Raw genomic sequence first — 72,089 nt, forward strand, 5'->3', positions numbered from 1 at the left:
ACAAGTCAGATGATCAGATTTGGGTGATGATCTGGATCTGGGATTTCTGCCATTAGTTAGACAAGTATATTTTCTCTCTCTCTCCCCTCTCTGTCTCTCTCTATAACTATGAAACTAACAGAGATAGAAAGAAATCAGTTTCACTTCAAATGTAAGTGTGTGGGTGTAACAGCAGATGTTGGTGGAGGTTTGCACTCTCTCAGTGCCTCTGTTTTTAATCAGGATATCATGTAAGATGGCAAATTGGTATCAGCAAAATATATCAGTATGGAGGAGACAGACATGTCAACCCAAGCCAAAAGGCAACTGTGGACGGCGTGGGTTGCTTTTTGGTTTTCCATGGAGCGTTTTCGTTGAGGCTCACAGTAACCAGTTGTGCTACGTCTTTCAGTTACATCAGCTGCCAGTTAGTTAGACGTCAGTTTCTCATCATCACAATTTTCTGTAACACAATTCTTTATCAGACGTGCCTTTTATTAGTAACTATTATTATTATTATGCTGCTAGCTACTTTGCACTTTGCACTACATAACTCAGGTCAGATCATACATATATATCATATCACATTTATATTTATTATGGGCGGCTGTGGCTCAGGAGGAGGTAGAGCGGGTCGTCCACTAATCAGAAGGTCGGTGGTTCGATCCCCGGCTCCTCCAGTCCGCATGTCGAGGTGTCCTTGGGCAAGACACTGAACCCCAAATTGGGGTGTAGCCACATTGTAAAGCGCTATATAAATGCAGTCCATTTACTATTTATTTATTTTTTGTGCAATATACTATACTGTGCAATTCTTCAATCTATGCTGTGCGACTTGCGGTCAGCATTTTTTTGTTTTGTTTTTAGTGTGTGTTGTAGAAAATTGAAGTTCCATTGTTTCAGCAAAAGGGAGAAATCCTCAATGCCACTGGGGTGAATGTATGTGTGAGATGTCACTAATAAGTCATACCATTAATTATGCCTATGCAATTATAGCTTATGCCAATGGAACTTCAATTTTCTACAACAGTGTGTATATTGGATATATCTGTGTTTACTTTTAGAGTTCTTTTAACGTGTCAATTTTCTGTGTGTGAGCTGCTGTAACAAGTGAATTTCCCACTTGTGGGATCAATAAAGGTACAGTATTGCATCGCATCCTATACACCCATCTACCCCCACTGCTTTCTCACTGAGGCAAGTTGGTTAGAGTAAATGTGTGATTTTCTTTCAACCCATTCCTTCAAGTTAGTTGAGGTTACAGCTTCTCTGAATGTCTAGTGAAGGTTACACATCAATCTGTAACAGTAATGTGTTTGTTGATACCTGATCCTCACTCTCTTCACCAGATACATATTCACTTAGGTGACCCAGCTGGTTTCTTCCTTACTCTAGAAGGCTATCTGGCAGGCTCATCGTGGTTAGTCTGATCTGTCTAGGACCTAGACAGATGAGGTGAACAGCCAAGCACCTAGACTCTAGGTGCTTGGCTGTTCACCTCATGCATTGTTAGTGGACCTGGGTCCTGAGAATGTTCTGTACTTACATCAGTATTCTTCTGCCTGGCCTTGCTAGCCCTATTTTGCACCTCTAAAGTCATCATCAGTCTGTGTCTGCCGCTGTACAGTTGTAATCTACTGTAGCAGAGAGAGAAAAGGAAAAACAATATGACAGATGAAACATTACCAATCTAGATAGCTGTTTTAGTGAAACAAGTGGTGCATGCGACTTGATTATTTTTTCATTGCTTTGTGTAAATGTCAAGTTGAGTCATGACGATTATGTTTCATGCAATTTGCAACCTGCAACTAGCTAGCTTGTTGCCTGAACGTTTTACCGTGTCAAGCCAGCCTGTGGAATCTGTTACCGGCGGCTGCTTTATTTAAAATGTCATATTTTAAACCTTACAGCCGAAGATGGCCCAAAAATGTCGTCTTCCACAGCTCAGTTCTTTTCATCTCCGTCAAACACTAGCCGAGACCAGCGGCTACTATCGTTAGCTAACTAGCATAGCATTAGCATGCTAACTTCTTCTCACTTGACCTGACAGCCAACATTGTGGCGTTTCTCTCGCCGGTGGTAAATCGCTGGATAATCTCTGCCTCCACAGCCCGCACTAGATTTATCAACACGAAGAAACAATTAAAACTCATCCGTTCAACTTTTCTTCTTCTGTGGTGGGTTCAACTTTCTCTGAGTGAGCTTGTTTATTGATCATACGTCAAAGACACACACACACACACACACACACACACACACACACACACACACACACACACACACACACACACAAAATGCAGATAGCCAAAACTTCGGTTCATTTAAATGTGTTAACGTTAATAATTCAATTCAGACAGATTAACATTGTCAAGAAGAACATGTCAGGGCATGTCCTGTTGAAAGATTGACTTCGCCTGTGATTGGCCGAATTGTCTAACGGCTCGTAAGTTGATTGGCTCTGACAGGTGTACAAAACAAAAACTGAACACTGCTTGACGTCAGTCCTCGTAAGTTCTTCTTGTCCTGTTGAAATATTGACTTCGCCTGTGATTGGCCGAATTGTCTAACGGCTCGTAAGTTCAAGTTGATTGGCTCTGACAGAGGGGCGGTGCTTATGAAAGGTGCACAACACAAAACGGAACACTGCTTGACGTCATTCCTCACTAGTTCTTCAAAGAGCGAACATGGAAACTAGCGCATTCTTGGATGACGTTACCGTCGATACCTGGAGCCGAGCCGAGCCTGAGGGCGAGCCTTGGGACTCCGCCTGGGGCCCGAGCCGACCCCACCTCAGCCCAGCAGAGGAGGACTCATGCTATGAGTCATGGAGCCAGGCTTCGAGCGCCTCCAACTGGAGTCTCCAGCCACCGCCTCCGCCCATCATCAAGGCAGAAAGTCCGCCACCTGACCCTCAGCAGGCGGCGGAGTGGACCCCCGGCAGTGCGTGGAGCATTCCGGAGGTGCTGACAGGCTCCGGGTGCGACTACGTGGTGCAGGACCTGCTGGGGGAGGGCTGCTTCGGCAAGGTGGCCCGGTGCCTCAAGACCGACACCGGCACAGCAGTGGCGGTGAAGGTCTTGAGGCAGGGCGATGAGGCTTTGGAGGACTACAACGCAGAGGTAGTTAATTTTAAGAGATAATTTTATCATCTTCAACGATCATTCTCATGATGAATGTTAAAATGTTTAACATCAGCTCGTGTGTGTGTGTGTGTGTGTGTGTGTGTGTGTGTGTGTGTGTGTTTTTTAACATCAGTTCGTGTTAGCTCAACGTAAGTTAGCTAGCTAGCTGGTTAGCTAGGTTAGCTGTTACTTTGGCGTCAGACACTGCTAACATCTTAAACATGGCGTTATCCTGTGAAGAATCAACTTTGTCTAACACTTCTAAACTGTCCTGTCATCAACACTATCGGGTAATGTCTCCCACTCTGCCAAATACATAACGGCCGTTAATGTAAACACAGCTAACTGCTACACTTATTTATCTTGTGTTATGTAACGTTACAGTCTGAGCCATCTTACATACTGGTATGTGCTGTATCAACATTGCAGTCTAATAAACTATGATGACCAATTTGACAAAGACTAAAACTAAAGACGTTCTGTATATTTTAATAGGTTTGTAAGTACACAATCATTTCAGTTAGTTTTCGCTTTTTTTCTTCTAAAGTCTAGTTTTCATTTTTATTTCAGTTAACTTTACCCTGCTGAAAAAACCAGCATGCACCAGCATAGCTTTTTATGCTGGTGTACCAGCATCCCAGCATCACATGCTGGGATGCTGGTAAATTTGTTGTGTTTTGAAAACACAACAAGTTATGCTGGTGGTGTGACCAGCATGGGATGCTGGTGGTGTGACCAGCATGGGATGCTGGTGGTGTGACCAGCATGCAATGATGCTGGTATGCTGGTGGTGTGAGCAGCATCCCATGCTGGTCACACCACCAGCATGGGATGCTGGTGGTGTGACCAGCATGCAATGATGCTGGTATGCTGGTGGTGTGACCAGCATCCCATGCTGGTCACACCACCAGCATGGGATGCTGGTGGTGTGACCAGCATGGGATGCTGGTGGTGTGACCAGCATGCAATGATGCTGGTATGCTGGTGGTGTGACCAGCATGGGATGCTGGTCACATATGCTGGTCTTGTGACCAGCATGGGAAGCATACACCAGTACACCTATGCTGGTGTGCTGGTGTGACCAGCATACACCAGCTATTCTGGTGTCAAAACACAACATGCTGGTCTATGGTTGAATGCTTGTTAACCAGCACCCCATGCTGAGAGTAGTCAGACCAGATAAACATCACAAAAGTAATCTTTCTTGAACTAGTTAAATGAAGACTATTTCAGGTTTACATAACAATATAATTATTTATTAAATAAAAGCAACACAGAGAGGGAGTGGGAGAGAGAACCGCACATACAGCAGTGCACCTGAACAGTCAGCCTGTACCTGTCTTTATGTCAAAAGTATTAAAAGTAAAAGTGTGACTCAACTCAATTAATGTGCTGAAGGCAATTAAAGACTCATTACAATTAAACTCAATTAAATAATAAAACTACTGACTAATTAACAATAACACAACAAACAGGCAACATCACCCGACAAGAAAAGAGGTCACCCCAGGAACAGCTGGAGAAGAGGTGTGCAGGCAGAAATGTCTGGGAGCAGGCTCAATTGGGGAGAACAGGGAAGAACCGCCAACCACCGACATTTTGTCAATAGCCTATGCTCCCTTGAGGAGCAAAGGCCTTAAGTCAAATCACAAGTAGAGAATTCCACTGAAAAACAATGCAGATTTATTTTGCACAAAATCTCACAATCCTAAAAACTTTATGGAAAAAAACAATGTTTTGCAGGCATTCATTTACCGTAATTAATTAATTTCAGTTATTGAGAGTTGATTTGAGTTCAGTCGTGGACCAGTGATGTCATTCACAAATCACAACTTAAATCAACTCTTAATAACTGTCAAACTAAATGAATGCCTGCAAAACGGTTTACAGTTTTTGGATATGTGTGAGATTATGTGCAAAATAAATCAGCATTGTTTTTCGGTGGAGTGTCCCTTCAAGTGCTATTCTTTGCTTGTTTGTTTATGTCCATTATTTTCTCTGTGATGTACCATCCAGGCTTCCCCACTCGAGCTTCCACATCTGCTTCACCCAGGTTTTGGTTCTGGAGCCATTCTTTGTATCAAACTGAAAAGCAAACAGAGATAAATTAGTGGCAGAGTAACACTGTTCTTTGGTCAATATTTCAACTGCCATTTGAAAAAGTGCTACACAAAAGTGACGCATGAGCTACTTTAAAAATTATTTCACTGTACTGTCTGCCCAGGGTCTAGCTGTACAAAGACCTTTCTGGCTCACAGCCCGATTGGTCCCAAGTTCCCAACACATTTTAAAATTCATCTTGAAGTTGATAAGTCAGATACTGTAAGTGGGGGCGTTAAATCGCACCTTTCTGATCCACCTTGGAACCTGGTAAAACAGCTCATCCATTCCAGACACATTACAATTTGGTAAATAAGAGTCCAAATGCAGTGACACATGCATTAGGTTCCATGGGATCATGGCATCAGCTATGTGCACAAATCATTTATTTAACAAGCCAGTCACCTTTAATTAAAACTACAGCCACCCACAGGATATGTCCATCTAGATCGTTTTGGTGTGAGTTGCTGAGTTTTGGAGACACCGGCCATGTTGTGGTGCTCAAAGCACACACAAAAAATAAAAATAAAATAAAATCCTTTCCAGAAAGGATAAAAAGCAAGTAGGCCTAGAGGACCACAGGAATAGGTTTTTGGAGAAAAGAAAAGTTCTCAACTTACTTAACAGATTAATGTGTGTCCTCCACTGGCTGTTTCTCCCTCAATGTATGATATCTCATCGAAAACCTGCACACACACAGTATATAGACAAAGAGACAGTGTCCATTAAAAAAGCATGTGTGAAAAGCAGCACTTGCCCCTCCCTCATTACCACCACTGAGGTGCCCTTGAGCAAGGCCCTTAACCCCTTAATGTGTGTGTGAGTGCGAGCAGGGCCCACTTGAAAAAGAGATGGAAATCTCAATATGGTTACATCCAAGATCTACAGAGCATTACAGGGAAACAGTTTAGTGACTGTAATATTTGCACAATTGAAAAGTGAAACCCAACGAAAAAGGTCTGGGTCAGTTTCTCTAGCTTTACTTTACACATCACAAATACCAGGTAAGGTAGAGCTTTCCCCCTGTTTTCATATTTATACAGTAATTAAATCAGCTCCACCATTAAAGTCGAAGTGAACCGGAACGGAATGCACCAGCGCGAGCGTCAGACACTGAAAACGAATTGAGAGGCGGACCATATACGTGTCGATGATTTGATTTGACAATTCTGAGGACTGGCTTTGGGATTGGCCAATCCTGGCGTGTTCCACCCGCAAATCCAGTGGGATTCAGCCTGTTGTCATGCTACACGAGTGGGATCCGCAGAGTACCAGGGAGCCAGCTGCTTCGTGCGGGGAGAGCGGACAATCCGATTCATAGGTGCTGCCCGCCCGCCTGGAATCTCCGAGAGACGACCCCTGACAGCCAGGGAGGCTGTCAGGCTCGGAGGCGCGCGCCATTATCGTTATAAATGTAAATAATATTCCTGGAATGCGTGTTTTAACGAGCCAGTTACATTTCTTTGCATTCTTAGACATTACCGTTTGATTTAGTTTGCATAATTGCTCAAGTTAGTAGTTCGTTTATGGGCTAGAAACTCTGCCAGATGACAGGCACTAGGCGCCATTTTCGCCTTCATTTGGAAGAGAAAATGATCCTGTAATGAAGATTTGATTGACAGCTGAACCAAAACACTAAACTAAATACTAAACCAAAATACTAGCCTGTTACAATATAGAATTATCACCCAGCCTGAGCCATAACGCCACCACAAGCGCGCGCACGCACACGCACACACACACACACACACACACACACACACACACACACACACACACACACACACACACACACAGAGCTGAAGGTGAGAGCAGCGATCTATCACGGTAAAAACGTGTTCCCCCCTCAGCTTCCATAATCAGCGGCCCCTCTCCTTCTTACAAGTAATTGACTAACGTGAATAACCTCTTTCTGTCGTAGTAAATAACACACAAGTTAAGCCTACTTCACTCACCTCCACAAATAATCTGCTTCAAGCCGCCGGTTCGTTGTTTCTGGAGTTTATTTGAAGACCGGAGCAGTGAGTGCTGTACTGACAATTGACAAATGGTGCAGACAGGTCCAGCCGCGCGAAAGTTTGGAGATGGTCTCGCGCAGCATATCAGAGGCGTAGTGATACTCAGTTCCATAAAATAGTTCCAATTGAATGGAGGGTATGCAGCACGGACGTCACTTTCCCACTGGAACATGCCCCCTCAATCGGGACTGGCAAAACCTAAAACCTATGGGCAAAACATTCAGCAGGTTCTCTGTTGTTTGGAGCAGCAGGTGTCATTAATCTAGGCTGATTACTGCATTCAAAATCAGTCTTGCTGTCACTCAGTGGGCGTGACCATGCAGTGACTTCTGCCTGTGACATCACCCTCTATATGGGAAAACTGGCCTCAGAAATGAGTCTGACCCACGGCCACCTAGAGTTTATATTAATTAAAGCCTCTGTTACAGTAGAAAACATAACATAGCTTGAAAGTAATAATAGTAATAATAATGACAACAACAACAACAACAACAACAATAATAATAATAATAATAATAATAATAACAATAACAATAACAATAAAGGTAATAATAATAATAATAATAATACATTCATGTGTAATGTTATTTTAAAGGACTATGCTTGATATAGAATTGCATTAGCCTCTTGTATTGTGTTATATTAGCCTGTTACCCTGTAAGGTGTTTTGTTGGGCATGGTTAAAACTTTTTTCTTGTGTGTTGCGTTATTTGTTGCTTATGTTATAACTTGGCCCTGTACCATTTATTTTATCTGGCAAGCTGTCAATGGAGGCCAGAAGACGATACAAAATATAAAAAAGAAGGCATATAACCCTAGCCTGGGTAAACCCAGCCTCCACGTGACCTGCTCTCAGACCTGCTCTGCTCTCGTAGTGACTGAGAGCAGGTCTGAGAGCAGGTCATGTGGAGGCTGGGTTTACCCAGGCTAATATAACCCACCCTATAACCCATAGGGGATGGGTGATGGGCCAGATTGTTTCCCAAACTTTTTCACATCAAGGTCCCCTAAACTAGACCACAGACCCCCAATTTTGTGCCAGGGTCCCCCATCCAATAAAACTTTTGCTTTTAGATGTTTTCCTCATGGTTGCCATGGCAGCCATTTTACTTTCCACTATAACCTAATTATTTTTGCATCAAATCTCCTGAACCAAACATGATGACAGAAAAGGTGATGTCTACCCCTTACTGTATGTTTTCATGGTATGATCCAGTGTAGGAAATTAGCCAGGGGCAAGGCCAAATATGCTCTAATAAATCTCAGAATGCACCAAAAAAACATGATCAAGGGGCAAAAATTGTCCCCAAGATTTTGATAGGCCTAATTATATTCTCATTACATTAATTACATTTTCATTTGCTTATCTAACACACACTAACACAATTAACTTTTGTAAAACACCCCAAAAAGGGACCTAGGCTTGGCCTGGACACGAAAGTTAAAATTAAATCCATGCCATGGACCAGCAGGGTACAGGGGAGGTCATTTCCATTGTGGAGCACTTCACAATCTCCTCCACCAGCATGACCATGCTGGTCAAGCAATCCCCAGCACAACCATGTTGGTCCACCAGCTTCACCATGCTGGTCCAGCAACTTCACCAGCTTTACCATGCTGGTCCACCAGCTTCATCAGCATGACCATGCTGGTCCACCAGCTTCACCAGCTTCACCATGCTGGTCCACCCGCTTCACCATGCTGGTCCACCAGCTTCATCAGCATGACCATGCTGGTCCACCAGCTTCACCATGCAGGTCCACCAGCTTCACCAGCTTCACCATGCTGGTCCACCCGCTTCACCATGCAGGTCCACCAGCTTCACCAGCTTCACCATGCTGGTCCACCTGCTTCACCATGCTGGTCCACCAGCTTCATCAGCATGACCATGCTGGTCCACCAGCTTCACCAGCTTCACCATGCTGGTCCACCAGCTTCACCATGCTGGTCCACCAGCTTCACCATGCTGGTCCACCAGCTTCACCATGCTGGTCCAGCAACTTCACCAGCAAGGCCATGGTAGTTTACCAGCTTCACCAGCAAGCGTTAGCTGGTGGACCAGCAAGGTAATGCTGGTCCACCAGCATCAGACCAGCACTAACCAGCATAGACCAGCATCAGACCAGCACTAACCAGCATAAACCAGCATAGACCAGCAAGAAATTCATGCTGGTCTATGCTGGTTTCTCTCACAGGTCTATGTTTTCTGTGTTTCTTTATTCAAACGTGTGTGAAGAAGTCTCTCACAGGTCTATGTTTTCTGTGTTTCTTTAGACACCAGCAGAGTACACCTCCCTGACTGGCATCGAGTCCACAGAGAGGCGTACACTCATCGTCCATGGCCTGCGTGATGTAAGTGCTCCCTGTTCTCTTACACCATTTTCTTAACAAAAGTCTGTGTCTGTGTCCAGTCATCCAGTATTTCTGTAGGCTATGTGAGCCGCATATCAAGACCAGCATCGATTTGGTTTTCATAGTTTAAATTAATGTGTAAGTGCAAAATGGAAGGAAGGACAGACTGACAGACATACTCACAGACTGAGAAACTCACAGACAGACTGATGGACTAAACCTTCGATCCATTTGACACTTGACAAGTCTTGTATTGTAATTGTTATGACTACCAGTTAGACAGACAGACAGACAGACAGACATGAATACTGTATATCTAGTGTTCATTTGCTGCTTTTCAAATGAGCTGTGAGGTGAATGTGACTGAACTGTCATTGCCTGTGTTTGTAAATGCAGCTCTACCCAAAGGCAGCGGAAGCCGGGGAGGAGGAAGCGATGGCGTTCCTCACCTTAATGGAGCAGATGATGGCTGTGGACGCGAAGCTGAGAGCCACGCCCAGGGACGCTCTGCAGTCCATCTTCATCACCATGAGGCACCCGGAGGACGCCACCAGCTCTTTGTGTGTGTGTGTGTGTGTGTGTGTGTGTGTGTGTGTGTGTGTGTGTGTGTGTGTGTGTGTGTGTGTGTGTGTGTGTGTGTGTGTGTGTGTGTGTGTGTGAACACTGTTAACAGACAGTGGTTAGACAGGTGTTTGAGGGATGGAGTGAAGGATGATCAATTGATGTATTGATTGTTTGATTGATTGTCATACTTCTTGCAGGGAACATTACAGTGCTGATGTCACTGTCCTGGGTGACACCAGCACTGTCCCAGCTGACGGGCCTTCCTCTTCCACTGAGACAGCTGTGGAGGCATTGACCGCTGACCCCATCACTGAGGTCAAGAAAAAAAGTAAGATTCAAGGCCAAATGTTCAGAGGTGTTGTTTCTGCTTCAAATGATATTTCCTAATGTTGAGAAGGGTGCTCGTTTGACTAAACTTCATATTGCTTTTCTTGCAGGGTTCAGACCTTTTAACACATTGAGTGCCACAGCGCTTCAGTAAAATTGTCTGGAGCCTGTGCCAGATTCACTTCCATTCAGTTGAAAACAGCTATAGAATTTCTTCTATTAGAGCTATATTGAGAGGGCTGGACTCTACTGAAACATTGAACACTCCTGCTTCTTCCAAAGAAGAAATTTTGTTTCTAGACAGTTCCATTATGAAATGACAGCCTCTGTAAGAAGTGCACTTTCAAGGGTTTTCTGCCGTTTTTTTTTACTTTTCAAGATATAGTGACTTTTATGAATACTTTTTGCACTCTAATTTCGAGCACATTCACTGACTCTGGCTGGTGTTTTCTGATGTGGTGGCGTAGTGTGGTTTCTGTGCAGCCTGCTCCCCCCACCCCCCCCTCCACCCCCGAGCTGCGGGCTCCTCCCCACACGCACAGAGTACAGACTCGTTTTTGCCCCGGACAGATCCCAGCGCGCAACAAGGAAGTGCCAAACGCGACTGAACGAAAAGGGCTTGGCCGTTCGGCTTCGGGTGCTGGCTTTCTGGCAGGGAATCATTTGGAGAAACAGATAGATAGAAGATAGATATAAGCAGAAGAGCTCAGTTGTGGGCACGGATGCAGCCGAGCAAACTGTCCGCTCCGCTGCAGACAGAGCAATCTATACGGCTCTGGCTGAAGTATGCATCGGTTTCCACTTTGATCACGGCTTTCTCCGCTGTCTCCTGTACAAAGTAAAGGATCTGAGGTGGGTGGAGCAGCTCCTGTGACGATGTTTAAGGTGGCGCCGTGTGATCCCTTGAAGGGATTCATGCTCACTGGCTAGGTACGACCTTAAACAGCAGAATTATGGAATAATATGAATTATGATTTTAGGACGTCCACAGACGTCCTTGGCACTCCTCGTTACTTTTTTTTAGGACGTCCACAGACGTCCTTGGCACTCAATGTGTTAAGAAGTGGCGGCGAGTTGTCTCCAGGGTGAGGGCCCTGCTGTGTTGCCTTCCCCAGGATGATGACTGAGCTGAGGCTGCACCTCCTCAGCTCCAGGTACTGCCCGCACCTCCTCAGCTCCAGGTGCTGCCCGCACCTCCTCAGCTCCAGGTGCTGCCCGCACCTCCTCAGCTCCAGGTGCACCCTGCACCTCCTCAGCTCCAGGTGCTGCCCGCACCTCCTCAGCTCCAGGTGCACCCTGCACCTCCTCAGCTCCAGGTGCTGCCCGCACCTCCTCAGCTCCAGGTGCACCCTGCACCTCCTCAGCTCCAGGTGCTGCCCGCACCTCCTCAGCTCCAGGTGCACCCTGCACCTCCTCAGCTCCAGGTGCTCCCTGCACCGCCTCCTCCGCTGCAGGTGCCCCTCGCACCTCCAGTCCCGGTGCCCCCTGCACCTCCATCTACCTCCCATGGCGCCCATTCCTCGGCCCCTCCCCCCTACAGGTGACTCTGGATTTCCCGAACCCTGACCTAGGTTTAAGTTTCTTTGTCAAATATGATACCATATTTGAGGGGCGGCTGTACAAAATCCCCCCACCAGCTCAGTCCTCCTCTGACAACCTCACCTAACCAGCTCAGTCCTCCTCTGACTGACAACCTCACCTAACCAGCTCAGTCCTCCTCTGACAACCTCACCTAACCAGCAACACCTGGGGCTCTGATTGGGCCTCTGCCAGCCGCACCTGGGCTCAATAAAGGACCGGTGATTAGGTGAAGCTCATGTACCCTGGACTACAGTGGAGGAGGCTGCTTTTGTGCATTATTTGAAGTAAGTGTCAGTTTTGTTATAGTTATTTCCTTGTATTTCATGAGTATTTATTTGATTACATTACTTTGATAGTGAAAGTTGTTTCTCTTGCCGTTTGTCTGAATCCTTTGTTAATACCTTCTTTGTGTTTAGGCAAAATCATCTGTCTACATGTGCCAAGCTACCATCACCAATCGAGGGACGAGTGAGAAGACCTGCAGTCCTCTTCCCAGCTGAGGCCAATATACCAGGCCAGGTCCAGGCCTCAGCTCTGAGCACCAACCATCTACCAGGCCTCAGCTCTGAGCACCAACCATCTGCCAGGCCAGGCCCAGGCCTCAGCTCTGAGCACCAGCCCATCTACCAGGCCAGGCTCCTAGGCCTCAGCACTGAGCACCAGCCATCTGCCACACCTCAGCACTGGGCATCAGCCGGCTACCAGGTCAGACCCAGGCCTCAGCAGTGGGCATCTGGTTTCAGGTCTCCGTGGATCAGCCCAATTGACTTTAGCTCTGCCAGAGCCTGGAGGAGCTGTACCACGATGGGCCTGATCTGGAAGAGAGTGAGGGGCTGCCACTCTTGTCTCTTCCAGTACATCATACAGGCTCATGCTGACGAGACAGGGGTGACCTCTGTCAATGAAACACTCATGGCACATGACCAGGTGGTACAGCTCTCCATCCAAGGTGCCAATGGTCTGCAGCATGGGGAGAGAAGATGAGAAATCTCTGAACTACCTCTGCGTTGTAGTCCTCCTCTGCGTTGTAGTCCTCCATGGCTTCAGCGCCTTGCCTCAAGACCTTAACCGCCACTGCTGTGCCGGTGTCGGTCTTGAGGCACCGGGCCACCTCTGTCAGAGCCAATCAAATTACAAGCCGTTATACAAGTCGGCCAATCACAGGCGAGGTCAATATTTCAACAGCTGACATGTCCAACAAACCTTTGTCACGCCTCTTTTGAAGTGTGGCGACTACAGAACTAAATAGGCAGATTTCTAATCTCTCTGCTGTAGTGAAGATTCTGGAGTCCTGCGTGTCAGACCAACGTAAACAAAGACTCCCACAATATACTCAATCTTATGCATTCTGGATTCAGATCTATTGTTTTTGTTATATATAAATGGAATTTGTGATGTTATGACATATTCTGTGTATCATATGTACGTGGACGACATGGTCCTGTATTCGTCTGCTCCTTCCTTTTGAGGCTGCGGTTACCAACCTCCAATCTGATTGGACCTGTTTGCAGCATGCTCTCTTTAGCTCAAAGCTAAACTAAGGCTACAGTATGTTGTTTGCTCAAAGTAACACTGTGGCCCCCTCGCTTCTAATCAATACACTTGAAGGTGTCTCCATTGAGTTTGTTGATACATATAAATACATAGGCTTCTGGCTGGACAGAAATCTTAATACTATTTACAGATTTGCATGTCCCCACCTCCTTGGCCTAGCTTGACCCACTCTATCATGCTGCTTTGAGATGTATGTCTAACTCAGGCTTCAGGACTCATCATTGCACACTGTACATTACAGTCTGGTCAGATGCTCCTCCCTTGCTATGTGCACGATGCAGCATTGGTATATTTTAATGTATAAGGCCATTTTGGGCAGGCTGGCTTTGTATTTATGCTCTTAAGTTTGTATCCGTTAATAACTCGTACAACCTCAGATCCAACAGTTGGTTACATTTTAAAATGCCACCTGTGTGGACTGATGCTGGGAAAAGGAGTTATTTTATTTTGCTCCTTGGTCTTGGATGACCTGCAGACTTGTCTCAAATTGGTCTCCCTCATTTCATTGTCCAGTTTTAAACCAAAATGGTCACAGGTCCTTATGTCATGCTGCTCCTGCCACAATGTACAACATGACTGTTACATTACATACAGGCTAGTATTCTGTATAGTATACACAGTATAGTATACTGTAGTATATTATACAGAAAAAGATGTTCAGGTTCTATTGGCTAGTATTCTGTATAGTATACACAGTATACAGAACAAGATGTCCAGGTTCTATTTTGTTAGCTTGTTCTATCTTTTCCCTCCTAACTTAAGACTTCAAGCCTTTGTGGAGGCCACACATTCCAATGCATAAACAGTTTGTAGATTGCAGACTGTACTTACAGTATTTCATTGTGAGTGTGTGTGTACTGTATATGTCCAAGTTCATTTTCATCTGATCTTATTGTTGCAATACATTTTATTTATGGTCATGTGTTTTTGTTTGTTCATTTTGGTCACGTTCATGAAACAAAAGTAATGTTTTTGCACTGTGACATGTTAATTTATTGTTCGTGGATGCAAACTTGTTTGTTTTGCAAAATAGGACACTTAAGATTTGAGTTGTTTTGTGTCTTCGTGTTTTACCTTTTTTACTCTATTACTTTGCATGCCTGATTTTTGCAAAACATTTGATTTATGGTATGTTTTTATTTATTCATTTGGTCATGTTCATGAAAAAAGTATATATATGTTTTGCTCTGCAACATGTTTTGCTGGTGCTGTTGAAATAAACGAGTTACTTAGCTCTTCAACTTGTAAATAAGTGTCTGTCTCTATTTCTCAACTTACACAATACAGTAGTGGGCAGTGCTCCAGTGGAGCTGATCAGTGGCCAGTAGATCAGACTGTGGTTGTACTGGCCAGCTTCCAGTTATGAACATGTGTGAATGTGAACAAGGCACTCCTGAAAAACTCACTCTGTGAGACTCCCCTGAATAAATAAAAGGTTAAAAACTATTTTATACTATATATATATATATATATATTCTAGCATGTTCATAATGAATCTATTCTATTCTTCCTTACTCACCTTGTGGGTCAACAGTGGACACATGCAGGTCTGTGTCGTTGAGCTCCATGGCCAGGCTCACATTATGAAGCTAGAGAGATGGAAATGTGAAACATGGCAGTATCAGAGCACTATCCAGTTATTCAGTGTCATACTTCAGGCTTCAATTCGTATCTTTGTTCTTAACCCAAGTGACAAATTGTGCCGGTGGGGTGAGATAATTCCATTATTTCCAATGCAGATTCAGTGTCCCACTATTTCAAATTCTTTTAAAAGAAATGATTGGAAACAAAGTCCAACCCCAATAGATTTCTTCACTCGTTTCAAGGAAAAATCTAAATGAGATCGTTGTTAAATCTGTATGGACAGAGTCATTGACAAAGACAGCTAATGACACCTTGAACTGAACGGTACACACTTATAGATTCCCATCCAAAACACATGAGTTTTCATGTCATCAGTGATGGTCACTCGAGCGAATGTGATGTCACTGATGATGTCACAAATTAATGTCTATGACATGTGACAGGACAGGAATCGAGCGCACGTTGCACACGATGCCTAGTATGAGAAATTAGCTCAAGAGATGAAAACAAATCTTTTGAGTGCTACATATAACATTGATGGCCTCAAACAACAATTTAAAATACAACATGTATGATGTAGTTATGATGTTATTACAATGTACTTATGATGCATTTTGGGCAGTATATATATAGGCTATATACACACGGTATATTAATTTGCAAAAACAGGTATCTCAGTTTCGATTTTTTTTATCATTTTATATCATTTTTATTTTATATATTGATGTATTTATACTGTAATCAATTTATTTTGGGTAATTTTTTTTATTATCAATCATAACTAAAACATATTAATCTGATAATTTTCACATAAATCGCCTCAATGTTTTCTATGTGCACTCCAGGGACTATCAATCATTCATTTTAAGAATGGTGTTTACCGGTTTCTGCAAATGTGTGTGTGTGTATATATATATTATATGGAGCAAGTGGTTTGTCTTGGCTCAGACTGCCCTCTAGTGGCAAAGGGCTTTCCAGACATCCAGCAGTTCAAAGTCCTCATCGGGTAACAGGTTCAGTTTGGATGTTAAGTAAAAATATATATTATAACGTTACCATTGTCACATTTAAATTTAAACGGTTATGTTTATTATTTTTTAATTCTGCATTTCTCGCTTATGGGCGTGCTCCGTACGTAGGGGGCGTGTTCTGTAGGGCGTCGGGGGGCGTGCTCTGTACTGGCTCTGGCTAGACCCTTCTCTGTGCGTCAACAACACTTTGGCCATGGCCGCAGCGGTGTGGACGCAGCGCGGCCGCGGGGCAGTGACAGCTGTGACCAGAGCCAGCAGCAGCCACTCCGCTGCCACAGCCCAGTACGACGCGCTGGTGATCGGAGGAGGTAGGAGAGTTTTGGAGGAGACTCTTCCAAGTTCCATAGGCTACTGAGAGCAGAAACACGCGCGCCACATTCTTGTAATGTTGTTGATAGTACTACGTTGCAGTTTAGAGGGAGTTTGCAAACTTGATCAGCGATTTACCGCATTTTTACAAGCAGTTTCCGCCTTTGTAGGAAGGGAGAATAAACGGTTTAGGTCCTGTATTTTCAATGGCATGCAGGCTGCAGACAGTAGGCTATTGTTAAACTTTGGACTCATTCAATTTGCCTGTAAAAGAGACTGCACAATAGCTTGCACATTGGGCTTGTCATGTTCTTGCATGTGTGTGTGTGTGTGTGTGTGTGTGTGTGTGGGGGGGGGGGGGCTTTCAAGTCTTCTTTCCCTAAAAAATCAAGAGTAGGCTATACATTTGAACACAACAGGCTCAGTGAACTGGAGTGGTAGGATTTATTTAAACATATTTCTGCAGGATGTTCAAAGTTTTCTTGAAACATGATCTGACTGAATATATTTCATTGCAGGTCACAATGGACTGGTGGCGGTGAGTTCATGCATTTGCAGCCTAACACACACATGTGTTGACCTAGATTAGCCACAGAGATCATTGGGGTGTGTGTGTGTGTGTGTGTGTGTGTGTGTGTGTGTGTGTGTGTGTGTGTGTGTGTGTGTGTGTGTGTGTGTGTGTGTGTGTGTGTGTGTGTGTGTGTGTGTGTGTGTGTGTGTGTGTGTGTGTGTGTGTGTGTGTGTGTGTGTACACACGTGTGCGCCCAGGCTGCCTATCTTCAGAGGGGGGGAGTGAAGACAGCGGTCCTGGAGCGCAGACATGTCCTGGGAGGAGCAGCTGTTTCGGAGGAGATCATCCCAGGTACAGTATAGCCTCAAACACGGTCCTGATGGTGGAGTTTGAATATAGGCCTACCTAGACTGCAAACAGGTGCTCAGGGAATGAGTGAAGGAATGAACAAACAACAGGTCGGTGTGTAGTTTGGGTAAACGCACATTGTGTCATTTCTCTGTGTAACGTGAAAGTGAAAACATCCTGTTTGATTTATGCAGGTTTCCACTTCTCCAGATGTTCCTATTTACTCAGTTTGTTAAGACCCCACATATCGGCAGACTTGGAGCTCAAGGTAAAAACAGTAAAAACACACACAAATTCTGAATTAAACTAATGGACAGATAGAAGGCTCAGTGTCTACCCTGTGCTTTTATGTACGTCTTCAGAAACATGGGCTGAAGGTGTACATGAGGGACCCCCATGCCTTCACGCCCATGCTGGAGGAGGGGGTGAGCGGTGCCCCACCAAGGTCTCTCACCCTGGGCGCAGATCTGGCCATGAACCTGCGGGAGATAGGAAAGTTCTCACAGAAGGATGCCAAGGTATTTTGGGCATTATCTAAATAGATTTAGGGGTGTGAATCTTTGGGTATGTCACCATTCAATTTCAATTGCTGCGGTCACGATTTGATTTGAAATCAATTTTCAATTCAAAATCGATTCTTGATTCAGTAGATAGGGGGATTTCAGGATCTACGTCTGTAAGAAAAGCGCTGCAGCAAATTATGGCATGGAAGCAGAATAAAGTGTATAAGATGATGTATACACAAAGGCAAAGCTAAGACACAAGGCAACATGTATTCATGCTAAACTGGCAGTGACTTCAAGAAAAATAAGTTAACACACACACACACACACACACTAGGGTTGTCAAAAGTATCGATAGTATTGATAAAAGTCAATACTAAAAATTTGAAATGGATACAATACTCATTTGCAACAGGTATCGATAAGTATCAATACTAAGAATTTAAAATGGATACAATACTCATTTGCAACTGTATCAATATCAGCAGTGCTTTCTCATACCACTGATTTCTCCCTCCTGGTCATTTGGTGGGTATCTTTTGCTTCAATGAGTTCAAAGTATTCTGATAGGCTGATGACTAGAGCAGGGGTAATCTGCTGTGTTATGATAGGCTGATGACTAGAGCAGGTGTAATCTGCTGTGTTATGATAGGCTGATGACTAGAGCAGGGGTAATCTGCTGTGTTATGATAGGCTGATGACTAGAGCAGGTGTAATCTGCTGTGTTATGATAGGCTGATGACTAGAGCAGGGGTAATCTGTTGTGTTCTGATAGGCTGATGACTAGAGCAGGGGTAATCTGCTGTGTTATGATAGGCTGATGACTAGAGCAGGTGTAATCTGTTGTGTTCTGATAGGCTGATAACTAGATCAGGTGTAATCTGCTGTGTTATGATAGGCTGATGACTAGAGCAGGGGTAATCTGCTGTGTTCTGATAGGCTGATAACTAGATCAGGTGTAATCTGCTGTGTTATGATAGGCTGATGACTAGAGCAGGTGTAATCTGCTGTGTAAATTTTATTGGGCCTAGATTATGGAGAAGTGTGCATCTGTCCGTCCATCTGTCTTTGTTTATTTTTTATGCCTCTTGATTTGTTGTTGTCATCTTGCCGTGTGGTATCGAAAATGGTATCGAGTATCAATATTATCCTGGGTATCGGACTATCGGTATTGAAGTAGAAATTCTAGTATCATGACATCCCTAACACACACACACACACACACAAATAATCGATTCTTGGGAGTTGTGAATAATTTTCTTTGGACACCCCTAGTACAGACACAGAATATTCACTTTTATTGACCTTGATGCTGATTTCACACGCCATTGTGTGCCTTTAAACTCCTGTCATACCAGTATGAACTGAAAAAGTACTGCTTGACCTTTGCTTCCAACCAGTGCCTTACCCCGCCCCTTTTCTCACACAACTCCCCGCCCCCATGCCCTTATCCCCGCCCCCATGCCCTTATCTCCACGTGCACCCAGGCGTTTCCAGAGTTCGTTGCACACCTGGAGAAGCTGGCGGGGGCCATCCAGCCTCTCCTGGATGCCCCACCTGTAGACATCCCAGGTGTCACTGCAGGATCGCTGAGGAAGAGGCTGACTGCGGCCAAAACACTCATGCCTATTGTCAGATGTGGTGTGTGTGCGCGCGCGCGTATTTGAAAATACATTTTGATGTACTGGCTATCAAGCAAATGATTTACAAAACGCTCACGTACAAGGATAAACCGCATTTTGAATCCCGTAGTAACGGGATAGTAGACGATGATGAGAAATGTTATTTGTGTCGACAGGTCTGAAACTGGGCAGGAACATTCCAGACTTCTATGAGATTATAACTGCACCGATAATGAAGGTTTGTTCTGACTGACACATGGCTCAGCATGACTTGCCACTCCATCAGGGCTAACTGACTGTTCTGAGCCTCAGGGCTAACCCACTGTTCCGTGCCTCAGGGCTAACCGACTGTTCTGAGCCTCAGGGCTAACCCACTGTTCCGTGCCTCAGGGCTAACTGACTGTTCTGTGCCTTTAGATTCTCAATCGGTGGTTTGAGTCCGAGCCGCTGAGAGCAACGCTGGCTACTGATGCTGTGATAGGGGCTATGACCAGTCCCAGTAATCCTGGTAGTGGGTGAGATGCGCACGCACGCACGCACACACACACACACACACACACACACACACGCACATATTTGATTAACACAGAACATTATATAACCACACAGAATAAATGTGATGAAGCATTTCCTGGTCTCTTGCCCTGAAGGTATGTGCTCCTGCATCATGTGATGGGGGAGCTGGAGAAGGAGAAGGGAGCCTGGGGCTATGTGGAGGGAGGCATGGGAGGCGTGTCTAATGCTATCGCTAGCTCCGCCCGCTCCTACGGTGCTGACATCTTCACTGAAAAGGTAGGGTTCTGATCCACCTGTGGACGCTTGCTATTTGAATTGATGCAATTCACCATTTTTGCTACGTTCCTTAGAAGTGGATAAGATAACCCGTGTGCCATGGAGTGCTGCCGAGTAGGCAGGTTTTTATCACTCCATCCAAAGTCCACTGCAGATGACTTCAGTGATTACCACAGGCTTCAACCTAACCTTGTCTCCAGGTTGCTTCTGTCTGTCTGTCTGACTGTTAGCAGGATTCCCTGGATGTTCGCACTTCTGGTTCCTTTGTCTAAAAGTGAATGGGATTTTTGTATTGAGATTTTGGTTAAATCCTTGAAAGAAGGTTGGTGGTTAACAAAAAGAGCCAAAGCCCCAGTCCCCATCATGCACTCCTTCTCCCGTGGCACCACTGAGAGCATCCTGACCAGCTGCATACCTGTGTGGTACGGAGGCTGCACTGCGTCCTGCCGGAAGACCCTGCAGCGCATAGTTAGAGCAGCTGAGAGGGTGATTGGTGCCCCCCCCCCCCCCCTCTCTCCAGGACATTTATGAGACACGCCTGGTCCACAAAGCACTCTGCGCTGCAGGCGACCCCACCCACCCCTCACACTGCTCCTTCAGTCTCCTGCCGTCCGGGAGGAGAATGAGGAGCCTTCGGGCAGGGACCAGCAGACAGGGGGACAGCTTCATCCACCAGGCTGTCAGGAAGCTGAATTATCTTCCAGCCCCCCCTTCCTTCTCTGCCCCCACAGACTCTGGACTAGAGGCCGACCGATGCTGGATTTTTGAGGCCGATGCCGATACCGATATTAGGGAGTAAAAAAAACCCGATACCGATAATATCGGCCGATATTCTTTTTTTTTTTTTTTTTTTTTTTCAATTTTTATCCCCCATTAGTGCTCATTTTTAATTTATTTATCCTGGTTGCTGCTCCACCCTCTGGCTCTACTCTGGACTATGACACAACTACCCCCCCCCCCCCCCCCAAAATCGCTAGCTCCCGTCCCTCCCTCCCCTTCCCCCACATGCACTATCGGCATCAGCCACTTTTTTTTTTTACTTACTTTTATTTACTTATATGTATTTTTAGATTTATAGGTATTTTATATTTATACGTACTTTTAGATTTATATCTTTTATATTGCGTGTGTGTTTGTATATTTTTTACTGCACCGTGGATGTGAGAGACACTAAATTTCAACCCTCTGTATGTCGTGCATGTATAGCAGAATTGACAATAAAGTTGACCTTGACCTTGAAAATGTATGAAATAGCGACATTTGTGTTCAGCAAGATAATCTTCACAAATGATTTTTTTCTTCACAAATTTCTTTTTTGATTTTCGGAGCGTAAATGGGGTTTTTTTATCGCGACTTTCAGAAAACGCTTGAAAAGTCATAAAAGTGGTCCTCATTTCTCAAGAATATCTTGCTGAACATGAAGTTCGCCGTTTCCAAAACTGTTGTTAAGCACATACCTTATTTCATGCATTTAACCGAAATCCCCATAGAAAATGTCCATTGACTTTTAGACTTGGGACTACTTGGGACTAGACTACTTGAGTTGGGACTAGACTTGGGTGTACTTTGGTCTGTGTGTGTACAGTGTGTGTCCTTTGGCAGGACGTGGAGCAGGTCCTGGTTGGCTCGGATGGTGCCGCCAAGGGAGTGGTACTGAAGGACGGGACAGAGATCCACAGCAAAGTGGTTCTGTCCAATGCTACCCCTTACGTCACCTTCAAGAAGCTCACTCCACAGGTAACAAAGTGGTAAAACACCACATGGAAACACCATGACAGACAGTACTACTGTATGATTTATTCTCTGACTCCATGTTTTTTTTTTAGATGAGTTCAATTCGTTGTATGTATACATACTTGGCCAATAAAGCTGACTCTGATTCTGATTCTGATTCTGATTGATTGCAGGGTTCCCTATCTCCAGAGTTCCTCAAAGCTGTAGATCAGATAGATTACACCTCTCCTGTCACCAAGATCAACGGTACACCAATTCCCAATTCATTTTTCACTTCCCTATGACATAATTTACTCGTTCTGTTCTGTTCTGTTCTGTTCTGTTCTGTTCTGTTCCGTTCTACTGTCTCTATACCATTCAACTGTCAGGTTTTGACTGTTAAACCTACGGGAAGTCACGATCAAAAGGCCTCCAGAAGTTCTGATTGGCCGAATAACTGCTGTTAGTTAGCTGTTAGTTGACCTAGTGAGATGCATTCTTTTTCTTAAAAAGTTGAACAATACTTTTCAGTACCACGATATTCAATGTTACTTGAAAGAATCAGCATTTAAAATAAGCTGTTAAAGGGACAGCTCACCCTAAAATCCAAAATACATATTTTTCCTCTCACCTGTATCGATCCATCTATATCGTTTTGGGATAGTTGCGTGAGTTTTGGAGATATCGCCCGCATAGATTTCTGCCTTCTCTTGAATACAATGGAACTGGATGGCACTCGGCTTGTGGTGCTCGAAGCACCCAAAAAATACATTTGAAAAACTCAACAGCATTGTCTCTTTCCAGAAATCATGACCCGGTTACTCAGAATAATGCACAGACTTTGTTGTGAGCAGTTTCATGTAGGAACTATTTTCTTTTGCAGTCTCATGTAGGAACTAGCTAGCAGCTAGCGGGTGTAGTTCGGTCAAAAGAAAATAGTTCCTCCATGAAACTGCTCATAACAAGGTATGTGGATTATCTTGAGTAACGGGGTCATGATGTCTGGAAAGAGACATTGCTGTTGAGTTTATTAAATATATTTCTTTGGCACTTTGTGCACCACAAGCCGAGTGCCATCCAGTCCCATTGTATTGAAGAGAAGGCAGAAACTCTGCGACCGATATCTCCAAAACTCAGGCAACTAACACAAAACAATATAGATGGATAAATAGCACTACAGGTGAGAGGAAAAATATGTATTTTGGATTTTAGGGCGAGCTGTTCCTTTAAGCTCATTGTCTCATCTAGCATAGTTTCTGATAGAGAAAATTTACATCACATTAGCCTTTATTTGGACGATCACTAGTTATTAATATATTCATATACATTTCCATTTGAGTTACATATAGTTATGACACAGACAGACTTCATATTTAGATGACCTGTGTTAAATACATCATGCTCCATCATTTCATTTCAACTGGTTTCCTTCAAGTGGTTCACCGTTTACCTTTTGGCTGTGGAATTTCATTCTCTAACAAAACCTAAAACACACGTACACTTTTATAAAGCAACCAGTTTGTTGCTTTGAGGTATTTGTTCTATTCCTGTGGGTAGCTGGCTAAACACAGATGATGTGGTGTCAAGATATTTCCATTGTAGCTACGATGGAGTTTAATAGGACAAAACTATCTGAAACATAAACATCAGGTTTTGGTGTCGGTCCCTCAAAAGGACAAAAAAAAAGCAATGACTTCTTTCTCTTTCTCCTCCCTTCTTTCTCATAAAAGAACTGGAATGCACAGGTTGATGATCTAGAACAGTGTCAACGTATCTGAGGGTGGTATTTTCCTTTTAACCAGCACATAAAGCGTAGCCACGGCCTGTAGGCTGAAAACACACATTTCAAGGTTTTTAATATGACAAAACTGTAGAAAGCACACTTCTCTGTTACTTAGCAGTTACAGTAACTTGTTAAAGTTTCTTCACTTCTCTGCGTCGCCCTTCATAGCTTCCTGCTCGCTAATTGGAAGAAAGCCTGCGAGGGAAGACTTTATTAGTCAGGGACTGCTTCCTCCCGATTGAGCATCGTTTTGTTTAGTTTTTTAATTAATTTTTAATAGTCCAAACTTTTTTGCTTTTTTAATCCCAAGCTAATGGAATTGCATACCGTTAAAACACGCCATATTTTTTGGTGCATGCTTTGATAACTATCCTAATTGGAATCGGAGCTGGTAAACTGAAACTGAACCACTACATTTGGCACTTTGCCATGCCAAATAAATACATAAATAACGAGAAAAGTGCACTCGGTTGCAGATCTCTCCACCAGGCTGCGCTATTGCGCCGTTTATACACAAAACTCGTCTTTGCTCGGAAACGTGACTCGTAAATGGGATCGTAATATATACGGCTCCAGTTGGTGCTGCTCACCCAGCTCTGTGACGATCAGCACACATGAGGGAAGGGGAAAAAGCAGAAGAAGAAACCATTCCAGAGTGGAGGCGTTTTGCACTGAACAGTGCAAATAGAACTACAACAGGACTGTGCAATAATAATGGAACTGGGCAATGTAAACTGAACCGTGCAATATGGACTGTGCAGGGATATGAACTGCAGTATGGACCATGCAATATGGAATAAACTGTAGGCTACAATGTGGACTATAACTGAACTGTGCAACAACAATTAACTATGGAAGTATAGAATGCAATATAGAATGGACTGCAAATATGGACTGGGCTGTTTATTTGTTTTGTTTTGTGCGAGTAGTGGGGCTGTGTTTTTCACTGTTTTGTGTCTTGTCATGTATTTTGGGTGTATTGGGGGTTTTGTTGCCGGCATCTAGGAGTCTGCAACAAACGTCATTGAAACGCGTTGTCCACTGAATAAATCTCAGTAAGTCATTTCAGTGTGCGGTGGTTATTTTCTTCATTTTCTTCTTTATGTTCCTGCAACCGACCAGCACCTGATCACACTGGCTGTGCGTGGGGAATCCTCTTTGCTCTAGTATTGTCATTGTACTTGTTACAGTGACAATAAAGTGACTGACTTATAATAACTATAATAATCTAAATGAGTGGTACATAATCCGAGCACAAACACTGACTCCATGTATGCTTTCTCATTGTAAACACGTCTCTAACAGTGGCGGTGGACAAGCTGCCTAACTTCCTAGCGTGTCCCACCCCAGACGGCAAGCCGGGCCCCCACCACCAGTGCTCCATCCACCTCAACTGTGAGAGTGTGGAGCTACTGGAGACGGCGTACAAAGACGCCATGAATGGACGTCCGTCAGCAAGGTACACACACCTACACACTGGTATTGAGAGGCAAAGTGACCGCCTACTTCCTGCTTCAGCACTGCACCAGAGATTTTCATCCAATATTTGTTTTCCCATAGACATTTCGTAAAATGCTTATAAAAATAGTTTTACTTGTTCAAACCAAACGGTTCAGGTATATTTAGAATCGGGAGAGACCATAGAACATTCCACTCGGACCAAAACATAACAAAAATTGCGGATTTAAAGAAAATATTTGTTCGATGTAGTTTTTTTAAGTTTTGGTCTGAGTGAAATGTTCTATGGTCTCCCGATTCTAAATATAGCTGAACCGTTTGGTTTGACAAAGTAAAACTATTTTTATAAGCATTTTACGAAATGTCTATGGGAAAATAAATGGCGGATGAAAATCTCTGGTACAGTGCTGAAGCAGGAAGTAGGCGGTCACTTTGCCTCTCTATAGGAGCTGTTACCCCCCCCCCCCCACTGTTACCTCTCCCCCCCCACACACACACACACACACACACACTCCTCACGGCCATCATCCCACATCATGTTCTTCTTTCCTGTAGGCCCATGCTGGAGATGACCATCCCCTCTGTATTGGATCCCACTCTGGCGCCCCCTGGGTGCCATGTGGTGTCACTGTTCACCCAGTTCACCCCCTACCATATAGAGGGCAAGGAGTGGACCGACCAGGACCGAGAGGCCTTCGCTGACCTCGGTTAGAATCACAAAATGGTCCCGAACTCTCCATAGGACAAAGGCTTGCTAATGCGTGTTGCTCAGCCACACACATCCTAGTCTCTCCGCCAGACTCAAATATCACGTTGAATCGCTGCGCTCGGAATACTACATAAGTGAGTCTGTGCCACTTCACAGCCACTGCTGGGGTTTGAGGGCGCGTCTAGGGGGGTGAAATTGAATGAGTGACAGGTCGTAGCACCAATGAGAGAGCGGTTTGAAATATGGGCTGCGCCTCCCATGCCGTCACTGATGCGTTATTTCGAATCCCACATAGGTTACGCAAAAACCACGCCCTGTGCCCGCCTACACAGCAGTCAAGCGCCGGGATTGGCCAGGAGCAAGTCTTTTGTCTTCTTCTTTTGACAGCTGGAATCTCCCACACCACAGCCACTGCACGGCACGCAGCCATGAACCAACTGAATTGCTCTTGATAGCGGACATTGAAATTAATTATTGTATTAACGCAAATTAAAACGTAACACACAAGCTTTTCAAACAAACATTTCCCACACACCACAAACACTGTGCCCAGCCCAGCGATTTTATTAACCAAATTGCTCTTGATAGCGGACATTGAAAATAAATTACTGTAATAACGGCAATGAAAACACAAGCTTTTAACACACAATCGATTTTTAAGCATTTATTTCAAAACATCATTGTAAAATTCAGGCCTTTAGCCAAAGCTTCAATAACAGAGCTCAGCTGACAGTTTAACCTGCAAATGAAAAATATAAAAAATTAAAAATACAATAGGCTACAGCACATATGCCTAGCCCCCCCCCCCCCCCCCCTCCCAGGCCAGCCGTTTGTTCCAGGCCAGTGAAGTCCCAACAATCTACAAAAACATGCAATAATATAAAATCATAGATAAAAAGTTGAATCATACACAATAAATAAAACCAAAAGTAAAGGGTTAGCCTTCCCAATGGCCAGCAGCATCTGTTATTCTGGCCTCATAATAAGCACTGAGGCGGGTGGTCAGAAAGTCAAATAACATTAAAATACATTGTATGCTTTGGTGCGATGTAGGATTTTGTCTTTCAATATCCTCATTACAGCCTCGCTTGGTGTTGTTGCTTCTCACAGGAATGTGTCCCTGTAACAGAGAGCCCAACATGAGCATGAGCTCCTGGCCAATCCCGGCGCTTGACTGCTGCGTAGGCGGGCACAGGGCGTGGTTTTTGCGTAACCTATGTGGGATTCGAAATAACGCGTCACTGATCGCAAAGTCGTTACTGATTGGCGAAGACTGAATCCGCCAGTGGCCAATCACTGGCCAAGTGAACGGTTCACTTCCGACCCCAGCTGGCTGAGGGGAAGCATCCCAGACCCAGAGAGAGATCTGCAGCATGCAGTAACGTCGTGTATCAATCAGCGTACTAAGAACTCTCATGGGTCTGCCGTTGAGACTACACACAAGCTCTGCTTGAAGTCGACGCTGATGTTAGTCTTTTTTTAGACACGTTTACTGATTAACCTGTTACAATGATAAAGCACATGTACGTTTGTCTCTCTCTCTCTTTAGCATTTGATTGGGTGGAGCTCTACGCCCCCGGGTTCAAAAGGTCCGTAGTGGGCCGCGACGTGTTGGTTCCCCCTGACCTGGAGAGGATCTTCGGGCTCACAGGAGGGGTACGTGCTGGACGTGTGGTAGTGAGGAGCAGAGATTTGAGGGTTCATGTGGAGCTGATTTGCTTACCATAACACTCTCCTCTTCCCTGGATGAGGAAGTCATTTGCATCCTCAGCAGTCTTCCTTCTTTGGGAAACACATCCGTTGCGTAAGTGGACAGTTAATGGTTACAGACACTTTAACTGCCCGCCCATCAGTCAGAGTCAAAGTTCATATCGGCTATGCAAAGTGACTCAATTGGTTGTTGTGTCGTCTTGCTACTGCTTATTGCACAGGACTTTATGAGATACCATTGAACAACTGGCGTGCTACTTTTCTCACAGGCCAAATCGATGGAACTCCATCAGTACTGCAAACAACCAAACAATCAATTGTACCAGGAAAAGAAAACACTTTAGGCTCAATTAAACAAGCGCTCTCATCTTTACAGAATATCTTCCATGGATCAATGTCACTGGACCAGCTGTACCTGGCACGACCTTTGCCCTTTTTCTCCGACTACCGTTCACCAGTGAAAGGGCTGTATCTATGTGGCAGTGGCTGTCACCCAGGTTTGCCTTTATTGCTTTATAACATCCTCTGTATTAGGGCTGGACCATTCGTCACAATTCTATCGAAATGGCAATATGGCCGACTGCAATTTTCAAACAGCAGGAGGCGCGATATTTGTTAACGGTTAAATGTGTCTCAAAATTTAATTTTTTTTTAATATCGTCATGCTGCAGAGATGTCCTGGCCTACACATCACATTAAACAGACTTAATAGAATATCTTTGTTTGGTTCAGATCCCAGCAAAAATCACGCCGGTATCGTTTTAATACTTTTTACAATGAAAATTGAGGATAATGATGTCAAAATTAGCATTTCTTCTAATATCGCAAATCATATCGCAATTGCAATACTAATTGCAATTGGATATAATTTTAAAATTGTTCAGCCTTAACTCTGTAGTCAGTGAATGTAGTTGTAGAATGATTGCTCTACTTTTCATACTTGAACTATAGAGAGGTACCACTGTACCAGAGATTTTCATCCGCCATTTATTTTCCAATAGACATTTTGTAAAATGCTTATAAAAATTGTTTCACTTCGTCAAACCAAACGGTTCAGCTATATTTAGAATTGGGAGAGACCATAGAACATTTCACTCAGACCAAAACTTTAAAAACTACATCGAAAAAATATTTTCTTTAAATTGGTCCGAGTGAAATGTTCTATGGTGGTCTCTCCCAATTCTAAATATATCTGAACCGTTTGGTTTGAACAAGTGAAACTATTTGTATAAGCATTTTACGAAATGTCTATGGGAAAATAAATGGCGGATGAAAATCTCTGGTACAGTGCTGAAGCAGGAAGTAGGCGGTCACTTTGCCTCTCTATAGGCTGAGTGGAAGGATCTTCACCTGCTTGTGTTTGATGGTCTGTCAGGTGGTGGTGTGATGGGCTCCTCCGGCTGGAACGCTGCCGTCACTGTCATGGCTGACCTGAAACGTAGCTGAGACGTCAGTGGGGAATTTGACTGGTGTAAGCTATGGAACAATCACTCCAGCTGTCCCTCTGGCCAGCTGCCTCTCCACCATATTATGTAAACCAATTTTATTTACAAAGAGTCTAGAGGTTGATTTAATAATGTGCCAGCACGGGATGAAAGACAGAGAGAGACAGTTATAAAGCCTGAAAAGAGACAACAGCATCTCTGTGTGTTGAGTTTGAGGCCCCTGGTAATCCATCCATACCAAAGGCTCATCAATGAAGCCCTGATGTGGGTGCAATAATGCTAAAATCCCCGTGTGACACCAGTGACACTACAGTCATATCAGTCATAAATGATTTGGCAGCAAATCAATGAAAATCATTATACTTGTATATGCATTTTCATTTTTGATGTTTGAAATAAATAACATTCTGAGAATGTGGTGGCCCTATAAATGTGTAACACTCCAATGATGTTAAGCTACACTAAATGTATACATGAACTAAGAATGGCCAAATCTTCATCTGTGTACTTTATAGCTTAATGATACATATTGGAACTTTGTACACCTGTTTTTTAATTCATTAAATCCAGATGAAATTCTAAGCAGATGTGTTGCATATTCATTTTTAAACTTGATGTTCTGTTGAAAGTTAAAACCATGAACAATGGTAATCTCCTGGCATGGATGTGACATATTAGGATACCAGGGAGGAATCGATATTCTACATCAACCCCTCAACAAAAGTGTGGAAATTTGTGTTTGGTCAATCTGTTGTTATTACTGCCTATTACGTGACAGACAGGCCTATACAGCCTGACGAAGACCAGAGAGCGTTTTGTGCCCCTGTCTATCCTTGAAGATGTACATTCTGTTTCAGTAGACATGTACTTTACTTCGTAATTCAAATTTGTCTCTTAAGTATCCAAGAAGTTCCTTTTTCTCTTTTCTTAGTTACTGTATCCTCAGCATTGTATCTGATCTCATTGGAAAGCCTGTTCATCTTGTGGGATGAGCAGCACAGCCGATTATAGTATATAATACATTCAGTGTTGGGCAAGTTACTTTCAAAATGTAATATACTACATATTACTAGTTACTTTCATTTGAAAGTAATACGTTACTTTACAATATTACTGTCTGTGTAGAGTAACTCATTACTTATAACACTACTTTTGCATGACTTTCACCAAAATAACTGCAGTAGCAGAATGACATCGCCGCCCCGGAACCATCCCGAAAGATAATTTCAACTGTCTTGAAGTCAGTGTAAACCCTCCAAAAATTCTGGATGTTATCCTTTTCCTTTGTTATTGTCATCTATAGTGGTTATTTGCATAAATAAAATAAAAATAATTTGATGAGGAAATTATTGGATCTTTATTTAAATATGTGCTTTGGTAAAAAGTAACTCAATTTGTAACTTGTTTTACTTGACAAAGTAACTGGTATAATATATTACAGAAATCCTATTAGTAATAAGTTATATTACTGAGTTACTGCTAAAAGTAATATATGTAATATGTTACTTTTGTAATGAGTTACCCCCAACACTGATTACATTTTGAAAGTAACTTGCCCAACACTGTTGGTAGCAAATAAGGCTAGACTTAAAAAATGTGAACTATCCCTTTAATCTCAGAATTCTGACTTTATTCTCTTCTGGGGTCAGAATTCTGACAGCTCAGAATTCTGCCTTTTCTCATGCAATAATATGTGACGTCATCCCATTCGCGAGCAAAAAAAAACACTGTTATCGCGATAAGATAAACGCCATTTACGATTGAGTGTACTGCGCCTTTAAGACGCTGGACAGGGTGGTTCCAACGTCGACGTTTGACGCTCAGGAAGCGGACCAAACCACCAAGATTCCCGCAGATTAGATATCGATTGTCCTAATGTTACAAACGTGTTTGCACTAATCTATACATTTGTGTTATTTTGGGGGGGCTACTTGAGACGATAATGCTGGATGGTTGCGCTCATGAAGTTCACCAGGGATATATGCAGACTCTTGGGACTCGGGAGCGGTAAGAAACGTCCCACTTCTCAAAACTTTCCAAACTCAACCCCTAACGACAGTCCAAAGAAACTTAACATCGATTCCGCAAGTGATCGCGAAATTCGTGTAGCGATGTAAATCCGCGAAGTAACTTCTAACGCCTGGGTTATTAGACGTTGTTTCTAACAATGTTTCAAGTTTCTCTTCTTGGTCGTGAAGTTCAAACCGTATTCTTGGTGAAACAATGAAAGTTCCCTTCTTCTTGCGAGTTACACCCTGTTTGTAGCACTTGGGAGTTTGCGCAGTTAACGTTAGTGTAACGAAGTTGTTTTTATTGGATCTAAAATGCACTTTGTCAGTTTGTTTTTAATGTAAGTAGCAAAACAAGTGAATAGTCTATGGTTGGCTTACTTTTCAGGAGATGTCCTTACTTAGCCCAACACGATACATAAGAATGCTGTGGGCAGCATTCCTGTTGCATGCTGGTATGAAAACAATGCCTCAGTAGATAGGTGGCAAAGGCCTTTTTTGCCAGAATATGCCCAGTGGTAACTGTGGGGTTGTTTTGAGAATCACGAGTCTTCCTCATGCCCATAGCCAACTTGGTTGGTTGTCTCTTCATACCGGTATTTGGTTAACATTCCGTGTGATAGACATTACAGACGGAGGTTAGATCTCTCTGACTCATCCTATTCTAAAAAGGAGCAAGTGGGCATTGTCGTTTTACGTGCGATCGGGCTGAAACTTTCAAAGAGTACCCGTGCCAGCGAAGTGATGTAGCTGGATTTTTTTTAATTAGGTGATTGCCCTAATTACCTAATGATGTGATGTCATCAGTGATGTCATCACACACACACACACACACACACACACACACATGGAGGCATGATGTCGTCAGTGATGTCATAAAGTCCCACTAATGATGTCATAGTGACATCATTAGTGGGACTTTATGAAGATGCACATTTGTAACACATCAGTGATGTCATTAATCAGTGATGTCATAAGAGCAAATGAGCCCGCACACAGTGGTTGAGCTGCAGGGCGGGCTTGGCCGTGGCATTGTGACATCATCAGTGATATAAGAGCAATTGTGATTTCATCAGTTATGCAAAGTTGTGACATCATCGGTGATGTCATAAGAGCAGGTGAGCCCGCACAGCGGTCGAGCTGCGTATGCGAGCTGCGGGGCCAGCTGAGCTCGACAAGCTGCAGGGCAGGCGAGTAGCGAGCCCTAGGAATCGAGCGTGCGAGATGCCATCAGTGGCAGCAGCAGCAGCAGCGAGCAGCTCAACACCTGTTGAAGCACCTCTGCTTTTTACATTGATCTTACTTGTATAGGAACTGTAACTCTTTTATATACCGCCATTTTTGTGGTTTCATTTAATTTCCATATTCCAGATTTGATCTCTTCCTCTCCCACCATCTCTCTCACACACACCTCTCCCCTCCCAGATGTCTCATTTTCCCATCTCCTCATCTTGTTACTATCACTGCACATTTAAACTACCTTGGTTGTTTTGCCCTGACTGTGACTGTGTGCAACTTTTTGGCCCGGTTTCCCTTGAAAAAGAGACTTCAGATGTCAGTGGGATCAATCTGTTTAAATCAAGTCATCTAAAGATGAAAATTAATTACAGACATTAATGAGGGTTATTTGTTCATTTAAAAGGGTCCTGCCCATTAGCTGTTGCCAAGACAACTGCTAGTCTTCCAGGGGTCCAAACAATGACACGATACAAACGATAGTCAAATGCAAGCAAGAGTAAAATGACAATAGTAAAATGACAAGCAATACTAACATCTAAGTTCCTACTGGCAAAGAGCCGTCTTCATCCTCCCTTCCACAAATTGACCACGGCATGTAGTTGTTTACAATGCAACTCCATTGTAAAGACTGACTCCATGGACGCACAACAGTTGTGCCTGTGACCTGTTCTGTGTTTTTACGAAGAGTGATGATTCAGTGATTACCGCGTGTATTATTATTAGACTATTACAAATACAGATTCAATGCTATTTCAATACCCGCCAACATTAATCATGTCAACCACCGACAGTATTTGACTCGACTCCGATATTTCTGATGACATGTTTTAAATAGGTAATGTTTTTCCCACACAGCTGTGTTAAAGCGTGGAGGAGAGGAGCAGGGCCGGTTCCAGAACAAGATGACTAGGGATGCATCCTAGATAGGAAGGGGTGCACATGCACGGGTCGACCCGGGCCAAAGGCCGCCTGCCCGAAAAATTTGACATGTTATTTTACTAAAAATAATGCATTTTACCATCATTTCAAGTAGAATGATACCAGCCAAGCAAGAATATTTCAAGTGTTTCAAGTGCTGTACTGAAATATTTGGACCATATAATGATAATACAATTATCTCAACTTTGAAAGGTTACATATAGGTGCCAAAAAGCCATAAATTCACATCAAAGAACAAAGAAAAACAACAATTATTAACACATTTTTACCACTCTTTTCAACTGAGCATGCAGACAATTAAAATAAGGGTGCAATGCGTGCTTTTGCACCCCTATAAAACTGGGCCTGAAGAGGAGGGGGGCGTGTACCGGTGTTCCTGGTTTTAAAGTGCCAGTACATGATGATCCTCTGTTGTATTTAGCATTCCTGTGGAGAGAGCTCACCTTTCAGCTCGGCGCTAATTTAGCCCCGTCTCTCCTTCAAGGGTCCCAACAGAGACGCTTTTGTTGCCTTTGTCCACAGAACGGATCACTTATTTGTTAAGAGCGACATTCCATTCAACTGAAGATTGAAGAAAATGCCCCGGTGCAGCTACAGGGCCGTTGAGTTGTGCTTTAGCAGCGCTCTTGTCTTGATATTTGAGTAGTGAGCCGGACAGCTGAAATTCCTTCCGGTCTATATGTATGGTTGGAGAGACACTATCTCCTTGCCGTAGTGGAAGGGTCGCCTCTTTACAGATGTCAAAGTTAAGCGTGGTTCCCCCCTATTTCCAGGCAGAAATAATGACATTAGCGTGGGCTAATGGGTTACGCTTGTGCTGCCACGATTAGTCGATCGGCGGAAAATTAATTGATAAACTATTTTGATAATCGATTCATCGTTTTGAGTACAATTTTTTTAAGAGAAAAGGTCTAAATTCTCTGATTGAAGCTTTTTAAACATTTTCTGGTTTCTTTACTCCTGTATGACGATAAACTGATATTATCTTTTGAGTTGTGGACGAAACAAGACATTTGAGGGCGTCATCTTGGACTTTGGGAAACACCGATCGTCATTTGCTACCATTGTCTGACATTTTATGGACCAAAACGACTAATCGATTAATCGAGAAAATAATCGACAGATTAATCGATTATGAAAATAATCGTTAGTGGCAGCCCTATTACGGTTGTGCAGCAGGGTAGGATAGTGACATTTGTTGATTTCTGCCATGTATCGCTGCCGCTTCTTTAAGTGTATTTTATTTGTTTCGTACAATCCAAAATATCTGCCCAAAACCCCAACACCTTGTAACAACAATAGAAGGAGAAAGTGAGGAAGTCCAGAAGGTGATTGTGCTAGTGATTTATGGCAGGAAAAGTCATTATGATGGTAGATCGCTGCCTCTTGAGATCAGTCACAGGACTGTCCAAGTTATGAATGTGTCATTGAGGAGATCTTCACTGACCAGATGGAAACCTGACCCCCCCTGCATGGTCCAGGATGGAAACCTGACCCCCCCCTGCATGGTCCAGTGTTGTTGAGCCCCCCCCCCCCCCCCCCCCCCCCTTTTGTTTTCTCATTTGTCTGCTGACATCAGGCCTAGATGCATCTCCAGCCCCCCCTCTCCTCCTCCTCTCATGCAGGCCTGTGCCTGTTTGCCATGTCTATATTCAACCATTGCCGTTTGTGTGAGAAGATAGCGTGCTCTGATACAAGCATGCCTGCAGGCTGCATGTCAAGCTGCAGCAGCAGTGGTAATCTCAGCAGAGTAAACATCCCATTTTAGACTGCAGGAGCGAAATTTGAATCTCACACAACCAATCGCCTTTCTGTTCTGCGTGCACGTTTTCTGTTCTGCGTGCACGTTTTCTGTTCTGCGTGCACGTTTGCTCGATTTACATTTAGCTCTTCTTCTGATTGTGCTTTTTCACAAGGAACCCGCGACACCGTCTTTTTCGGGCCTCCACCCAAATTCATTGAGGATTCTTCCTTACTGCGATTCCTTACAGAGGTCATATGCCTAGAGGTCAGAGGTCATAGGCTTTTGCTTTAAATGCAGAGAGGAGGACCACGCTTTTTTGCCATTTATGACCAGACAATTCCCTCTGTTTGCCATGTTCATCCTCTTATGAAGTTCATAGTCGACTTTGTAAACGTGCAGATATTAAGTAGGGATGTGTGCCAGATATATATCGAACTGATAAATTACTGGCCGATAATGGGAAATGTTATCTTTATCGGCTATTATCGATATCGGCTATAATAATATCTATACAAAATGAGTTGTTGACAAGGAAAACTCATTTGGATACCTTTTAAGCATAAAATGCCAGAGGGGGCAGTCCACTCTATGCCTTTTTTTCATAGCGTTTTATCTGCAGTGCAGAGTAAGAAACCACAGGCTTTTGCTTGTATATTAAAAGCCTTTATTTTTCTATTGACTGATGCGCTTTACTGCTAATAACCTGTATTTAATGCACTCGATTCCTAGGGTGGAGACTCTGGAGATGATGCACCATGGCTGCAGTTACAGATGGGCTCCTAGAATCGTGACAGACAGACACCGCCCACCCACCTAGGCGTCATACAGTTGCTCGAGTGACATCACTGATGACATCGTAACTGCCTGAGTGACATCACAGTTGGGCAATCACAATTGCTCAAGTGACATCACTGATGACATCAGCACCGATGACACAAATCGTGGCAGACGCCGCTCGGACAGACACCGCCCACTTAGCCAATTTGAACTAAACATGGAGATGTCTGATTTGACAGATTATGTCAAAGCATTTGATTTGGATTCCGAGACAAAACGCTCTGTAAAAGTCAAAGTATGTTTGTGAAGTTTTTTGATCGACTTTACTAGAAAAAATCAATGAACATTTGAAGAGTGACAAGTGTTCTTTGTTTTGTGTTAACAACAGTGATGTCAGTTAGACTCGGTTAGATCAGCGCTGTGGAATATATATTACATCATCCATCTTTGCTCACTACATATTCGCCTTTCTCACTGAAGAAGTGAGGGACCCTCAGCTGTGCATAAATTACAGGTTATGATTAACCTCTTTTTAAAATACAGAAATGTGAAAAATATTGGTTATCGTATCATATCAGCCATGAGAAGCAGGTCCTTATCGGTATTGGCTGAACAAATCCATATTTCTAATATGAAGAAATGGTGACTTCCATCTGGAAGCTGTGCAATATATGATTGAAAAGCATGAACTGTCAGACACTGTCAGTCTTTTCAGTGCCTAAGTCCCGCCCTCTTCTGGGTTGGGCATGGGCATCAGTAAATACGTACGTTGGTGACGTGGTTTTCCTGCGCAGAAGCATTTGATGATGAGTTGCGAGTGACGTTCAAATCAGATTTGGTGGATCTGCGCGTCCGCACTGAAGTCACATCAGTCGAAAGCAGATTGGAAACTACCTCCATATGTGATTTGGGACAAGTGACACAAATCAGACTTGGAGCGTCCAGACTCATAAAACCAATCTGGATAAAGGCATTAATAGGTCACTAAAGTTCACAAATCAGATTTGGCCTCCTAGTCTGAACATGGTCTTAGTTACGCTCTCCCTTCCTGCTCAGTCTTGTTGCCTTTCTTCTGCTTTTCTTCACTTGATGGCCGGTGAACAATTTAGAGTGATATTGCAGAAGCAGAGAGAAGAGGCCAGTTCTGTCATCGTCACATCAGTGATAATGAGACTGACTCATCTCATATTTCATACTGAGCATTATGCACTTGGCTTTCCAATCACAGGAACTAACATGGAGTTTGTTCCTCTTTCTTCCTCTCAGGAAAACCCCCACTAGCCTTCCTGAATAATGTCTTACTGCCTTGCTTTAGACTTGAGTTGTAGGGATGCAGCAATATACCTTACTACGGTACTTACTTTACTTTACTTTATTGCATTTAGCAGACGTCTTTGTCCAAAGCGACTTACAACATCACATATATATTGATATATACTGTGTATGTATTAGGGATGAGCATCGAATTTCGAATTTTCGAATAATCGTTGTTATTATCAAGGTTGACTTTTATTATTGAAATTCGAAATTCGTTTATTGAAAAAAAAAAAAAAAAAAAAAAAAATTGTGTGAGTGAAATGTTGCATTGTCTCCCCTGATTCTAAGTATAGTCGAATCGCTTGGTTTGAGCAAGTAAAGCAATTTTTATAAGCAACCTCTCCCTCTTCATGGGATCTCATCCGCCATTCATTTTTCCATAAACCTTGCTTAAAATGCTTATAAAAAATGTTTACTTGCTCAAACCAAGCGATTCGACTATACTTAGAATCAGGGGAGACAATGCAATATTTCACTCACAAAAAAAAAAAAAAAAAATTTACATTTTATTTTTATTTTCGAATTTCGATTAAAAGTCGACTTTGGCCAGCGAATTTCGAATAGTGTTTTTGCTAGAAATGCCCATCCCTAGTATGTATATATATATATATATATATATGTGGCTCGATATAGTGGTCGTATATCGGTGTCGGCCTTGTTGACTGCCATCAGCAAAAAAAGATGCTGTTCACGTAGCTGCTGTGATCACGAGGATATCCGAGATAATCCGACTGGTGTCTCACTGTTATTGTTCCCCGGAACAACATGCACTAGTAGGAACTAACAATCCTATTTTTACAGAGCTTTTTTTTTTTTTTTTTGCCTTTAATTTTACGGGGTCACCGGTAACACCGGCGTTGTCACGTGTTTATGACCCGGTGGGAAAATGTCCACACCGTGGCATCATCCCTACCCAGAATGCTGATGTGCTGCTGCTGTGTTTACTCCCAACAGGCCCCGCTGTCCAGCCGCAGGAGGAGCCGATGGACTGTGGTGCCGCGACCCCTGACCCCGCTGATGACGCCACTCTGTCACAGGTAAACACACATGGTGTCAGACTGACAGGGTATTCTCACTACTCTAGTGCAATGTCGGTAACCCTTTATTTTACAGGTACCTTAGTTATGAACTATTTGTAATTACACATGAACACCAAATGTAAATACACAGTAATTACCAATAGTTATAAATTAAGTTCATATATAGTTACATTGTAACAGACCTGTAAAATGGAGTGAGTCTGTTCAACTGTAGTTCATACATTATGTAGTTACATGGTACCGGACCTGTAAAGTGGAGTGAGTCTGTTCAACTGTAGTTCATACATTATGTAGTTACATGGTACCGGACCTGTAAAGTGGAGTGAGTCTGTTCAACTGTAGTTCATATGTAGTTACATGGTACCAGACCTGTAAAGTGGAGTGAGTCTATTTAACTGTAGTTCATATGTAGTTACATGGTACCGGACCTGTAAAGAAGCTCTGGCCTGGGACAGAGATTGCTAAAAGCCAGTGGTGGATTTGAACCACTGAACTTCAGATTGCAAAGCAGGCGGCTTTAACCACTCAGCCACGAGGTGCTTTCCAACTTCCTTAGTGGAGTTTGGGAGGATAACTGTATGTCAGTCAGATGTAGCTGCCACTTCATAGCTTTGTTATTATAAACAGAGACTTGGGGGGAAATGTTGATACTTTGTTAGTTGTAGCTTGAAAGACAGGCAATATTGATTAATGTGAATGCATTTCTGCAGTGTGACTGTGCCAGCACCCCCCCCCCCCCACACACACACACACACACACACACACACACACACACACCACACACACACAGACACAGATACACACACAAGCTGTAAATGGCTCATGTGACTATTTACACCCCAATTCAGAAAATGATTAGAATGTATTAAAAAAAGAAAAAAAGATATAAATAAATGTTTCTAGAGCACAGTGCATACAATCTATTTAGCAAATTGGGTGGAGTTCCCCCCTTATGCTTCACATTGGGGGGAGGGGGTAGACTTTGGGGGGAGATGATCCGGGGGTCTGGTGACCACAGGGCTCTTTGAGAGGCTTCCACTGGGTAATTGAGAAATTGGGAAATTGATGTGGAAAATGACTCCTTTACAATAAGCTAACAACTAGAGAATGTAGAAGAATGGCTACTTTGATTATAGTTTCACTGTTACCTCTATACCTACAATACTTTTATTTAAATTTTTGTATGGGAATCTGGACAAAATCATATCTACAACTAACAAAGTATCAACATTTCCCCCCAAGTCTCTGTTTATAATAACAAAGCTATGAAGTGGCAGCTACATCTGACTGACATACAGTTATCCTCTCAAACTCCACTAAGGAAGTTGGAAAGCCCTCGTGGCTGAGTGGTTAAAGCCGCTTGCTTTGCAATCTGAAGTTCAGTGGTTCGAATCCACCACTGGGTTTTAGCAATCTCTGTCCCAGACCAGAGCTTCTTTACAGGTCCAGGTCTGGTACCATGTAACTACATATGAACTACAGTTAAATAGACTCACTCCACTTTACAGCTCCGGGACCATGTAACTACATATGAACTACAGTTGAACAGACTCACTCCACTTTACAGGTCCGGTAGCATGTAACTACATATGAACTACGGTTGAACAGACTCACTCCACTTTACAGGTCCGGTACCATGTAACTACATATGAACTACAGTTGAACAGACTCACTCCACTTTACAGGTCCGGTACCATGTAGCTACATATGACCTACAGTTGAACAGACTCACTCCACTTTACAGGTCCGGTACCATGTAACTACATATGAACTACAGTTGAACAGACTCACTCCACTTTACAGGTCCGGTACCATGTAGCTACATATGAACTACAGTTGAACAGACTCACTCCACTTTACAGGTCCGGTACCATGTAACTACATATTAACTTAATTTATAACTATTGGTAATTACTGTGTAATTACATTTGGTGTTCATGTGTAATTACAAATAGTTCATATGTAACTAGGGTACCTGTAAAATAAAGGGTTACCGCAAGGTGCACTGTGTGCATGTCTCAAATACCAACCACCAGCAGAAGCCATAGCTTAACTAACTGTAAAATCATTACCTTAATCTTTGGCAGCCTAGGATACGTGCACAAGATGTGCGTGTGTGGACTGCAAATAGCTGCACTGACAAAACTAAGTGCAAAACATCTGGTTCAATTCTGTTCTGTGTCCGCCATCATAGGCAGCTACCATATTTTGGTAAAAGACGCTGTCACCTCAATCCATAAATGTTCTGTAGCTTGCTGGTGTGCTCATGTTCCTCTTTACATTGCATTCTGACTTAACTTTACTTTACTTTATTGGTTTATTGTGACGGGACAATGCACATTAATGGACATGTTCAGAAATACAGAAGCCTCTATATACGAAAACATGTAAATATGCCGGAGTTAGCTAATGCTAATTTACATCCGTAGTCCCCAATAAATATCAAAACAATCACTCATTACATTCATTCAACGCACAAACTAAATATACATGTAACGTGTCATCGCAAAAGATACCACAGCATTACAGACATCAAAATTACAGCAAAACACAGACAGGATGTACGCAACAAACTGATATACATGTAACGTGTCATCGCAAGAGATACCACACATTACAGACATCAAAATTACAGCAAAACACAGACAGGATGTACATGCAGCATGTCAGTGCTAAAAGAAGAATACTACACCTTCCATTCGACAGGTTACATGATAACAATACATAGATACAATATGAAGGCTACTCTACTCTCTCTTAAGTGTTACACTTAAGTGGTGAAGTGCCTAGTGCAGGAAGAGAAGAAGATTTGGAAGGCAGCTATTAAGCTAGTGTTCACAAAATGGGTTTGTTTTAAGCCAGTTTTTGAGCTGGCTTTTGAATGCCGCAAAAGTGGGGCTTTCCCTAATAGCCATAGGCAGTGTGTTCCAGCTAGTGCTGCCATTGATCGACCAGGTGATTTTTGAGAACGTGGTTTTTCTAGCTTGGACTTCGCAGTCCCCCCTAGCTGCTGCCCTTGTGCTCAAATTTCTATTTTTCCTTCTAATGAACTCCCCTAGAGGAGGAGGAGCCACGCCGTGTAAACATTTATAGATTAGACACGTGCTTTTAAATGTTCTAAAATTGTTAAAGCTAAGGAGCTGATATTTCTCTAAGATTTCACAGTGATGATGTGATTGTGGTTTTTTGTCAAACACCTTGATGGCTTTTTTATAGAGCTGTTCAAGGGGTTTGAGCACACAGTGACACCAGCGAAGGACCAAACAGTGGAGCAATGTATCTGAGATACATTTGGATTTTGATGTGATTATGTCTTTAATCGAAAATCCAAATAAAGAAATTAAAGTGTGTGTGTGTGCGTGTGTGCGTGTGTGTGTGTGTGTGTGTGTGTGTGTGTGTGTGTGTGTGTGTGTGTGTGTGTGTGTGTGTGTGTGTGCGTGCGTGTGGGTGTGTGTGTGTGTGTGTAGGACACATTCAATGGAGAGGAGGGTTTGAGCGAAGAAGAGAAGGTCAAACGGCGTGCAGAGCGACGCAGAGCCAAGAGGAAGGTGAACACACACACACACACGTACACGTATACACACACACACACACACACACACACGTACATACACAGTAATAAAGGGGCAATCTGTAACTTCTATTGGTGACCAAGGCATTGCAGCAGCATTCAACATCAACAGTTGTCTGGTAAAGCCTGTGGTGGCCCTCTAGTGGTGGCCTGTAATTGAGACAAAGAGGAAGCTGTTGGAACGTGTGATTTTGGGAGGGAAAAACCTTAATTGCAATTATTGTCACTGATATTGCAAATTGCGATATGATGTGTAGACCAGGACATCTCTGCAGCACAACAACATCGAATTCAAATGGAATTTTGACATACATTTTTCCATTGCATTAGTAGTTGGATGAAATTTCGATTAATTCAATGAGTCCAAAAATGATGGTGATTATGATTTTTGCCATAATTGAGCAGCTTTACCAGAAACGGAGTTTTTAATAGCCAGAAATATCCACAACTGGCAAAGTAATCGTTGAGTCATTGGTATTAATCAACACCCCTATCAAACCCCTGCAAATAATAACTTCCTGATGTACTGAAGTACTGACTCTGTTTCAGCGGCGTCGGAAGAAGAAGAAGCAGGAGCAGGTGAAGCAGAGTGAGAGTGCTGAACAGGTAAGAAGCAGGAAGTCCTCCGACAACATGGCCTTCTGGGAACTTGCATCGCTGGCTCTTCTCTCTGCCTCTGGCGCTTTGCTCTGAACAGCCCCAAACGTTCATTCGGCCTTCTCTCTCTCGCCCCGTTAGGACGACGAGGACGAGGACGGCGGCGCGGAGTCCGAGTTGGACGAGAGCGAGTCGGACGCAGACGTGGGCGGCGAAGAAGAGAAGGAGGAGCAGAAAGAGGAGAGAAAAGCGGAGAAACCAGCCAACTCTTGCAAGAACGGCACGGCTCCTCCGGCCATGAGCCCTTCAGGAATGAAAGGGCTTCAGAAGAACCAAGCCAGAACCAGTGAGGAGGTATGTGAGAGAAAGCTAGGGGACATGTCCATCCTCTAGAAGTTCAATCGAGGGCTATTGAAGCTCAAGAGTATGCATGTTCTCTCAATTCATCTTTACACTATAGAAACCGATTTCACTGATCCATTTCTCCCTCTGGTTGAAGGTGTGCTACTGTGTGAAATCAGCTGGTGTCGTGTTTGATTGGAACAATATTGCATTTTTCTCCCCCATATGCCGATATTTTTCAACTCTTTTGGCTGATTCCTGATACCGATATATGCGCACATTTTCCCCCCACCTCATTTCAAAGAACATCAAGTCACTCCTGTAGTGGAATGAACACATTATTATGTCTACTCTTATCGCCCACTGGCATATTTTCAAATTTTTCAAATTGTACACATTCACTGGGCAAAATATGAAAACTTAAATTTAGGTGTAAAACATGCGCACGCAAAAAAAGTAACATTTTCTTTCCAACAAAACTGTAAGGTTCATCCTACTTAAACATGCTTAGAAGACGCTCTCCCTGGTTTCGGGTTAGCGTAATTTTTATCGGCCTGTCATATCGGCAGATATTGCATTTTAAAGCCTTTATCGGCCGATACCGATGACATGCCGATATCGTTGTGCACGATCCCTAACTTACCGATGACATGCCGATATCATTGTGCACGATCCCTAACTTACCGACAACATACCGATATCATCATTGTGCACGATCCCTAACTTACCGATGACATGCCGATATCATTGTGCACGATCCCTAACTTACCGACAACATACCGATATCATCATTGTGCACGATCCCTAACTTACCGATGACATGCCGATATCATCATTGTGCACGATCCCTAACTTACTGTTGACATGCTGATATCATTGTGCACGATCCCTAACTTACCGACAACATACCGATATCATCATTGTGCACGATCCCTAACTTACCGATGACATGCCGATATCATTGTGCACGATCCCTAACTTACTGATGACATGCCGATATCATTGTGCACGATCCCTAACTTACCGATGACATGCCGATATCATTGTGCACGATCCCTAACTTACTGATGACATGACGATATCATTGTGCACGATCCCTAACTTACCGATGACATGCCGATATCATTGTGCACGATCCCTAACTTACTGATGACATGACGATATCGTTGTGCACGATCCCTAACTTACTGATGACATGCTGATATCATTGTGCACGATCCCTAACTTACTGATGACATGACGATATCGTTGTGCACGATCCCTAACTTACTGATGACATGCTGATATCATTGTGCACGATCCCTAACTTACCGATGACATGCCGATATCATTGTGCACGATCCCTAACTTACTGATGACATGACGATATCGTTGTGCACGATCCCTAACTTACTGATGACATGCCGACATCATTGTGCACGATCCCTAACTTACCGACGACATGCCGACATCATTGTGCACGATCCCTAACTTACCGACGACATGCCGACATCATTGTGCACGATCCCTAACTTACCGACGACATGCCGACATCATTGTGCACGATCCCTAACTTACCGACGACATGCCGACATCATTGTGCACGATCCCTAACTTACCGACGACATGCCGACATCATTGTGCACGATCCCTAACTTACCGACGACATGCCGACATCATTGTGCACGATCCCTAACTTACCGACGACATGCCGACATCATTGTGCACGATCCCTAACTTACCGACGACATGCCGACATCATTGTGCACGATCCCTAACTTACCGACGACATGCCGACATCATTGTGCACGATCCCTAACTTACCGACGACATGCCGACATCATTGTGCACGATCCCTAACTTACCGACGACATGCCGACATCATTGTGCACGATCCCTAACTTACCGACGACATGCCGATATCATTGTGCACGATCCCTAACTTACCGACGACATGCCGACATCATTGTGCACGATCCCTAACTTGCAAGGCACTTGATGGTACATGAATACCGACCCACCAATGTCTGCCTTCCTGTGTCGTCCCCCAGGAGCCGGAGTGGGATGTGAGCAGTGCCTTCTTTGCTAACGCAGCTAGCCATATCAAGCCCAAAGGCTCAAGTCGCAAGTCCAAAGAAAACAAGGAGAACGAGGCCAGGAGAGAGGTGAATGGATGCTGTCAGATGTTGCGAGATCAAAAGCATGCCACTGTTGTTTTTGTGGCAGCAGGCAGCAGTGTTGGCTGCCATGGCAGGTCCAAAGTCCGATAGCAGAAAAAGTGGCCTCTGGACCGTGAAAGCATTTTAAAAGAGTTGCTGGAATGCTTACGCCCGTTGATCTGCTTTAGCTCCGCTGTGCGGCGAAGCTTGTGCTCACTTGTGTCTTTGATTACATCAGGCTGCTGAATTCCTCAACTCTGGAAATACAGTGTCGGATTCGTAGCTCGTTTGTTACTCGCAAAAGCAAGTAGATCGCCTAGAAACTTGTCAGCAGGTGGCGGAGAAATGCTACTCCCTGCTTTTAGCCAACCAAGTCAGTGGAAGCAACTGATTTTTCATTTACAAAATGATCAAAACAATATTCCAAGTAATTTCATAGGCCCGTCTTGGTAAAACTGATGACTTTTTCCAATTGAAAACTGTCAGAATTGTATTAAAGGGGAGTCATTCCAATGATTTCCATTTAATAATCAGATGTGTTAGAGAGGTCTACTAGAAGCTTGATATGAGTTTAATAGAACAGATTTAGAAGAATAATCTACATGTGTGAGTGAGGGGGTACTTATTGGCATGGCAAAACAGCTCAAGGGGTACACAAGACAAAAAAAGGTTGGGAACCACTGAAGTAGGGCCGCAACTAACGATTATTTTCATAATCGATTAATCTGTCCATTATTTTCTCGATTAATCGATTAATTGTTTGGTCTATAAAATGTCAGAAAATGGTAGCAAATGACGATCAGTGTTTCCCAAAGCCCAAGATGACACCCTCAAATGTCTTGTTTTGTCCACAACGCAAAGATAATATCAGTTTACTGTCATACAGGAGGAAAAAAAACTGAAAATATTCACATTTGAGAAGCTGGAATCAGACAAATTTAGACATTTTCTCTTAAAATAATAGTACGATTAATCGATTATCAAAATAGCTGTGGATTAATATTCTGTCGATCGACTAATCGTTGCAGCTCTACACTGAAGTAAAGTATCATGACTGAATGATTTGATGAAGATTATTATTTTCTTACAGACAAATGGATCTGACAGCATGACTAAGAAAAGCGCTTCGTTGACAGGTAAAGTATGTGAATAGACGTGTACGAGGTCGTTTAATATGTGATTCATTAAAATGGACACAAATCTCTCTAGAGGAATGATTAATTAATGAACCTCCAATAGAGAGCCAAAGTGAACGTCACTTCCTGCTTCAGCACTTTACCAGAGATTTCCATCTGCCATTTATTTTCCCATAGACATTTCGTAAAATGCTTATAAAAATAGTTTTACTTGTTCAAATCAAACGGTACAGATATATTTAGAAACAGGAGAGATCATAGAACATTTAACTCGGACCAAAACGTAAAAAAAAAATCTGGTTTAAAGATGTTTTTTCGTTTTTTTAAGTTTTGGTCCGAGTGAAATGTTCTATGGTCTCTCCCGATTGTAAATATAGCTGAACCGTTTGGTTTGACGAAGTAAAACTATTTTTATAAGTATTTTACAAAAAATCTCTGGTACAGTGCTGAAGCAGGAAGTAGGCGGTCACTTTGCCTCTCTATTCCTTTGTGCAGATGTATCAGCAGACCCTGTGGTCGGTGAATTGAACCTTTGCGCCACGTTCTCAGCAGAGAAAACTAATTTACACGCACCTCTCACTCTGTCCTGCAGAAAAAGGGATCAAGCTGGTGCAAGAAGGGCAGTACTCTCAAGCAGTCAGTATGTTTACAGAAGCCATCAAGTGTGATCCCAAGGATTACAGGTACATCATCTGTGGTCAGGATTTGTTGTTGTCACAGGAGGATGCTCAGCATTGACAGCCAGCCTTCATGCGTTTGTCTGATTTCATCTAGGTTCTTTGGCAACCGTTCCTACTGCTACATCTGCCTGGAGCAGTACCCTCAGGCCCTGGTGGACGCAGAGCGCTCCATTCATCTGGCCTCAGACTGGCCCAAGGGACACTTCCGCAAGGGCAGTGCTCTCATGGGCATGAAGGTGGGCACGGGTAACAAGGGTAGTGCTCTCTCATGGGCATGAAGGTGGGCACGGGTAACAAGGGTAGTGCTCTCTCATGGGCATGAAGGTGGGCACGGGTAACAAGGGTAGTGCTCTCGCATGAGCATGAAGGTGGGCACGGGTAACAAGGGTAGTGCTCTCATGGGCATGAAGGTGGGCACGGGTAACAAGGGTAGTGCTCTCATGGGCATGAAGGTGGGCACGGGTAACAAGGGTAGTGCTCTCATGGGCATGAAGGTGGACACGGGTAACAAGGGCGGTGCTCTCATGGGCATGAAGGTGGGCACGGGTAACAAGGGTAGTGCTCTCTCATGGGCATGAAGGTGGGCACGGGTAACAAGGGTAGTGCTCTCTCATGGGCATGAAGGTGGGCACGGGTAACAAGGGTAGTGCTCTCTCATGGGCATGAAGGTGGGCACGGGTAACAAGGGTAGTGCTCTCATGGGCATGAAGGTGGGCACGGGTAACAAGGGTAGTGCTCTCATGGGCATGAAGGTGGGCACGGGTAACAAGGGTAGTGCTCTCATGGGCATGAAGGTGGGCACGGGTAACAAGGGTGGTGCTCTCATGGGCATGAAGGTGGGCACGGGTAACAAGGGCGGTGCTCTCATGGGCATGAAGGTGGGCACGGGTAACAAGGGTGGTGCTCTCATGGGCATGAAGGTGGGCACGGGTAACAAGGGTAGTGCTCTCTCATGGGCATGAAGGTGGGCACGGGTAACAAGGGTGGTGCTCTCATGGGCATGAAGGTGGGCACGGGTAACAAGGGTAGTGCTCTCTCATGGGCATGAAGGTGGGCATGGGTAACAAGGGTAGTGCTCTCTCATGGGCATGAAGGTGGGCACGGGTAACAAGGGCGGTGCTCTCTCATGGGCATAAAGGTGGGCACGGGTAACAAGGGTAGTGCTCTCATGGACATGAAGGTGGGCACGGGTAACAAGGGTAGTGCTCTCATGGGCATGAAGGTGGGCACGGGTAACAAGGGTAGTGCTCTCTAACGTGAGGTGGAGCTTCATATAGTCTTTGTGCCAACAAAACTGTTTTAAACATGGGGAATTCACACCGGCATGCGCCGGGGACAGCAGAGTGTTGGAGAGGAGACACATTGAAATAAAGAGTTCATTGAGGAGAACACGTTGTCTTTCGTATTTTCTGCCATAGGCATTCATTTTGTAAAAAAAAAAATATTATTATTAATATGATCGATAATTGATCCTTAATTTTCCACGATTTTCCAAGTACAATTTGGGAGAAAATCTGAAAAGCCTTGATTTAAAAACAAAGAACATTTTGTGTGTGTGTGTGTGTGTGTGTGTGTGTGTGTGTGTGTGTGTGTGTGTGTGTGTGTGTGTGTGTGTGTGTGTGTGTGTGTGTGTGTGTGTATAGAGGTACAGTGAGGCGGAGAAGGCTATGGAACAGGTGCTGAAGCTGGATAAAGACTGTGAGGAGGCTGTCAACGATCTGTTTACCTGCAAAGTGCTCCAGCTGATGGTAAAACACGCCTCACTCAGAGAGCTCGTGCCAAAAAGGTTTCCTGTACAATGTGCACGACCGCTTACAGCTTCCTCCCTTTTGTATCCTGTCCTTTGTTACGAGCAACATGTTGTTAAACTGGTTGGTTTCACTGTTAAGACGTCACTCTGACGTCTATTCTAAGAATTGTTTCTTTGTCTCTCTTCACTTTCGCTTTCCCCAGGAGCTTGGTTTTGAAGAAATGCAGAGCGTCCTCCTTCTGGAGAAGTACTCCAGTGTCCAGGCTGTTCTGGCCTCTTATCCTGATGTTGCCAGAGGTAAGGAGAGAACGTGTGCACATGTTTTTACTAAGGAGAGGGAAGGACCTGCGTTTCCTCTTTGTAACTGCGGGAGCAGTAATGTATAGAACTGGCTATATTGTTAAAGAAATCACTCCCATCTGAAGGATTTAATTTCTGCATATTTAAGCAGTGGAGCTGTTTCGATTTTGCTTCAAGGCAATGACATCATGCCATATGCATGCTTTATCTCTTTGCAGTTGGGAGCCAAGATTCCTCAGCGCTGCAACCAGGGTAGGTGACCATGTGTTTGTCCAATGAAAGTCAGGGTCAGGAGGGGTAGTGACCTCTCTCCTGACTGTTTCAGGAGGTGTAGTGACCTCTCTCCTGACTGTTTCAGGAGGTGTAGTGACCTCTCTCCTGACTGTTTCAGGAGGTGTAGTGACCTCTCTCCTGACTGTTTTCCTTAGTATTCACCTTATTCTTTGCCCATACATGCATCGTTTTGTAATCGTCTTTCCGGTTTTAGACACGGAAGTAGATTACGCCTACCGTAGTCATTTAGACTTGCCAACCTAACCAATTTTTTTTTTTTTTTTTTTTAGTTTTAATATTTGTCGGGTGAGAACGTAACACATATGTGACCAGTTTATCAGAATAACACCTATTTGGAAATATTTAACGAGCAGTGAGGACTGGGAGCGCTGGCTGTGCTGAGCGGTCGGACTATCTATCTGTCAAACCCTACTGTAGACTACTGGCAGTGAGAAAACACTGTCGACGTGCTTTTGTAACTAACGTTAAATGCCGACCGGGTACAGCCATCGGCTCCTCGCAGCAGTAACGCTATGAACATGTAACTGAAGTTGGCCGCAGTGTAGCTTAATTCTGAATGTTGCCAAACTTCATTCATTATTATAGCGACGTTTTGTTTTGAAATTGGCCGCCAACTAGCGCTGAACCGGAAGAACAAATACAATTGCGTGTAACGCGGAAGAGAGAAAAGGTGGGCGTGGTGAATAAGGTGAATATGTTTGTGTCTTTATGGATGTCACATATGTACCCTTTGGAGAATTATTGATGAATTAGAGATTTGAAGAGATTTCATTGTTCTCTCTCTTTCCATTAGAAGCCCCTGCCCGTCTCTGTGGGTGGGAAACGTGACTACGGAGCTGACTGAGAAACACCTATGGGACCTTTTTAAAACGTACGAGCCTATTCCAGCCAACTATTTAATTCCAACCTAATTGAACCTAAATGAATGAACCCAAATACATTATCAACACCTAGAATCCACCAACTATGCAGAGATTTAATCAAGCAGTTCAGTTACGAGGAAATCTTTAACCACGACGGTCACGGACGTGTCTATTGAGAAGATGTTTGTTTTGTATTGCAGGTATGGCGAGATAGACAGTATCCGCGTGCTGCACGAGAAGTTCTGCGCCTTCGTCAACTTCAAGAACGCAAACATGGCCGCCCGCGCCATGGAGAAACTAAATGTGAGCGGCCCGTTGGCTTCTGCCTCCTCGTCGTCACGCTGCTATTTGAGAGAGCGGGGGTTCCGGGCTGACGATGTCACGTTCTTGTTTCCACTCACAGGGTTATAGTATTGAGAACACGCGCTTAGTGGTGCGCTACCCTGACCGCCGCACCCAGAGGGTCCTTCCCATTCCACTGAAGACCTGCCTCCCTGTCACCCAGCAGGCAGGGGGCGCTGCCGGGTAAGAACCACGTTCTCGCTGTAGAAACTGCAGAAGAAGCCACCCACCAAGTCCTACTGTAGAGCTGCAGTTCACCAAGTCGTACTGTAGGGCTGTAGTGTGGAGCTTTCTACCTCAAGGGGTAACATGTTTTCACTGTCTGCAGTCATTGTTAGGGATGCACACTATATCAGTATCGTCCGATGTTGGTCATTTTTTTTATATATCTGTCGGTCCGATGAGCAAAATAACAGCAATGTTAACTCATTGAGTGCCAGCCACTTTTGGAAAACGGATGCTCCCAGTGCCAGAGTTTCAGACCGTTTTCAGTGATTTCTCGAGGCCCACAGAATATTGTGTGATATTACTATGTAAACACCAAACACGCACAAAGAACGATGAGACTCTATTGTATCATCAGCAAAAAAAAGTTTATTGATATCATTTTCCGTTCTTTAGTTATCAGCCGGAGAAGATAGGTTGATTTCACCAAAAACAGACGTTTCAGACTAGAAGCTGAGATAATGAGCCTTTTGTGAAATGAAGCATTTCAAGCAAATCACTGACTCTGAAGCTAATATTTTCTGACCTGAAACATCTGAACAGTAATTTCCTTCAATAAAACAGCACCCCCACCCCCCTCAACTGCAAACTACTCCTCCTGGGAGTGTCTCTGGTGGCTCTGCTCGCTCTGCTGCGTGTGTCAGGCGACGAATCTCTGCATGGAGCTGGGATAAACTCATCCCCACCAACACACAGCTTGCATGCCAGAGCTGGGAGAAACTCACCCCCACACTAACACACAGCCTGCATGCCGGCGGAGCTGGGAAAAAACTCATCCCCACACTAACACACAGCCTAACACGCACCCAGCGTCTATTTTCGGAGCGCTCCGTTTTTGTGCGCCGGCTCCCAGCGCGACACCGAAAAGCCAAACCGGACTGCTGAGAATGGTTTGGCCCTTCGGCGTCGGGTGCTGCTTTTCTGGCGGCTAATCGTGTGGAAAAACTATGCAGCAGAGACAGAGGGGCTCAGTTGTGGGAGCGGATTGACTGCTGTTCGCAGCTAACGTTAGCTCCAGCCAGAGCAATCTATACGGCTCTGGCTCCAGCATCGGTTTCCGTTTCATCACGGGGCTTCTTCTGCTGTTTTTCCTCACCTTTCTCTAATCTGGAGAGCACTGTCGCCACCTAATGGGTCCGTAAAATAGCTTCTACACATTCGACATCCCCCATACTTTCACAGGAGATGCATCAGGCTTTGATCCACGTCCCACCATCAAAAAACGCAATTGACGACAAACGTCGTCATTGGCACTCTACGTTACTTATTTGAATTGACGACGATTGTCGTCATTGGCACTCAATGAGTTAATATCGGTATCGGACAAAATGTTCATATTGAGAGTAGGGATGGGGCCGATCCAATATCGGTATCGGGTGCCGATATTGGCACTAATCCACGGATGCAATTCCAGCGCTGGCCGTAATTTGCCCATGTATAATAGTATCCTTCTTTGCCTTGTATATTTTCTTAATTTTGTCTGCTTTTTGCAAGGTATATTTAAAAAAAATCTTTAATTGGCCAAATCTTTGCCTATACTGTATATTCAAGAAAGATATTGATATCGGCATAATATCGGTATCGGCAGATATCCAAATTCAGGTGTCGGAATCGGATCGGAAGTGAGAAAATGTAGATCGGTGCATCCCTAATTGAGAGGGAACAATGCAGTGAATCTATGATTTATGGGCTTTTCAAAACTCAGTGTTTACATAGCGTATGTTTTTCAGTATGTGCAAAATGTTGTTTTTAATACAGGTCATATCGACATCGGTACATATTGGTTATCGGCCAAAACAGCAACGTTAATATCAGTTATCGGTATCGGCACAGAATTTTCATATCGATGCATCCCCAGTCATTGTGCCTGAACTCTCCCTTTCTGTCCAGTCCCAGGCGGCGCGGCCCGGTGAATGGAGACGAGTGTTACTTCTGGAGAACCACCGGCTGCCATTTTGGGGAGAAGTGTCGCTACAAACACATTCCTGATCAGAAAGGCAAGGACAGGAAGCCCTGGCAGCCCTGAGCTCTCTGCCTTAGGAGCGTGCAGGAAAACCGGACTGAGCCGAGGGGAACCGCCACCGAACGGACCAGGTTCTTCTCTGGGCTCAAAACAATTTTAGTCTGGAAGAATGGACCAGCATAGTCAAAAGGACCCGAGCCAGCACTCCCACTCTAGGCAGGGACAGGCAGCCGTGTGCCATGGTAGGGCAGTGAGCGGTCGTTTGCATTCCAACCTGAGCCTATTCATTTCACAGGGCACACAGCAGGGCCCTCTTCTCTGGTTGAAGGCGTCCCACTTGGTGAAATCACCTCGTAATAGTCTTTGGTTGGAGTGATGAACGTGCCCGCTCTCAGCCCTCCATGGCACATGGAAGTCTAGCTCTACTCTAAGGGATACATACAACCTAACCTCTCAGGCCTTCAGCCGTGGCTCCTAACCTCACATGGTCTACAGCCGTGGCCTCCTTTTTCACTCTTGGATTTCCCCTCGATCAAGGAGGAAGGGAAACTGACCTGGTCCATTGTTGAAACGGTCACGTCTCTGTCTAGACGGCGCTTACGAAAGAGCTCGTTATAGGCCAAGGGTTTTTCAGTGATAATCCTGTGGACCCTCTCTTTAGAAATCCTCACTCTATAGTAAACACACGATCAATACTTTAACTTATTGATTATGCTACCCGGTATGTCCCAGTTTAAGTTTACAATTACTTTGGCTGGCTAGTAAATCTTTGTGGGATTACAGTAACGATTTGAACCAAACCACTAGCCTAATCTACATTGGGTCCTCAGGATAGGATCTGTGAAGCCCTGGGCTAGGCTAAGCCTTGTGTTTGTGGCTAGTCTAGGGGCTCTGCCAATACCAGCAGATTGACCCAGCAGACCAAAGACTGACTTGACGTTTCAGGTCCTTCCCAATCCCAGATGCGGTCTTTCTTTCATTCAGCCAACAGACCCATTCAGACCCAGACAGGTGTCTTAGAATCTGTACTATGGAGCCTTTTGCATGAAGTCTGATCACATACAGACAAGAGGACAGTAAGAGCCGCACAACGGACTCGAGAGGGAGCGCAAACCTTATTTTATGTATCAATGTATGGATTTTTGTTTGAGACATTGAACACACACTTCGTGTAACAGCGGATACGCCAGACTCCATGTAACAGTGGATACACCAGCCTCCATGTAACAGGATACACCAGACTCCATGTAACAGGATACACCAGACTCCATGTAACAGGATACACCAGACTCCATGTAACAGGATACACCAGACTCCATGTAACAGGATACACCAGACTCCATGTAACAGGATACACCAGACTCCATGTAACAGGATACACCAGACTCCATGTAACAGGATACACCAGACTCCATGTAACAGGATACACCAGACTCCATGTAACAGGATACACCAGACTCCATGTAACAGGATACGCCAGACTCCATGTAACAGTGGATACACCAGCCTCCATGTAACAGCAGATACACCAGACTCCATGTAACAGTGAATACACCAGACTCCATGTAACAGCGGATACACCAGCCTCCATGTAACAGCGGATACACCAGACTCCATGTAACAGGATACACCAGACTCCATGTAACAGGATACACCAGACTCCATGTAACAGGATACGCCAGACTCCATGTAACAGCGGATACGCCAGACTCCATGTAACAGGATACACCAGACTCCATGTAACAGTGGATACACCAGACTCCATGTAACAGCAGATACACCAGACTCCATGTAACAGGATACACCAGACTCCATGTAACAGTGGATACACCAGACTCCATGTAACAGTGGATACACCAGACTCCATGTAACAGGATACACCAGACTCCATGTAACAGGATACACCAGACTCCATGTAACAGTGGATACACCAGACTCCATGTAACAGCGGATACACCAGACTCCATGTAACAGGATACACCAGACTCCATGTAACAGGATACACCAGACTCCATGTAACAGGATACGCCAGACTCCATGTAACAGCGGATACGCCAGACTCCATGTAACAGGATACACCAGACTCCATGTAACAGGATACACCAGACTCCATGTAACAGGATACACCAGACTCCATGTAACAGGATACACCAGACTCCATGTAACAGGATACACCAGACTCCATGTAACAGTGGATACGCCAGCCTCCATGTAACAGCAGATACACCAGACTCCATGTAACAGCGGATACACCAGACTCCATGTAACAGCGGATACACCAGACTCCATGTAACAGCGGATACACCAGACTCCATGTAACAGGATACACCAGACTCCATGTAACAGCGGATACACCAGACTCCATGTAACAGGATACACCAGACTCCATGTAACAGCGGATACACCAGACTCCATGTAACAGGATACACCAGACTCCATGTAACAGTGGATACACCAGACTCCATGTAACAGCGGATACACCAGACTCCATGTAACAGCGGATACACCAGACTCCATGTAACAGCGGATACACCAGACTCCATGTAACAGTGGATACACCAGACTCCATGTCACAGTGGATACACCAGACTCCATGTAACAGCGGATACACCAGACTCCATGTAACAGTGGATACACCAGACTCCATGTAACAGCAGATACACCAGACTCCATGTAACAGCAGATACACCAGACTCCATGTAACAGCAGATATGCCAGAAAAAGATATTTTGTGGCTTTGGGTGCTGCTTAGATAACTTGATTTAAAAACAACAAAATTGGGAATCAGTTTCTTTCCAAACCACATCTACTTTATTCTTCTTTGGTCTCTGTGGACTTGTGCTCCCTGTCCCGTGGTTTATAGGCGCGCAAAGGAACACTAATCTGTGTTATCTGATGCAGCAGAAAAGCCTTTTTTATCTTCATTTATTGTTGTCATAGCATCGGAGCTAACATTATGCCTTATTGGGACAACATGAGCATAGCAAAGCATCACAGTCAGTCTAAAAATGTCAGGTTGATTGTCAATTCTGTATTACACAAATACACACACACCACCTCTAGGTGACACTCTCTGAGTGTTGTCCCTGTCGTCTGTGACCTGTCACTTGGTAACATCGTCTCTCTGAGTGTTGTCCCTGTCACCTGTGACCTGTCACTTGGTAACATCCTCTCTCTGAGTGTTGTCCCTGTCATCTGTGAGCTGTCTCTTGGTAACATCCTCTCTCTGAGTGTTGTCCCTGTCACCTGTGACCTGTCACTTGGTAACATCGTCTCTCTGAGTGTTGTCCCTGTCGTCTGTGACCTGTCACTTGGTAACATCGTCTATCTGAGTGTTGTCCCTGTCATCTGTGAGCTGTCTCTTGGTAACATCCTCTCTCTGAGTGTTGTCCCTGTCACCTGTGACCTGTCACTTGGTAACATCGTCTCTCTGAGTGTTGTCCCTGTCGTCTGTGACCTGTCACTTGGTAACATCGTCTATCTGAGTGTTGTCCCTGTCATCTGTGAGCTGTCTCTTGGTAACATCCTCTCTCTGAGTGTTGTCCCTGTCACCTGTGACCTGTCACTTGGTAACATCGTCTCTCTGAGTGTTGTCCCTGTCGTCTGTGACCTGTCACTTGGTAACATCGTCTATCTGAGTGTTGTCCCTGTCATCTGTGACCTGTCACTTGGTAACATCGTCTCTCTGAGTGTTACGTCCTCTCTCTGAGTGTTGTCCCTGTCATCTGTGACCTGTCACTTGGTAACATCCTCTCTCTGAGTGTTGTCCCTGTCGTCTGTGACCTGTCACTTGGTAACATCGTCTCTCTGAGTGTTACGTCCTCTCTCTGAGTGTTGTCCCTGTCATCTGTGACCTGTCACTTGGTAACATCCTCTCTCTGAGTGTTGTCCCTGTCACCTGTGACCTGTCACTTGGTAACATCGTCTCTCTGAGTGTTACGTCCTCTATCTGAGTGTTGTCCCTGTCTTCTGTGACCTGTCTCTTGGTAACATCGTCTCTCTGAGTGTTGTCCCTGTCGTCTGTGACCTGTCACTTGGTAACATCGTCTCTCTGAGTGTTGTCCCTGTCATCTGTGACCTGTCACTTGGTAACATCGTCTCTCTGAGTGTTACGTCCTCTATCTGAGTGTTGTCCCCGTCATCTGTGAGCTGTCTCTTGGTAAGATCCTCTCTCTGAGTGGCAGCTCATACAGTGCCTTACAAAACGAAATGTTCAGTCATGTACAGTACACACACGTGCTCGTTGGTCACGTGTGTAGCGTTACACACATGCTCGTTGGTCATGCGTGTAGTGTTACACACATGCTCGTTGGTCATGCGTGTAGTGTTACACACATGCTCGTTGGTCATGCGTGTAGTGTTACACACATGCTCGTTGGTCATGCGTGTAGTGTTACACACATGCTCGTTGGTCATGCGTGTAGCGTTACACACATGCTCTTTGGTCATGCGTGTAGTGTTACACACATGCTCGTTGGTCATGCGTGTAGCGTTACACACATGCTCGTTGGTCATGCGTGTAACGTGATTCACCTAGTGAACCTTTGTACTGTGAAAGCAGTATTTTTGAGCCCTGGGCCTCCATGTCAGTATTTCACTCAACCAAAGAATGCTTCAGCGAGTGGCTCCGTATCTGCACTGAAACCACGCCTTGTCCTTCCACATGGTTTAAAACACTAGACGTGGGTCTGTAGCTTCCACTAGAAAGTCACGAGGGCGTCCACACTACGTTCTTTCTCAAACTATGCACATCATCGTGATGGTATTTATTTTCTTATTTATCTTTTTTTTTTTTTTTTTACACAATGTATCTCGGAAGCTGTATTCTGCTTTGTCTTTACCTTTTGCAGTCATTTCTACAAGGCACCCTCTCGTCTTCTCGTTCTCTCTGACTTGACAGACAGGCTCACTTTTTTGTGTGTGAGATGGTTTTTGCTGTCATAAGGATTTAGTGAACGCACTGTCACATGCTGAACTTCTGCTTTTGTCTCGTTTAATTTTCCTCTTTCTGTCTTGTGGCTAAAACCCGTGAAAACGGCTTTGGACACCAGGCCTGAGGACGGCACTTGTTTAAAGAAAAGAAAAAGTGTGTGTGTGACTGGTGCTGATGACGTTTGTTATTGGTTGGTAATAATGTTTTACGGTGGATTACAATTCATAGACTTATTCTTCAGACTTGCCAAATTTGTTGGATGTTTGTCTTTTATTTACCAAAACGTCTTATTGTTTTCATCTGGTACAGGTTTTCAAAATTGGACAAAACAAAGATCTCTCTTGGTTTCATGGTAACCATTTGGCATGTGATTTTTTAGTATTTCTTTACCCCTTTCATCAACCTCCGATTTCAAGAGAAATGTTTTTAATTTTAATCGGTTTAACCTGACAACTGCAATCTTTTTTTTCTCTTAATCTACCAAATATTGTGTGTTCAGTTATCTATACGTGCACTGCCAAAGAGTCTTTTATATTTAATAAATTTATTTGAATTAGCCATCTCTCTTTGTATCTCTGGCCGCAAATTGGTACGGGCAAGAATTTGGGTAAGAAAAATGTGATAGACGCTTGCTATTGTACAGGAGTCCTCAGGCAAAAGTATGTGGTTTTCCTGCCTGCCACAAGGCGGCAGTGTTATCTCAATTTTTCCCATTGATATATTGCACTAAGTTCAAATTCCTATATACAATGCATATATTTTTCATTTTGATCTCCAGAAAAAGCATTTGAGAACTCGCTTTAAATAATTCTCGATGCTCCTGACACTTAACTGATTGAAGAGGTTAGTCAAACCAGGCTTGGCTGATGCGGGGCATATGGTAACCCTATCATCACTAGCAGGAGACAGTTGTGTGGGCAGCATGAAGGATGCCGTAGGGAGTGTGTAACCACTCGGAGCAGTGGGAAAGGGAGATGTGACTGAAAGCACAGAGAATGTGTGGGAAAAGCAGCTATTATGACCCCAGAAGGAATTTTGAATAGAGGGGTATAAGGAAGATGCAATATGCCACCTGCACAGCCGCCGTGTGGGAGGCCAAGAGGCTGCAACCGTTTCAAAGACCAGTTGCATGCCCCTCTCTTAGGGAATCACCCACGATACGATATTATCACGAGGATACTTCACGATACAATATAATTGCGATCAAATAAAATAAAAATGATCTTTTGCAACTGCGAATGATGTCCCCAAAGGAAAGAAAACTTTGCCAGCATCTGTTTTTATCTAATAGGATAAAGTTTCCAGTCTGTTCATCTCACTTCAGTCATTTTTATTGCAGCAAAATGGGATTGTCAAGTAGACAGACTTGACCAACACTGGTGCACTTGACAATTTATGCAATAAAATATTGCAATACTTTGCATTCGTGTGATACAAAACAGTCGGCACACAAAATATCGTGATACTATGCAGTATGGATTCCCCCCTCGCCCACCTACACACACACACACACACACTGGCTCAATGTTGGTGATCTTGAGAGAACTTGTAGTGAATGTCTTCTGACAACACAGAGACTGCTGCTTGGGCAGTAATAATAAGTAATAACTAATAAGTTACTTTACAATATTACTGTCTGTGTAGAGCAGTGGTTCTCAAACTTTTTTGGCTTCAATACCCCGGCCCCTTTCCTGGATTTCTGTATCCAAGTACCCCCTTTACCTGACGACAACATTTTGCTTAGAAAACTGCAAGAGAAAACTCTAGCATTGATGCAATGAATGAATGATAACCCCCCTTTTGAAGAATGCAATTAGTGCCTCATGAGATTTATTTTAACATTTTATCCGTTTTCATGATTTATTGTTACATTTCTCCATTTTACCCCATTTAGGCAACCACTGGTGTAGAGTAGCTCGTTACTAATTACACTACTTTTGCATTACTTTCACCAAAATAACAAGATTCAAGATTCAAGTTTATTATTTGTCCCAGAAGGGCAATTTGTGTGCAAGCAGATATAAAAACATCAACAGCAGTAGCAGAATGACATCGCTGCCCCGGAACATCCAGAAAAATAATTTCAACCGTCTTGAAGTCAGGGTAAACCGTCCAAAATTCTAAATGTTATCGTTTTCCTTTGTTATTGTCATCTATGGTGGTTATTTGCATAAAAACACACAATTAGGAAATGATTGTATCTTAATATAAATGTGCTTTGATCAAATAAAATAACTCAATTTGTGCCTTGTGTTAAAAGTAACTGGAGTAATATTACTGAAATCCTATTGGTAATAAGTTATATTACTGAGTTACTGATAAAAGTAATATACTATTACATGTAATCAGTGTTGGGCAAGTTACTTTCAAAATGTGATATACTACATATTACTAGTTACATTCATTTGAAAGTAATAAGTTACTTTACAATATTACTTTCTGTGTAGAGTAACTCATTACTTATTACACTACTTTTGCATTACTTTTACCAAAACAGCAGCAGCAGCAGAATGACATTGGAACCATCCCGAAAAATAATTTCAACCGCCTTGAAATCTGTAAACAATCCAAAATTCTAAATGTTATTATTTTCCTTTGTTATTATTGTCATCTATAGTGGTTATTTGCATAAAAACACAGTTTGATTAGGAAATGATTGTATCTTTTTTAAATATGTGCTTTGATTGAATCAAATGTAAATTTGTAACTTGAGTTACTTGACAAAGTAACTGGTATAATATTACTGAAATCCTATAAGTAATAAGTTATATTACTGAGTTACTGCTAAAAGTAATATATTACATGTAATATGTTACTTTTGTAATGAGTTACCCCCAACACTGCATGTAATATGTTACTTTTGTAATGAGTTACCCCCAAACACTGTACAGCATGTATACAGCTAATATAACGGGCCTTGCTCTGTCTGCTGGGCTGCGTGAAAGTGTAAACTTTAAAGAGCTTAAAGCCGGAGATCAGGAGGCAGTGGGGTGAGAATGAGGAGGTGCTGTGATTTGAAAGGGCACTTGTTTATTGTTGGATAGCATGTATTTATTTCATGCCTTCACAGATTGTGGGTAAGAGGGCAGAGCCGGCTCGGTCGGCATAATTAGAGAGAGGTGGAGAGAGAGCACGCCGCCACAGAGAGAGCGCTCCCCGCTACAGAGAGAGAGCGCTCCCCGCTACAGAGAGAGAGAGCGCTCCCCGCTACAGAGAGAGAGAGCTCCCCGCTACAGAGAGAGAGCGCTCCCCGTACAGAGAGAGAGAGCTCCCCGCTAGAGAGAGAGAGCGCTCCCCGCTACAGAGAGAGAGAGCGCTCCCCGCTACAGAGAGAGAGCCTCCCGCTACAGAGAGAGAGCGCTCCCCGCTACAGAGAGAGAGCCTACCGCTACACAGAGAGAGAGAGAGCGCTCCCCGCTACAGAGAGAGAGCGCTCCCCGCTACAGAGAGGGAGCGCTCCTCTGTGGCGGGGAGCGCTCTCTCTCTAGCATAGAGAGAGACTCTCTGCCAACAGGGGAGCTGTTGGCATCGACACACACGCATGGGACATCTGTCTTTCATATTATGGCTTAATTAAACTGATATGCACTGTAGCCACAGTTACATTGGCAAGGTGTCTCAACAAGTGTATCCATTGAAATACAGGCAGCATTGATAGTTTACGATTTTTAACCATGGTACATTCCATACATCCCCCCATTTTTGGTGGTCCTTTCTTTTGCTCCTCTCCCTGTCGGCCTTGGAGATCCCTCTGATTAGGCCCCTCTAATAGGGGGCCTGTTCTTCCTGTTAGGGTTTACCAGTCAGGGAGGGACCGCCGTCCAGGCAGCCACACACATCCAGGCACACACAAACAACTCAATCATAGCTTCCAAGTTTACACACACACACACACACACACACACACGCGCACACACACACACACACACACACACACACACTCACTCACACACACACACAGTGTACAGTAGTGGTTGACGTTTCTCTTCCCACCTCCCCTGTCATGATTGTCATTTTTCATGTCTATGAATAAACCTCGCCGCCTTAAAATGGTGCCCCCTGAGGTTGACTTTCAAACTGAAAATACAGTTTTATCAACACAACACCCCCGAGGCCAAAAATGTCCATGCAGCTAATTTGGTTATGGACCCGCCCAAAATGACTCAAAAAATAAATAAACAGCCCCCAAACAAGGAGCAAGACCTTAGTGGACACCTGGAGGAAACCCAAATCTAATCAAGACTGGCCACTGAGCTGACCCGTGCGAGGCTGTCGGACATTTTCCTTCTCTTTACAGTATATCTGGAAGGGGTCTTGAGTCGGCTCCATTCCTGCATCAATGAGTTGAATCAGCATCCTTTCTATTCCTTAAATGAACACTCTGCCCATTTTCAACCAGCTTTGTATCATTAGAACATCAGTAGTATATCAGAAAACTGTAAACTGTTTTGAAGTCTGTCATTTAATTTGACAGTTATTGAGTGTTAAAGTGTGGACCAGTGACATCACTGGTCCACACTAACTCAAATTAATAACTCATTAACTCAAATCAACTCTCAATAACTGTCAAACTAGATGAATGACAGAATCTTTGACAGTTATTGAGAGTTGATTTGAGTTAATGAGTTATTAATTTGAGTTAGTGTGGACCAGTGATGTCACTGGTCCACATTTTAACACTCAATAACTGTCAAATTAAATGACAGACTTCAAAACAGTTTACAGTTTTCTGATATACTACTGATGTTCTAATGATACAAAGCTGGTTGAAAATGGGCGGAGTGTTCCTTTAAGGCACTGCATGGTTCTCAAACCTTTTCACTTCAAGGACCCCTAAACTTAGACCCTCTATTTGATATGATCTTGTCCCATGGTCCCCCATCTGATAAGATTGTTGCTTTTATTACAAAAAAATAATGAAACCCATGACCAAAATAGCTATATACACATTCTGTCATTGAGTTGGGTGTAATTATTGAATAGTGAAAATCAATTAGGCTACCCACATTTTTACTGGGGACCCCCTGGAACCCCTTGGGGTCCCCGGACCCCACTTTGAGAACCACTGGCTTAAGGTGTGACCATAGTAGGCCGACTCCTGGGCAGGGGTGGGATGGATGGCATGTTCTTCTCGGTCACGTTTCCCCTTCTCTCACCGGGGCCATTGCGACTGTGAGGCCGGGCCTATTTTAGAGTGGTGGTTTGCGGCCATCTCAACAAGGAAATATCTACCCTGTGGTTTAGGGAGCTTCTTTCGGATACTTGGAACTTGACATTTGAAACTATTCTGGAGCCAGGTCCTTCCTGTTGGTTGCATTTACACACGTACCTCCCGCTGTTGTGAAATCTATGCCCTGTGGATGAGTTTTTTGTAAAGTCCCCGGTAACCTAAGACAGTGGTTCTCAAATGGGGGTCCGCGGACCCCCAGGGGTCCGTGGCACTTTGCCAGGGGGTCCGCGAAAAGTTTTAAGGTTAATTTTTTTTTTTTTTTTTTTTTTTTTTTTTTTTTTTTAATTATAAAAAAAAAATGCTACATGTTACTTATTCCTTCTCAAACTACTTCCTACATGGTGCTAGCCTATCAAAATATCTTGGCTGTCATTGATTGTGTTGCATAGTGGTTTTCTGTACTGTTGACAAATTGTGATATTGTAAGTCGCTTTGGACAAAACAAAAGCGTCTGCTAAATGACATAATGTAAATGTAATGTAAAAAAAAAATGTATATATATTTTTTTGCAAAATCTTCATAGTTCAACGAAAATAGTTTATGCTTTAAATCTAAAATGGTTCATGGATTACATTCTAATAACAAACCTATCAAATTAAAAGTCGAGCATGTTACCGTGGAAACAATTAAGCTTAGCCCAAAATCACAAATCAGAATGAGGGGGTCCCCGGTATATTTTCTATCTTGTAAGGGGTCCTTGGCTGAAAAACATTTGAGAACCTCTGACCTAAGATACAGTGATCAGAATCAGAAAACAGCCTATTTGATAAATAATATCATTGATAAATAATTTTGGATTTCCATAAAGGCTAACGTTTCAGTGCAGTCAGTTTCATTTGTCTAACTTGCACATTCCATCCTGAAGTTGATGATGAGTCTCTGGAGGATGACAGAGATTAATTGATAAAAGGCTGAAACTAGATTCACCTTCTGATTCATTTATTTGCGAGGAATGACAAATTCATGTCAACAGTTTCAATGTTTTCAAAATGCCCATTCATATTCAAATGTCAAGAAAGAAAGAAAGAAAGAAAGAAAGAAAGAAAAAACTGTTGGCTTCCGTGACAAATCCCTGGAGAATAATTACAATGTGAGAGATTATTTTGAGCTTTTTATACAAACAGTATTGGAAAACTGTACTGGCAATTAAATGGAAATTGAACGAACCAACGGCACATGTTTTTAAGTAAACATTTTAAATCAAGTCAAATGCCTTCAGATGAGAGAGAGAGACGTACACAGGGAGAGAGAGAGAGTGGAGGGAGAGAGAGAGGGAGGGAGGGAGGGAGGGAGGGAGGGAGGGAGGGAGGGAGGGAGGGAGGAAGGGAGGGAGGGAGGATTGACTAAGGAGAACATCTAGTAGGCAAAGACTCCTTCACTCAGTCACTCTCTTCAGTCAGTCACATCCAGGACTGCAGACCTTAGCTGCCTGCCAGGTGAGTCAACGTTCATCTTCTGCTTTTACCGTCTTTCATTGACAAAGGCTTTTTTTTTTTTTAGTTTCATTTTATTTGACCAGTAAGGCCAATTCAGAACAACTTCATCAGGTTCTGCTGGTTATTTGTTGTTTCTTATTTCTATCATGTGCATGCAACGTGAGCGTATAGTACAAGTGTAACAGGTGTAGGCTATAAGGATTGAAAAGGTTGCTTTTCTGATCTCTGGGTCCTAGCTGCCTTTGATTTGATGCCATGATTTTAAAAGTCACTTATCTTTAATGAACCCACATTTCAGGCATTTGGAAGAGGTGCTTCTTGCGACTTTATTCAGTCCTGGAATTTGTCGTCGGCGATGAATTGCATACATATTGGCATACCTGGCCTATACACATTTGACAGTGTGATTTAGTGAGGTTGAATGAATCTGCAAACTCGTTATTGCATATAGTTTATTCATTTAATTTGTGAATTATTACTAGTCTACAAAGAGATTTGTATACTATGAGATTTTGTCACTCGTGTGACCTTGTGGCCTCCAGTGTCTCAGTGTTTGTCTACAGCAGATCTAGGATGCCTGGTGTGTTCTTGTTTGTCTGTGGCACTTGATAACTTCCAGTTGCAACCTGCATATCTCCGTCTGTGTAGAGGTGAAATATGCTCTGCTGGCCTTGGGGGATGTGTATTCTCCTAATTTCAGCGGAACTCTTCTAATTATATGTCTATGTTGGACTAGGAAAGCATTGAAAGCAGTGAAAATAATTCCTAGCTTTATGCACGTTGGCTTTATTTGAGGCAGGTTTACAGAACAAATTGCACTATCTGGCTGTCTTAAAAAACAGTTAACCAATTAACTGCCAGCATGATCATTGTCTTCACAAAATATTCATTTGCTGGCAGCAACTCTGACCAAACTCCATGGGGTTGTTTTTGGGCCATCTGTGCTGCTCTGCCCAGAGGAGGTCAGTGTTGTTCTGCGGTAGCCTACAAGCAGCTTCTCTCTCTGAGTCTATTCTGCAGTAGCCTACAACCAGCTTCTCTCTCTGAGTCTATTCTGCAGTAGCCTACAAGCAGCTTCTCTCTCTGAGTCTATTCTGCAGTAGCCTACAATCAGCTTCTCTCTCTGAGTCTGTTCTGCAGTAGCCTACAATCAGCTTCTCTCTCTGAGTCTATTCTGCAGTAGCCTACAAGCAGCTTCTCTCTCTGAGTCTGTTCTGCAGTAGTCTACAATCAGCTTCTCTCTCTGAGTCTATTCTGCAGTAGTCTACAATCAGCTTCTCTCTCTGAGTCTATTCTGCAGTAGTCTACAACCAGCTTCTCTCTCTGAGTCTATTCTGCAGTAGCCTACAAGCAGCTTCTCTCTCTGAGTCTATTCTGCAGTAGCCTACAAGCAGCTTCTCTCTCTGAGTCTATTCTGCAGTAGCCTACAAGCAGCTTCTCTCTCTGAGTCTATTCTGCAGTAGCCTACAAGCAGCTTCTCTCTCTGAGTCTGCAGTAGCCTACAAGCAGCTTCTCTCTCTGAGTCTGCAGTAGCCTACAACCAGCTTCTCTCTCTGAGTCTATTCTGCAGTAGCCTACAACCAGCTTCTCTCTCTGAGTCTGCAGTAGCCTACAACCAGCTTCTCTCTCTGAGTCTGCAGTAGCCTACAACCAGCTTCTCTCTCTGAGTCTATTCTGCAGGAGCCTACAACCAGCCTCTCTCTCTGAGTATATTCTGCTGCAGTAGCCTACAACCAGCTGTCTGAGCTGCAGTAGCCTACAACCAGCTCTGCTCTCTGAGCTGCAGTAGCCTACAACCAGCGAGCTTCTCTCTCTGAGTCTGTGACTCTCTCACCTGTTTAGTTAACTGTGCTACAGACTACAGAACCTGGGCAGCTGTTGAGCATGGTTGAGGATAGGGACCGTTCTTACTATGGGATGAATGGCTCTTAATTGGCCTGTCTGGTTAATTGACTTGACTTGTCAATTTAACATGAAATAAATCAAATGAAAATGCAGTGTGGTCTGCTATTCATGCTGCATTCATGCCAGTGACAAATTGATTGAGTTGAGTGAAAGCTGTGTGTTTTGTATGCCTCCACCACCCTCTCAGACCCCCCCTCCTCTCCGACACGATGACCCGCGCCCTGGCTCTCTGCTTCAGCTCCCTCCTCCTCCTGCTGGCGCTGCCCTGTCCCGGCCACGCTGAGCCCCGCCGGCCGGCCCAGCGCAGGTCGCCCCGCGCCCCGGCCGCCAAGGTGCGCCTGGCCGGGAACTTTGCACGGGAGCCCAACGAGGGCCGCCTGGAGGTGCTGCACAACAACACGTGGGGGACCATCTGCGACGACGAGGTGGACATCAAGCTCGCCAACGTGGTGTGCCGGGAGCTGGGTTACCAGAGCGGCGTCACCTGGGCGCACAGCGCGAAGTACGGAGAAGGACAGGGTGAGAGCCGTTTACAGTGCCACTTTTTGTAAATAAACAAGACGCGTACGTGGTCTGAGCTTCAGTTTTTAGCCCGAATATTAGAAAAGACCCCCACTGATTCATAACAGGTCTAAAGTCATGTTATAGCAGTCGGGGCGCACTTCGTGACAAGTGACAAGCAAGACAACAGTAAAACGGACAGGTTTTTGGATTGAGTTTGGCGTCAGTGGGCGTAACCCATAAGAGAGCGATCCCCCAGTAAAAACAGCGCAAGTAACCTCGAGTCGCGTCACCAGGCTCTTCTCGGTGAGAAAGAGCCTGGCTTCCGTTCACAATTGATTTTGTCACCCTGCCTGGTTCCGGCCTAGAGCGCGCCCTAGACAGGAAGTAACAGCGGATATAGCTCGTCAACTTTTACGTTAACTCGACAATTAGACACAACGTATCAGAACGGCAAACAACAAAACAAAAGATGGACGTAGGTAGGCTACTGAACGAAGTTTTTGAAGAAGTTCTTGTAGAAACATTGCAGATTCACAATCTCACATCTTTTAAGCCAATACAAAAGCTTTGCATCAGACAATTAATCGAGGAAAGAGACATCAAGTTTTTTTGGCGCACTTCCTTCCGGTGTTCATTCTGGTTCCGTGGTTTACGCCCCCATGACAAAAAGCGGGGTGAAAGGTGCCCAGACTACAGCGCAAGTAATGCCTACCCCACACTACAGGATTTTCAAATCCTTGAAGATTATAAAAATCTTGAGAGCCCACACACTACAGGACAGAGAGAGCCGATTTTTTAACATTTCAATCTTGGGACACACACACAATCGCGTCTGTTCAAACGCAACCCCACACACTAGAAGATTATGCCGAAGATTCACCTTGGAAGCAGGGCTCGACGTTAACTTTTAAAATGCCTATTCAGTGTGCGCACCGGGTGTAGTAGTGTCATTTCGTTTTCTAAACAAATTTTATTTTTTGTTTTTATAATGCATTTGCACTGAAAGGATTTGTTTAACTAATATTTGCGCAGACAGCCGCGTCCATTCGGGGTGTAGGCCTACAGTGCACGGCCAGGCGAAAACCGTCTGCACAGGTGTCTTGTGGAGGGGCGCGTCTGCTGATTTGACTCACTTTTCCGTGCGGACACTCGCCGATGCGGGAAGCTGAGACCTAAGCGCTTGTTGTAGGCTACATGCTTTGCAGTATAGCATTTAGTTTTCCGTCCCGTTCAAAGACGCACGGGTATTTCACCTCGATGACAATTTCCTCGTTCTTTGTTTCTGTGCGGGGCTGCGAGCGGACGCGGACCAGATTATTTTGCGAAAAACTGTAATGGAAACGCAGCTACTACTGGCTCTCTGCTCAAGATGCAATCGCCTGTCGGGTTGTAAATATCTAACATGTTAGATATGCCCGATTCACAATCGGGAAGAGGCAGTCTTCCCGATTGTGAATCTTTGAACCCCACACACTACAGGATCATTTGGGAAGATTATCTGCCCGACGCGCTTCAAATCGGGAGCACCCCCGAGAAAATCGGGAGGGGGGAATCTTGGCCATAATCTTGCAAATTATCCTGTAGTGTGGGGTAGGCATAAGTCCAGAGTGACCCTACCTACATATGGTAGCCAAAGCCACCAAGACGAGTGAAGTAGCCTAAAGGTCAAATGAGACAATTTTTCTTGTAGGCCTAAACCAAACTGACTGGATGTGAGTGATGATAATCAAGCTTTGATTAGGTTTAGAATAATTTAGACCTTGGTATAGAGACAGCCATATACAGTAGCTGGACCAGCCTGTCTGCTCCCAAGGCTTTCGCATCCTGTAATGTGTTTGCTCCAACAACACCCTAAGAGCATGGCTTCATAAACAGACCACCAATTAAGACATCCAAAATAAGTAACCATCATAAAGGGACAAAGATAACTTGTTATGGGATTGGAGTCTACATCTCATTAAGGTCGCCTGGCAGCCTGGCGGAGCAAATATATAGGCCGAAAGGGGCATTTGTTTTAGAATAATGACAGCATTGGCTTGCCAGAGTTGTGCTACACTTGCTGTGGTTTATGGACATTCTTTATTGCTGCTTTTAAATCCAAATTAAAGAGAAGGTTGAGCGGGTTCAAGGCGCAGGATCTACGGCACCCTGCCTTGTGGCGCTGTCGTGAAATACTGTGTATCTACTGCTGAACACACCGTGCTAAAGGTGCAACCCTAAATCTGCCTGCCAGTAAAAGTCAACTTCCGGGGTGTTTAGGTCCTGTTCGAGTCCTCCTCGTCGTCGTGCGGATACGATGCCTCGCCCGTCGATTGTGCAATCGATGAAAATGACCGAGTCCAAAAACTATGAATGAAGTGATGACTTGTTTTATTCTGCCTGCTTTCAACCACCAGGCCCAATATGGATGGATAACGTACGCTGCGACGGCTCCGAGCAGTCGTTGAAGGACTGCAAGCACAACGGATGGGGCGTGCACGACTGTAAACACGCCGAGGACCTCGGGGTGGTGTGCACCCCCGAGCGCAGGCACGATCAGCTGGGCAGGAGGGGCCACGCCGCCGTCACCACGCCCGCCAGACCCAACGTCAGCCCCTCCCCCGACTTGCAGAGCGTCGTAGCCAGCAGCCGCAGGGCTCCGCGCCAGGGCTACTATGGCAACGGACACCCGCAGGAGGTCCCCAGGCTCCAGAGACAATACCTGCACCAGGTACTACAGCACAATCACGTCATGTGATAAGTCGTGGTAGGGTACATGACAGCAGTGTTGGGGAAACGACTTTAAAACTGTCGTTTACCAAACTACTAGCTACTTCCCAATGAAACTACGCTTATCTACACACAAAATAGCTTGTCAAACTAAAACTATTTACAAAAACTTATTCATCTACATCAAAAGTACATTGCGGGAAATGATCACAATCGGAGTCTGGAATCTCGTATCGTTACACAGAGTTACAACTGAACCGACACGGAGTAAAGTGTAGGTGTGTTTGATTTAGGGACTAGGGCAGGCCAATCCTCACTTAGGCAGCCTGAGTAGGGAGGTGGAATCAGGGATCAGGAAAATGGTCATTTCTAGGGAAATTCATAGTATTCGATCAGAGACATCTTGGTCACAAACCACAGCCAATTAGCTGTGACATTGGGTCATATTGTATGTCCAAAAGAATTACTTTGTCATTAACTAGCTAAACTACATGAGCTAAAGTAGTTAGCTACTGAAAAAGCTACTGAGATTTGAATGTAGTTAAACTAGTAATTGAACTACATGTAGTCAACTCCCAACGCTGTCTGACAGGTATCTTATCCTTATAGACGGTTCTCACGGAATTGTGTTTCTATGCAACAGTTTGGAACCTAGCTTACGTCCTGCCAGTTGTTGTACCAGCAAAGCCTGCAACAGGAAGTGAGCTGGGGGCAATTTAGAACGTTTATGTCGAGTTGAAACCATCTGATACAGGTGTATGCTACGTGCAGGAGAGGCTCTGATGTTCCTCTCCCCGCACAGGGTAAGGTGCGTATCGAGGAGGTGCGTCTGCGGCCCATCCTCATGGCCACCAAGCGGAAGACCCTGCTCACGGAGGGCGTGGTGGAAGTGAGGCATGCTGGGAGATGGAGGCAGGTGTGCGACGCGGGCTGGAGCCTGAACAGCAGCAGAGTGGTGTGCGGGATGCTCGGCTTCCCGGAGGCCACCCAGCACAACGCCAGGACATACAAGTGAGTTGCTGCGACCAGTCTTCTCGCTCTCTCCTGACCCCGCCTCCTGAGAACATCTCTCTCTCTCTCCTGACCCCGCCTCCTGAGAACATCTCTCTCTCTCCTGACCCCGCCTCCTGAGAGCATCTCTCTCTCTCCTGACCCCGCCTCTCTCTCTCTCCTGACCCCGCCTCCTGAGAACATCTCTCTCTCTCCTGACCCCGCCTCCTGAGAACATCTCTCTCTCTCTCCTGACCCCGCCTCCTGAGAACATCTCTCTCTCTCCTGACCCCGCCTCCTGAGAACATCTCTCTCTCTCTCCTGACCCCGCCTCCTGAGAACATCTCTCTCTCTCCTGACCCCGCCTCCTGAGAACATCTCTCTCTCTCTCCTGACCCCGCCTCACTCTCTCTCTTTCCTGACCCCGCCTCCTGAGAACATCTCTCTCTCTCTCTCTCCTGACCCCGCCTCTCTCTCTCTCTCCTGACCCCTCTCTCTCTCTCTCCTGACCCCTCTCTCTCTCTCTCCTGACCCCTCTGTCTCTCTCTCCTGACCCCGCCTCTCTCTCTCTCTCCTGACCCCTCTCTCTCTCTCTCTCTCCTGACCCCTCTCTCTCTCTCTCTCTCCTGACCCCTCTCTCTCTCTCTCTCTCCTGACCCCTCTCTCTCTCTCTCTCTCCTGACCCCTCTCTCTCTCTCTCTCCTGACCCCTCTCTCTCTCTCTCTCTCCTGACCCCTCTCTCTCTCTCTCTCTCCTGACCCCTCTCTCTCTCTCTCTCTCCTGACCCCTCTCTCTCTCTCTCTCTCCTGACCCCTCTCTCTCTCTCTCTCTCCTGACCCCTCTCTCTCTCTCTCCTGACCCCTCTCTCTCTCTCTCTCTCCTGACCCCTCTCTCTCTCTCTCTCTCCTGACCCCTCTCTCTCTCTCTCTCTCCTGACCCCTCTCTCTCTCTCTCTCTCCTGACCCCGTCTCTCTCTCTCTCCTGACCCCGCCCTCCTGAGAACACGGCAGGTGACCTGGATGAACTCGGCTTGTTAGATCACAGACTCGAGGCCAAACTGGCTGCAGTTCTGAAGGGTAACAAGCCAAAGCCCATTCATCCCATTGCTAAATGAATAAACACATCCTCCAGGAAAAGACTGTGGCATCTCGCGTAATGCAACTTTGACTAAAAGCTTTGTGTCTGCCTTATCTTCCTCCCCCAGCCATCTCTCTCCCCCTCTCCTCCTCTCTCCCCCTCTCTCCCCCTCTCTCCCCCTCTCTACCCCTCTCCTCCTCTCTCCTCCTCTCCTCCTCTCTCCCCCTCTCTCCCCCTCTCTACCACTCTCCTCCTCTCCTCGATGATAAAGGGATCTCTGTCCTTCTCTCCACTGTCCTTTCTTTACACCTCCTCTCTCTACCCAAATCACCTCTGCTCACCTCATTGCCCCTCTCTCTCTCTCTCTCTCTCTCTCTCTCTCTCTCCCTCTCTCTCTCTCTCTCTCTCTCTCTCTCTCTCTCTCTCTCTCTCTGATGCTATCTCCAGCTCTCGCAGCTCTCAGACAAACAGCCTCACTTTAACTTTTAGATTCTTGTGAGGAGGTGTAATATCGCCGCTGCTGATTGTTATTTAACTGTCCCATCAATAGTGAGGCTGTGGGACAGACACAGGCAGAGAGAGCAGGGTGAGGCTCTCTTTGTGAAGCCACTCGTCTTATTGGCAGATCTGCCTCTACGGGACTGAAGTCGGCCCATTCATCTCCTCGCTTTCCCCGGGAATGTTCCAAACAGCATGTTTGCACATTTTTGCCAGCTCGCTCGCGCGCTCGCGTGCGTCTACATGCATCATGCGTGCCAGTGTCGGGGGTAACTCATTACAAAAGTAACATATTACATGTAATATATTACTTTTAGCAGTAACTCAGTAATATAACTTATTAGTTCTTACTTATAGGATTTCAGTAATATTATGCCAGTTACTTTGTCAAGTAACTCAAGTTACAAATTGAGTTACATTGTATTA

The 72,089-nt window shown here is 44.4% G+C and overlaps 3 protein-coding genes across 4 annotated transcripts in view; all 3 read left to right on the plus strand.

Annotated features, from left to right (window-relative positions):
* The first annotated feature begins 16,395 nt into the window (after positions 1 to 16,395).
* On the plus strand, positions 16,396 to 29,679 carry pyroxd2 (pyridine nucleotide-disulphide oxidoreductase domain 2). 2 transcript variants are annotated; one of them, XM_083658189.1, is made up of 16 exons: positions 16,396 to 16,520; positions 17,040 to 17,059; positions 17,290 to 17,383; positions 17,575 to 17,648; positions 17,743 to 17,898; positions 19,371 to 19,524; positions 19,682 to 19,743; positions 19,923 to 20,020; positions 20,156 to 20,297; positions 21,900 to 22,034; positions 22,205 to 22,277; positions 25,099 to 25,252; positions 25,807 to 25,958; positions 27,510 to 27,616; positions 28,047 to 28,167; positions 29,046 to 29,679. In XM_083658189.1, exons 1-16 carry the CDS (start codon positions 16,406 to 16,408, stop codon positions 29,114 to 29,116), a joined length of 1,728 nt encoding a protein of 575 aa, XP_083514315.1. In that variant the 5' UTR covers positions 16,396 to 16,405; the 3' UTR covers positions 29,117 to 29,679. The 2 variants fall into 2 exon arrangements, with proteins under 2 accessions (XP_083514315.1, XP_083514316.1); XM_083658190.1 differs by having other exon boundaries at positions 17,635 to 17,648.
* A 1,342-nt stretch (positions 29,680 to 31,021) lies between these two features.
* LOC310796097 (uncharacterized protein) lies at positions 31,022 to 52,444 on the plus strand (the record flags this gene model as incomplete). Its single annotated transcript, XM_083658248.1, has 15 exons — positions 31,022 to 31,122; positions 38,095 to 38,177; positions 41,648 to 41,728; positions 42,301 to 42,357; positions 42,490 to 42,702; positions 44,721 to 44,919; positions 46,557 to 46,647; positions 46,739 to 46,880; positions 48,288 to 48,392; positions 48,598 to 48,691; positions 48,913 to 48,946; positions 49,782 to 49,859; positions 50,052 to 50,154; positions 50,255 to 50,376; positions 52,309 to 52,444. The coding sequence occupies exons 1-15, from the start codon at positions 31,065 to 31,067 to the stop codon at positions 52,442 to 52,444; spliced, it is 1,596 nt and encodes a 531-aa protein (XP_083514374.1). The 5' UTR covers positions 31,022 to 31,064.
* Positions 52,445 to 66,094: 13,650 nt separating this feature from the next.
* Positions 66,095 to 72,089, plus strand: part of loxl4 (lysyl oxidase-like 4) — a gene marked incomplete at its 5' end in the record, with an annotated part of 43,044 nt that continues 37,049 nt past the window's right edge. Inside the window, 3 exons of the mRNA XM_083658434.1 lie at positions 66,095 to 66,404; positions 68,786 to 69,099; positions 69,901 to 70,109. Of these exons, the coding sequence (XP_083514560.1) occupies positions 66,095 to 66,404; positions 68,786 to 69,099; positions 69,901 to 70,109 (833 nt within the window). The remainder of the gene's footprint in view (positions 66,405 to 68,785; positions 69,100 to 69,900; positions 70,110 to 72,089) is intronic.

This window comes from Poromitra crassiceps (assembly GCF_964638095.1).
Source record: "Poromitra crassiceps genome assembly, chromosome: 22".
In the NCBI taxonomy this organism is placed as follows: domain Eukaryota; kingdom Metazoa; phylum Chordata; class Actinopteri; order Beryciformes; family Melamphaidae; genus Poromitra; species Poromitra crassiceps.

Coding starts and splice junctions, on each gene's coding strand:
- pyroxd2 (XM_083658189.1), top strand. CDS start 16,406: ATGGCCGCAGCGGTGTGGACGCAGCGCGGCCGCGGGGCAGTGACAGCT. Junction 17,384..17,574: donor TTCGGAGGAGATCATCCCAG/GTACAGTATAGC, acceptor TGATTTATGCAG/GTTTCCACTTCTCCAGATGT. Junction 17,899..19,370: donor TCTCACAGAAGGATGCCAAG/GTATTTTGGGCA, acceptor ACGTGCACCCAG/GCGTTTCCAGAGTTCGTTGC.